Source organism: Loxodonta africana, chromosome 15, assembly GCF_030014295.1.
Source record: "Loxodonta africana isolate mLoxAfr1 chromosome 15, mLoxAfr1.hap2, whole genome shotgun sequence".
Taxonomy (NCBI): domain Eukaryota; kingdom Metazoa; phylum Chordata; class Mammalia; order Proboscidea; family Elephantidae; genus Loxodonta; species Loxodonta africana.
In genome coordinates this window covers 43,172,657-43,244,745 of record NC_087356.1, presented here as the reverse complement: position 1 = coordinate 43,244,745, position 72,089 = coordinate 43,172,657, and the positions used below count along the sequence as shown (strand labels likewise).

General features: G+C 43.9%; 1 protein-coding gene across 1 annotated transcript; it reads right to left on the bottom strand.

The window, feature by feature from the left end:
• Window positions 1-17,066: 17,066 nt before the first annotated feature.
• Window positions 17,067-69,551, bottom strand: SMYD1 (SET and MYND domain containing 1). Its single transcript, XM_064268818.1, has 9 exons — window positions 68,486-69,551; window positions 47,243-47,419; window positions 44,406-44,619; window positions 41,834-41,964; window positions 30,368-30,557; window positions 24,089-24,181; window positions 21,011-21,174; window positions 20,311-20,479; window positions 17,067-18,721 (listed from the first exon to the last, which is right to left on the bottom strand). The coding sequence occupies exons 1-9, from the start codon at window positions 68,620-68,622 to the stop codon at window positions 18,563-18,565; spliced, it is 1,434 nt and encodes a 477-aa protein (XP_064124888.1). The 5' UTR covers window positions 68,623-69,551; the 3' UTR covers window positions 17,067-18,562.
• Window positions 69,552-72,089: the final 2,538 nt, after the last annotated feature.

Genomic DNA, 72,089 nt, shown 5'->3' with positions numbered 1-72,089 from the left:
GACAGCGGAGACTTGTGTGCTTATTATGGCTTACAGCAGTTGTTGCAAATAACCACTGCAGTGTATTAGGATAGTCTCCTAACAGAAGCAAAGTGTCTTTGAGGAAGAGGTACCCTTTTCTAGTCCACCAAAGGCACCATACGTGCTGCCGGCAGCCATATTTTCCCCCACCTTTCCTCAGTTCCTTCAGGCTAGCCCCAATTTCCTGGTCAGGTCAACCACAGGTCCCTTCCCCTCTTCCTTCTCTCCCTGCCTCCTTTCCCCTTTCTTCACGATGGAGTACGAGGAGCTAGGTAGGAGGAACCACCAGTACAGCTCATCCCTCTCAGTCTCCACAGCCGGAAGACTCCTCACAGAGGGGGGCAGCAACTCATTTCCTCAGCAGCTATTGACTGAGCCCTCCTGGGGAACCGCCTTTTCCATTGACACAGCATCCACACACAAGGAGGGCTGTTTGTCCAGGGGTAGGCTCTATCACTACCCTCCCCTTTCTGCCTCAGCACTAACCAATGAGCCATGGAGGCCTCCACCCTCCCTGCAAGCCCTGGGAACTTAGCAAACCTCTGCCCACTTGGCATTTTTAAGAAGAATTATATTTGTGACAATTTTATAAGCAATTTACGAGTCCCTGGATGGCACAAGTGGTTAAACCCTCACCTACTAACTGAAAGGTTAGCAGTTCAAACCCACCCAGAGGCACCCCCGAAGAAGGCCTGGTGACTGCTTCCAAAAGGTCAGGGCCTTGAAAACCCTAAGAAGCAACTCTACTCTGCAGCACACGGGGTTGCCATGAGTCAGAATTGACTTGATGGCAACTGGTTTTTTTGTTGTTTGTTTGTTTATGAATCTGACCCACTCCAGTTACTCACTCACCCCTAGGACCAGCTGTCTGTCACCCCATCCCTAATTTGGGGTGAATTGTGCAGTGTTTCTCCTACAGCTGTGTCCTCCTGGCTCTTCTCTACTCCCAGAACATACTTTAGGGAGAAACAGAAGGCAGAGCACTGTCCTGAGGGCCTGTCATCACCGTTCAAGTAGGAAAAAAATCCCTCAAACAGGGGGAGTGTGAAGTCAACTGTGAAACATGTGGTCCCCATCCACCAAGCCACGCTCGCAGCAGAACAAGGAGGCACCAGCCCACCATGGGGAGACAAGCCTGTCCTGGACTAAGTCCTGCCCAGTCCTTCCCTGTGCTCCATCTCCCTAACCCTCATCTCCCTGTGAGGGAAGCAGCGTGAGGGTTTTATATACAGGTTGACTCATCCAAGACCACCCAGATAATAAGAGGTGGAACCAGGGCTGGAATCCAGATTTTTCCATTCCTTTCTTTTGCTGTTGAAACTAAAGGACTCCTTTTACTCTGACAACATGTCACATCATTGCAGCAGTCGTATTTAAGAGAATCAGCAGAGGTCAGATGGAATGGTCCTCAACAACCCCAAAGCTGATGCATCCAATATTTCTATATGCTTCACAGCTTGGGAGGAAAATTTTGCAGTACCTACTATGTCCCAGGCTGAGTGCTTAGGCATTTCCATGCACATGTATCCTTGGTGCTCAACACGTCTGGTACATAAACCCATTGCTGTCGAGCTGATTCTAACTCATAGCGATCCTATAGGACACAGTAGGGTTTCCAAGGCTGTAAATCTTTAAGGAAACGGACTGCCACATCTTTCTTCCGTGGAGTGGCTGGTGAGTTTGAACCACTGACCTTCAGTTAGCAGCTGAGTGCTTAACCACTATACTACCAGGGCTCCTTGCTTGGTACATAGTAGGTGCTTAATGACACTTTGATTAGACTGAACTGGATTAGATTGGACTGGATCAGACCGGACTGGATCAGACTGGACTGGATTGAATTAGACTGGATTGGATTGGATGGAATTGGGTGGTCTTGCTATAGCAGTTGTTAATGTAGAAAAGAATTCAGTAAAAGGCAGGAGAACTTTCCATGTGAGGAAGTGAAGTGACAAAGACAAGGCATAGTATTTTAGAAAAAGTTGCAACCCTTCCTTTGGCCCTACAGAAAACAAGAGGAATCTTTGAGTTGTTTCGTATATAGTAGCACATTTGGGGCTATTTTGTAGACTTAATTTTTATAACTGAATATCAGACAAGCATTTTGTGGTTTCTTTTCTGGCTTTCAGATCCTGACAGTGGGTGACATTGTCTTCAAGAGAATCAGCAAGAGAATCTAGACATCTGCATTTCTTTTACTGTGTAAAAAGTGTAATAAAGTGAACTTTGTTTTACAAACACGTCTCCTTTTCATTGATGGTGATGTTGGCATCAGTGAGCACTGATGACCTATATTTTTGTAAACCTTGAAAAATGACATGGTCCACCCCAACACGTTGATCTGAAGGGCAGTTCTTGCCTGAATGCAGACCTCAGGGCCACCCAGTAGTGTCCCTGGGAGGAAAGGGACGTGTGGCTGGATCTGTCGAACAGCCTGGGAATGGGCAAGAAGCTGGAGCCAAGTGGATGTGAGGTGGGCTGGTCTTGAGGTGTCTTCTGAAGGGCCAGGGAGCAAGAACACTGGGCAGGAAACAGAGAGCTATAACAGAGCACTGCCTCAGCCGCCCACCCACAGCGGACACAGGCAGAAACTTCAGGCATGGCCCACTAAAGGAACATTTCTTCCTCCCATGAGGAGGGCTGAGCGAGGGGTATCGACTGAGGATCCAGATGTCGACAGAAGAAACTCAGGTGGAAGTCCCCTCACCCCATGGGCAGAGGCAGTAGGTAGGAGAAGGGAAAAGGATTTCTCTGAACACTGCATTTTGTCAGCTCTGTTGGGTGCTCACACCCTACATCCAAAGAACTGCCAAGTTCTGGCATTTCTGCCTTCTTATACCTCTTAACATCTAGAGCCAAAATAAGCTCTCAACAAAGTTGTCTCCATAAACGAATGAATTGTCCTTGCCTCCACCTCTTGTCTTCCCACTTCAGTGAGAACTCAGAGTTGGCAGATACAGGGGAAAAAAACAACAGAACACTAAAATATACCACTCACACACACACTCACACAGAAAAAAATTCCAGATAACCAAAGAGCTAAACAAATAAAAACTATTAGAGGAAGCGGGGCCAAGATGGCAGAGTAGTTACACACTTCCGGTGGGTCCTCTTACAACAAAGATCCGAAAAAATGAGTAAATCGATATATATGATAATCAAATAAATATAAAATATTTAAAATAGATATGACAGTTGATAAGTAATGTGAAGTATAGAAGACTTTCTTAAGATGCAAATAACATGAAGGAAAAGATTAGTAAATTTGACTTCCTCAAAATTTAAAGTTTTCTATGAAAAAGACACCATACACAACTAAAAAACCATAAATAACAATGTGGGACAATAAAAATAAACAGTAAATAACAATATTCGTGGCTTACATAACAAAGAGGTAATAGCCGGAATATAAACACCTTCCCCAAATCAATGGGACCAGCAAGTCAATGGAAAGGCGGACTGAGGACACGTATAGGCAATTCACAACATGAAACCCGCCTCTTGGTAAGCAGGAAGGATATAAGACGAGGTCCCACTTCAAAAATCCAAAACTAGTAAAAAGTTAAAAGATCAATAACATCGAGTGCTTTCAGGGAGGTGAGAGAATGGTTCTCTTCTTCCATCAGTGGTGGAGGTACAAACTGGTACAGCCTATATGTTATACAGTTTGACAATATCCATTAATATTTTCAGTGTGGATCCCCTAATATCTAGCTGTGCTGCTATACTGTATATCTCCCTAGAAAAGTGTTTATACACTTGTACAAAGGAGCATCCAAAGAATGCAATAGCCAAAAACTGGAAACAAATACCCATCAATAAAAAAAGGTTAGATAAACTGTGGTGCAGCCATACTTTGGAATAGTCTCCAGTAGACTAAATCAAACGGGGTTGACCTGTATGTATTGACATAGAAATATCTCTGAGACAAAGCTTTAAAAAAAGAGGGAAAGTTTCAGAATAATATGTACAGTATAATGTCACTCACGTAAATTTTGTTAAAACATATAACAAAATCATCTATTTATATACATGCACCTACGTATATGTGAGCACACAGAAAATGTCTAGATGTTTAGAACACTAGATAATAGCTGCAACCTCTGGGGTGGGAACAGGAATTGGGCGGATGGTCAAGAGAAGTTTTTGCATAATTTATACTCTTTGAATCTTCTGCGAGGAACAAATTTTGTAGAAGAATATATTAATTAGTGACCAATGAATTAAAAAAAAAGTTGATTTAAAGTAAAACACATTGGGCCTAAAGTCATGGTTCTAACAAACTAACCTGTGATTTTTTGGACCTCAGTCTTCTCATCCGTAAAATGGGCAACACAACACCTTCTCCCATGGCTATTGTGAGAAGTTAATAAAATGCTACAAGCTAGACGCCATCCAAATAAACATGTCATTATTGCCTCCCTCAAATTCCCCAAGAAACTTCAGCTGGGTTTGACATGCAGACTATTAGCTGAAGTTATTTTGAACCCTGGAGAAATTGACCTGAGAGCAAATAAAGAAGCTAGAGAGGAAAAGTCATTTGCTTAGAACAATCAGCTGATACATGATGAAACTGAGGCCCTCTGACTCTCAAGCCACAGGCAGAGGAAAATGGTGAAGAAACAAGGTCTTTTCATCAACAAACCCTCCAGAGATCTGACAAAATTCCCAAAGTTTCCGCCTAACCAGGCTCTTCCCCTGGGAATAACTCTGGGTTATGAAATAGATTGTTTGTATGTTTTTGCTTGAAAGGCGAATTAATTTTAGATGCTAAATTTGGATCTTGTACAGGTACCCAGAGAATTTTGGGCCTGAAGCCTGCTTTAAATAAATTGAATGAACAGCTGCTGGTGGTATCAGCTATTTTTATCTCCTGCTCTCACTCTTGACCCCTCTCTGCCTGTCCTGAGAGCATCCCACCAACAGATGGCACTCTTTCCCCATGAGTCCATTGTTTGGTGACTTTCGACGTCTACATCTGCACAAAGTAGAAATTTCCATTTTTGTCTTTTTATTTAACTGACTGCTACTAGTATTAAAAAAAAAAAAGTGATTCTTTGCTCTAACTTCGTCCACACTCAATCTTCAGAGCACTTTTTCTGCATATATATATATATGTATATATGTATATGTGTATATATATAAAAAAATATATATATATATATATATATATATAGTCATGTTGACCATACCATGATTTTTTAGTATTTCTTTCTAGAAAACCATGGGGTCATGAAGTTAACTGTATCTACCTCCCACAGCCTAACTACAATCAGTCAAAGCAGGGCCGGACAATGCTAAGCCTTGAAGATGCAACGACCCTCAGGAGTCTCGTGGGGAGACCAACTCGTCATCATATGGGTACCATGACACATATGTGTACAACCCAGCCTGCAGAGGGGTTGGGGTGTTGCCTAGGAAAACCATCTCAGAGGAGGTGACGTTTCAACTGATTCCCAAAGCATCTGAGGATATTTGCTTGGCCAGAGATGTAGTGTTTATGACAGTTTGGTAAGAGATGAGGCTGAAAAGGGACACAGAGTCTCTATTGTGAATATCCTTTTACTCTAGTGAGGAGTTTGGACTTGATCCTGGAGACAGTGGGGAATCCTTGAAGGGTTTTCAGCAGTGAGAGTAACAAGATAATGAATGCCTTGTAGAAAAACTATTTTGGAAACAGTGGAGGTCCCGAGAAAGGCCAAGGCCGAATACAGAGAGACTATTAACTGTGGTGGTGGTCCCTGCAATGATGTTGGAGGCCTGAACCAAGGCAGTGCCTGTGAGGATGGAAAAACGGAAGGGTTCAAGAGCAGTTAGGAGTCAGATTCAGCGAGCTGTAATGACTAGGTGTGAGAAGTGCTTTAGAAAGACGAATCGGCCCAGGGTGTGGCAGCAGGAAACCAGTCCCCTTCAAAAGGTCTTGTTGTTGCCATTAGGTGCCGTTGAGTCAGTGTCCACTCATAGTGACCCCGAGCAACCCCAAGGGACAGAGTTGAATTTCCCCGTAGGGTTTTCTAGGCTATAACCTTTACAGGAGCAGATCACCGGGTCTTTCTCCCATGGAGCCACTGGGTGTGTTCAATCGCCAACCTTTCAGTTAGCAGTTGAGTACTTACCTATTATACCACGAGGGCTCCTACTCAAAAGGGCTTACCTGTTGCAAATTTAATGAAAGGACAAATTACAAAGATGTGATTGTAGTAAAGGGAGCCAATAAGGTAGGTGAGGCCTCCAGGGACTAGGAAGCCATTATCCCTGTTGGGCTGAAGTGAGAGCTGGAGCCCTGGGCAAGCCACTTAACCAGAGCTGAGCCCTGCCTAGGCCAGGAGGGAGCAGGGAGGAGGGTGTTCAATGGAGAACATGCCCCTGCCTCTCTCCTTCTGCCCTCCAATCTCCTGCTGGTGCCTCCACAGGCTGAACAGAAAGGCTAGCCTTTCTGGGCACAGCAGAGGGCAGAGAAATATGGAGAAGGGTTATGAAGGGTACAAACGGAGAAAAGCTAGCACGATGAGGACTCCATTAACAAAAAACCAAACCCATTCCTGTCGAGTCAATTCCAACTCATAGCGACCCTATAGGACAGAGTAGAACTGTCCCACAGGACTTCAAAGGCTGTAATCTTTATGGAACCAGATGGTCACATCTTTCTCCCACAGAGAGGCTGGTGGGTTAAAATCTCTAACCTTTCAGCTGGCAGCCAACTGCTTAACCACTGCACCACCAGGGTGCCTGGGGACTCCATCAGTTGCAAGTAAAAGAAACCCACTCAGACTTGCTTAGGCCAAAAATAAAAGTGTGTATGTGGGTTGTGGGGTGTGTTCACTGGCTGATATAACTGGGAAGAGCAGGTGGATCCAAGGCCTTAAAACAATGTCATCAATAGTTCTCTCTCTTCTTATCAATTCCTTTTTCTCCCTCAATGCCAGCTTTATTCTCTTCTAAAAAAAACAAAAACCATTGCTGTTGAGTTGATTCCAACTCATAGCAACCCTATAAGACAGGGTAGAACTGTTTCATATGGTTTGCAAGGCTGTAATCTTTACCCAAGTAGTTTGCCACATCTTTCTCCCACAGAGCAGCTGGTAGGTTTGAAATGCCAACTTTTCAGTTAGCAGCCAAGTGCTTAATCACTGCACCACCTGGGCTCCTTTTTTGTTCTCTTAGACTTCCCCAAATGGCAAAGTATGACTATCAGCACCTCTAGGGCCACAAACTAAGAGCATGCATTCCCAGAGAAGAGCTGGGACTCTCCTTTCTCCAATTCTGAAGTGTCCTGGCTTGGGTCACATGCAGTGGTGTGCTGGAGCCAGCTGCCAGTGCCAGCTTTCAACTGAACATACATGGGCATTAGCTGGTAACAGGACAGTGACCATGGTGGGAGTATCAATGCTGTGGGAATCAGCAAATGCTGCAAATCAGGGCTCTTCTTAACATTTTTGTTAGATAGTTACCAGCACACCACTGACTCAAGGGCCACCATTGTCTCAGGAACTGCTGCTCCACACTTGGCTCAGGCTGAATGTCTTGGTTATTAGTGCTGTATCACAGATACACCACAGTGGATGGCTTTCACAAACAGAAGTTTATTTCCTCACAGTTTAAGAGGCCAGAAGTCTGAAGTCAGGGCACCAGCTCTAGGGGAAGGTTTTCTCCTTCTGTAGGCTCTGGGGGAAGGTCCTAGTCTCTTTGAGCTTCTGCTCCTGGGCCATCTTCATGTGGCTTTTTATCTCTCTTCCCTCATCTCTGCTTCTTTTCCTTACTTGCTTAATCTCTTTCATATCTCAAGAGAGATTGATTTAAGACACACCCTACACTAATGCTGTGTCATTAACATTACAAAGACAACCCATTCCCAAATGAGATTATAACCACAGGCATAAAGATTAAGATTTACAGCACGTATTTGGGGGGTATACAATTCAATCCATAAAACTGGGTTATGTGCCAACCTGTACTGAGCACTCTCTAACAACCACATGTGCAGAGGAGTATCCTAGAGAAAAGGCTAGTACTGGTATCAGAAGTTGGGAAGGGATGTTAGACTAAAAAGACAAGCCAAAGAAGCCCATTACAGGGGGTGAAGGAGAGGGAAGCATCTGACATAATTTCCCAGTTTTTAGGCAACTAGATGGATAATGAGGTGGGGAGCGCAGGCCTGGAGAGCAACGATGAACTTAGTCATAGACGTGTTGAGTAGGAAGTGCCTGAACAGCTACTAAGATGAGTAAGGCAAAACTCTTTCACTCAAGAAACATACTCTAACGAGTCAAGCGGTGAAAAAAGTACAAATAAGGAGTCCTTGGATGGTACAAACAATTAACATGCTAGACCGCTAACTGAAAGGTTAGAGGCTCGAGTCCACCCAGAGGCATCCTGGACTTCTGACCTCCAGAGTGTAAGATAATAAATTTGTGTTATTTTAAGTCACTAGGTTTGTAGTGATTTGTTGCAGCAGCAACGGGAAAGTCATTCAGTTTTCAAACATTTTAGACAGAACTCTTATAGACATCTGGGAAGCTCCAGCACTGTGCTTGAACTAGACTGTTCTCAGGCAAGACCATGTGCACTGGAGATGCTGAGGCTGATAAGTGAAGACTGAGTTCCTGCCAGAGTTAACAGAACCATATGGCAGCCTGTGATCATGTTGCATATTGCATTTCTCTAAGTTTGATGAGGTACTCCTGGACCAGGTGAGACTGAGCCGTGTGCTGAGTGTTCCAGTCTTGTGTATATAATGCTAAGCCAGGAGGGATCAGGATGCTTCCAGAAGGGCTGTTTACCCTCATGCTCTGGATAGTATCATCCACAACTCTGCACCCCTTGGGTCAGAAGTTTGCACCTCCAACTGCCTTCAGAGATGTTGCTGTTCTCTCTGCTATGTGCCCAAATTGAATTTATCGAAGTGATTCATCAAAGCAACAGCTATGTCTGACATGTATTTGTCAATACATTGGTGGTGCAGTGGACAGGTCACTTAGTCTGAAGGAAGGTAATCAGAGGTCTTAGTCTCGTTTGGCATGGCCTTGAGGAGTAGAGGTTCAAATGCAGATTTCACCCCAGTTGAGTAAAGTTGTCTTTAATGGTCTTTCTAACTATCCCTTTTGCTACTCCTATGTAGCAAAACCACCATGTGTCTGTCAGTTTGTCATACTGTGGGGGCTTGCGTGTTGCTGTGAGGCTGGAAGCTATGCCACCGGTATTCAGAAACCAGCAGGGCCACCCAGAGTGGACAGGTTTCAGCTGTGCTTCCAGACTAAGACATACTAGGAAGAAGGACCTGGCAGTCTACTTCTGAAAAGAATTACCCAGTGAATACCTTACGAATAGCAGTGGAGCATTGTCTGATATAGTGCTGGAAGATGAGCCCCCCAGGTTGGAAGGCACTCAAAAGACGACTGGGGAAGTGCTGCCTCCTCAAAGTAGAGCCGACCTTAATGAAGTGGATGGAGTCAAGCTTTCACCTTCATTTGCTGATGTGGCATGACTCAAAATGAGAAGAAACAGCTGCAAACATCCATGAATAATCGGAACGTGGAATGGAAAAAGTATGAATCTAGGAAAATTGGAAATCGTCAAAAATGAAATGGAACACACAAACATCAATACCCAGGCATTAGTGTGACTTGGACTGGTACCGGCCATTTTGAATTGGACAATCATATGGTCTACTTTGCCGAGAATGACTACTTGAAGAGGAATGGTGTAGCATTCATCGTCAAAAAGAACATTTCAAGATCTATCCTGAAGTACAACACTGTCAATGATAGGATAATATCCATATGCAACCGAGGAAGACTAGTTAATATGGCTATTATTCAAATTTAAAAACCAACCACTATGGACAAAGATGAAGAAAGTGAAGATTTTTACCAGCTTCTGCAGTCTGAAATTGATCAAATATGCAATCAGGATGCATTGATAATTACTGGTGATTTGAATGGGAAAGTTGGAGACAAAGAAGGATCAGTAGTTGGAAAATACGGCCTTGGTGATAGAAATGGAGATCGCATAATAGAATTTCTCAAGACCAACAACTTATTCATTGCAAATATCTTTTTTCACCAACATAAATGGCAACTATACACATGGACCTTGCCAGATGGAACACACAGGAATCAAATCAACTACATCTGTGGAAAGAGACGATGGAAAAGCACAATACCATTTGTCAGACAGAACAAGGCCAGGGGCAGCAACAGAAAAAAAGAAAAAAAAAATTTTTTTTTGAACAGACCATCAATTGCTCACATGTGAATTCAAGTTGAAACTGAAGGAAATTAGAATAAGTCCACAAAAGCCAAAGTACAACCTTGAGTATACCCCACATGATTTTAGAGACCATCTCAAGAATAGATTTGACACATTGGACACTAATGACCGAAGACCAGAGAAGCTGTGGAATGACATCAAGAACATCATACATGAAGAAAGCAAAAGGTCACTAAAAAGACAGGAAAGAAAGAAAAGACCAAAATGGATGTCAGAAGAGACTCTGAAACTTGCTCTTGAATGTCAAGTAGCTAAAACGAAAGGAAGAAATGATGAAGAAAAAGAACTGAACAGAAGATTTCAAAGGGCAGCTCGAGAAGGCAAAGTATTATAATGACATGTGCAAAGAGCTGGAGATAGAAACCAAAAGGGAAGAAAGTGCTCAGCATTTCTAAAGCTGAAAGAACTGAAGAAAAACTTCAAGCCTCGAGTTGCAATAGTGAAGGAGTCTATGGGGAAAATATTAAATGATGCAGGAAGCATCGAAAAAAAAAAAAAAAGATGGAAGGAATACACAGAGTCATTATACCAAAAAGAATTGGTCAATGTTCAAACATTTCAGGAAGTAGCATATGATCAGGAACCGATGGTACTGAAGGAAGAACTCCAAGCTGCACCGAAGAAATTGGTGAAAAACAAGACTCCAGGAATCAACCGAATATCAATTGAGTTATTTCAGCAAATGGAGGCAGTGCTGGCAATGCTCACTGTGCCAAGAAATTTGGAAGACAGCTACCTGGCCAACCCACAGGAAGAGATCCATATTTATGCCTATTCCCAAGAAAGGTGATCCAACCAAATGTAGAAATTATCAAACAATAACATTAATATCACACACAAGCAAAATTTTGCTGAAGATCGTTCAAAAGCAGCTGCAGCAGTATATTGACAGGAAACTGCCAGACATTCAGGCCGGATTCAGAAGAGGATGTGGAACCAGGGATATCATTGCTGATGTCAGATGGATCCTGGCTGAAGGCAAAGAATACCAGAAAGGTGTTTACCTGTGTTTTATTGACTATGCAAAGGCATTCAACTGTGTGGATCATAACAAATTATGGATACCATTGGGAAGAATGCAAATTCCAGAACACTTATAGTGTTCATGAGGAACCTGTACATAGACCAAGAGGCAATTGTTCAAACAGAACAAGGGGACACTGCGTGGTTTAAAGTTAGGAAAGGTGTGCATCAAGGTTGTATCTTTTCACCATACATATTCAATCTGTATGCTGAGTAATCCGAGAAGCTGGACTGTATGAAGAAGAATGGGGCATTAGGATTGGAGGAAGACTCAATAATAACCTGCGTTATGCAGATGACACAACCTTACTTGCTGAAAGTGAAGAGGACTTGAAGCACTTACTGATAAAGACCACAACCTTCAGTACGGATTACACCTCAACATAAAAAAATAATCCCCACAACTGGACCAATAAGCAACATCATGATAAATGGAGAAAAGATTGAAGTTGTCAAGGATTTCATTTTACTTGGATCCATGATCAATATCCATGGAAGCAGCAGTCGGGAAATCAAAAGACACATTGCATTGGGTAAATCTGCTGCAAAAGACCTCTTCAGAGTGTTGAAAAGCAAAGATGTCACCCTGAAGACTAAGGTGTGCCTTACCCAAGCCATGGCGTTTTCAGTCACATCATATGCATGCGAAAGCTGGACCATGAATAAGGAAGATGGAAGAAGAACTGACTCCTTTGAATTGTGGTGTTGATGAAGAATATTGAATATACCATGGACTACCAAAAGAATGAACGAATCTGTTTTGGAAGAAGTATAACCAGAATGCTCCTTAGAAGCAATGATGGTGAGGATGCATCTTAGATACTTTGGACCTGTAGTCAAGATGGATCAGTCCCTGGAGAAAGACCTGATGCTTGGTAAAGTAGAGAGTCAGCGAAAAAGAGGAAAACCCTCAACAAGATGGATTGACACAGTGGCTGCGACAATGGGCTCAAGCATAACAATTGCGAGCATGGCAGAGGACTGGGCAGTGTTTCATTCTGTTGTGCATAGGGTCGCTATGAGTCAGAACTGGCTCGATGGCACCTAACAACAACAACATGTAGCAAAACACCATTTTCTTAATAGATTGGCCACACTACAAATTAATGTGTTCTTCTAAAATTAAACCAATTTCCCTGGTGTAAATATTCCCACCATGACTGATTTCAAGCTATCACTGCGATGCTGATAAACGCAGAGTTGGGAAGAGATGCACACGATCAGTTCCTGTGAGCTGATAAGAGCAGTTCCCAGCACAGGGCTACTCGCCTCTATCCTCCACTTTCACATTCTATTGGGGAGAAGGGATACCTCAAGAGAGGCATGGTTGGAATGCTGAAAGATGAACAGCAGCTAACACCCATGGAGCACTTGCAATGGGCCAGGCATTGTTCTAACAGCTTTTCATTTAAGAAATTTAATCCTACAGTGACCCTATGATGTTGTTTTTAGGTGCCATCAAGTCGGTTCCAAGCTATAGCCACCATATGTACAACAAAACGAAACGTTGCCCAGTCCTGAGCCATCCTCACAACCTTTTGCTATGTTTGAGCCCATTGTTGCAGCCACTGTGTCAATCCATCTCATCAAAAGTCTTCCTCTTCTTTGATAACCCTCTACTTTACCAAGCATGATGTCCTTCTCCAGGGACTGGTCCCACCTGATAAAGTGTCCAATGTATGTGAGACAAAACCTCACCGTCCTTGCTTCTGAGGAGTACTCTGGCTATACTTATTCCGAGATAGGCTTGTTCATTTGTTGGCAGACCATGGTATATTTAATTGTCTTCACCAGCACCATAATTCAAACATATCAATTCTTCTTTGGTCTTCCTTATTCATAATCCAGCTTTCTCATACATATGAGGCAACTGAAAATATCATGGCACGGGTCAGGTGCACCTTAGTCCTCAAAGTGACATCTTTTCAACACTTTAAAGAAAGTATTACCTCAAGAGACAGAAAGGGTCACGTAAACCAGAGATTCCGTCAGCCTGAGACCAGAAGAACTAGATGGTCCGCAGCTACCACCAATGACCACCCTGACAGGGAATACAACAAAGAGTCCCTGACAGAGCAAGAGAAAAGTGGGGTGCAGAACTCAAACTCTAGTAAAATGACCAGTCTTAATGGTCTGAGACTGGAAGAAGTCTGGAAGACATGGCTCCCAGGCTCTCTGTTAGCCCATAACTAAAACCATTCCAAAAGCCAACACTTCAAAGATTAGACTGGATTTTTAAGACATAAAATGATACTCATGAAGAGCGTGCTTCTTGGTTCAAGAAGATACATAAGACTAAATGGTCAGCTCCCGTCCAAAGGCGAGATGAGAAGGCAGAAAGGGACTGGAGCTGGTTGAAAGGACACAGTAAATCCCAGGTGGCAAGGAGAAGTGTACCGTCGCATTATAGGTAGAGCAACTAGGGTCACGTAACAATGTGTGTATAAATTTTTATATGAGAAACTAACTTGAGCTGTAAACTTTCACTTAAAGCACAATTTAAAAAAAAGAATAAACAAAAAACCCAGTGCCGTCGAGTTGATTCCAACTCATAGCAACCCTATAGGACGGAGTAGAACTGCCCCCTAAAAAAAGAATACAGCTAAGAAAATCCTATGGGGCAGTTCTACTCCATCGCTATGAATCGGAATTGAATCAACAGCACTCAAAAATAACAATCTGTATCTATATCTACAACTGTATCGATATACATACCCATTTCTGTGACAATGCCTATGTCTACACTTAAATGTCTATACATCTAGCTACATACATAATCCTATGTCGTTGTAACTACGTTAGGATTGTTGCAATGATTAAATTAGTTGATATATGTAGATACTCAAAAATATTTGTTGATTAAAAAAAGAGGTCTTTTGCAGCAGATTTGCCCAATGCAATGTGTCTCTTGATTTCCTGACTGCTGCTTTCATAGGCATTGATTGTGGATCCAAGTAAAATGAAATCTTTGATAACTTCAATATTGCCTCCGTTTATCATGATGTTGCTTATTGGTCCAGTTGTAAGGATTTTTGTTCTATTTATGCTGAGGTGTAATTCATACTGAAGGCTGTGGTCTTTGGTCTTCATCAGAAGTGCTTCAAGTCCTCTTCACCTTCAGCAAGCAAGGTTGAGTCATGTTCATAACGCAGGTTGTTAATGAATCTTCCTCCAATTCTGACACCCCATTCTTCTTCATATAGTCCAGCTTCTTGAATTATTTACTCAGCATACAGATTGAATAAGTATGGCGAAAGGATACAACCCTGATGCACAACTTTTCTGATTTTGAACCACACAGCATTCCCTTGTTCCATTTGAACAAATGCCTCTTGGTCTATATGTACAGGCTGTGCATGAGCAAAATTAAGTGTTTTGGAATTCTCATTCTTTACAATGTTATCCATAATTCGTTATGATTCACACAGTTGAATGTCCTTGAATAGTCAATAAAACACAGGTAAATATCTTTGTGGTATTTTATGTTTTCAGCCAGCATCCATCTGACATCAGCAATAATGTCCCTTGTTCCATTTCCTCTTCTGAATCCAACTTGAATTTCTGGCAGTTCCCTGTCGATGTACTACTGCAGCTGCTTTTGAATTATCTTCAGAGAAATTTTACTTGCATGTAATACTAATAATATTGTTTGATAATTTCCGTATTCTGTTGGGTTACCTCTCTTTGGAATGGCTACACATATAGATTTCATCCAGTTGGTTAGCCAGGTAGCTGTCTTCCAAATTTCTTGGCATAGATGATTGAGCACCTCCAACACTGCATTAGTTTGTTGAAACATCTCAGTTGGTACTCCATCAATTCCTAGAGCCTTGTTTTTCACTAATTCCTTCAGTGCAGCTTGGGCTTCTTCCTTCAATACCATTGATTCTTGATCATATCCTAGCTCCTGAAATGGCTGAATGCCAACCAATTCTTTCTGGTACAGTGACTCTGTATTCCTTCCATCTTCTTTTGATGCTTCCTGTGTCATTCAATATTTTGCCCATAGAATCCTTCAATATTGCAGCCCGAAGCTTGAAGTTTTTCTTCAGTTCTTTCAGCTTGAGAAATGCCAACCGTGTCCTTCCGTTTTGGTTTTCTAACTCCAGGTCTTTGCACATGTCATTATAATACTTGACTTTGTCTTCTTGAGCTGTCCTTTGAAATCTTCTGTTCAGTTCTTTTACTTCATTTCTTCTATTCACTTTAGCTACTGGACATTCAAGAGCAAGTTTGAGAATCTCTTCTGACATCCATTATGGTCTTTTCTTTCTCTCCTGTCTTTTTAATGACCTCTTGCTTTCTTCATGTATGATGTCCTTGACTTCATTCCACAACTTGTCTGGTCTTTGGTCATTAGTGTTCAACGTGTCAAATCTATTCTTGAGATGGTCTCCAAATTCAGGTGGAATATACTCAAGGTTGTGTTTTGGTTCTCGTGAACGTGCTTTAATTTTCTTCAGCTTCAACTTGAACTTGCATATGAGCAATTGATGGTCTGTTCCACAGTCAGTCCCTAGCCTGTTCTGACTGATGATATTGAGCTTTTCCATTGTCTCTTTCCACAGGTGTAGTCAATTTGATTCCTGCGTTTTCTATTTGGTTATGTCCAGGTATAAAGTTGCCATTTATATTGTTGAAAAATGGTTTTTGCAATGAAAAAGTCATTTGTTTCGCAAAATCCTATCATGAGATTCCCAGCATCTTTTCTATCACCAAGGCCATGTTTTCCACTACAGATCCTTCTTCTTTGTTTCTAACTTTTGCATTCCAATCACTAGTAACTATCAATGCACCTTGATTCAACTTTTGGTCAATTTTAGACTGCAGAAGTTGGTAAAAAAAATCTTCAATTTCTTCATCTTTGGCATCAGTGGTTGGTGGATAAATTTGAATAACAGTCGTATTAACTGGTCTTCCTTGTAGACATACAGATATTATCCTATCACTGACAGCATTGTACTTCAGGACAGACCTTGAAATGTTCTTTTCGACAATGAATGCGACACCATTCCTCTTCAACCTGTCATTCCCAGCATAGTAAATTATAAAATTGTCTGATTAAAATGGCCAGTGCCAGTCTGTTTCAGCTCACTAATGCCTAGGATATCAATCTTTATGAGTTCCATTTCATTTCTGATGACTTCCAATTTCCTAGATTGATACATTGTACACTCCATGTTTCAAGTATTAATGGGTGTTTGCATTGTTTATTCTCATTTCGAGTTGTAACACCTCAGCAAATGAAATTCCCTGTTAAGGTCTACTCTACTTTGAGGAGGCAGCTCTTAGTTGTGCTTTGAGTGCCTTCCAACCTGAGGGGCTCATCTTCTGGCATTATATCTTACAATGTTCTACTGCTATTCATAGGATTTTCACCAGCCAATTTTCTCAAAAGTAGACTCCAGGTCTTTCTTCCTAGTCTGTCTTAGTCTGGAAGCTCCACTGAAACATGTCCACCATGAGTGACCCTGCTGATATTTGAAATACTGGTGGTATAACTTCTAGCCAGACAGCAACATGCAAGCAACCACAGTACGACAAACTGACATAAAAAAAAAAAAAAATGAGGTAGGTAAAAAGGAGGAAACTGAGGCCTGGGTGAAATAACCAGTTCAATGCCACACAGCTAACATTAGGAGAGCTGGAATATGAACTTAAACAAGCTAGATTTGGTGTCCACGCTCTTAAAAACTAAACCAAAATGGCTCTCTAAAACAGCACTGTCTAATACAGTAGCCACATGTGGCTCTTTAAACTTAAATTAATTGAAATTCAATAAAATTAAAAATTCAGATCCTCAGTTATGCTAACCACATTTCACGTGCTCAATAGTCACATTTGCTAGTGGCTGCTGTATTGGACAGCAATAATATAAAACATTTCTCTCAGCATAGGACGTTCTATTAACACTGCTCTTAAAGGATTGCCAGAAAGAAAGAAGCCACACCTATTTTCTTGGAAACACAGAGGTTTAATGAGTTTTATTGACTTGTATAACATAAAAACTGCAAATTCACAGTTTTGGGCCCCTTTTGCTCTTTGATAAGCAAGCTCATTCATCCATTCATTCAACAAACACTTACTGAGTACCAGCTACGTTCCAGGACCTGTGCTGGGTGCTGGGGATAGAAAGATGAATGAAGGGATATAGCCCCCAACCTCCAGAAACTAAGTCTGAAAGAGGAGACAGACAAGTAAAAATGTAATTACAATGCCATGAGCGGAGTGTTATGATAGGGAGTTTAAGGATGACATGAGAAACTCAGGCAGCCAGCTCAATCTCGGCCATTCAAAGAAAGCTTCACAGAAGAGGTGATTTCCCACCTGGGTGTTGACAGATGAATAGGAATTGGGCAGCTGTCAGGAATTTTAGACAGAATGTTTCAAAATTCAAAAAGAGGGACTGGAGAATATGGTTCATTCAAGGACCCAAGAGTGACTGAGTTTGACTGAAGTAGAAGATGCAGTAGGGAACCTAGAAGTGCCTAGGGCTGGAGAAGTCTAGTGTCCTATCATGATGTTCTTGTGTGGTGTACTAAGGAGGAACAGATTTTGTGGAAAGAGAAAGAGGTTCCATTTGTCCATGCTGAGTTTGATCTGCCTGCAAAACATGTGAGCATGTGTGTGGCTGGAGCCCAGGAGCAAAGTGGGATAACACGGATTTGAGAATCATCTGTCTCAAGGTGGCCATTAAACCAAGAACTTGGCTGAGCTCATCCAAGGAGTGTGTGCAGAGTGAGATGAGAATGAACCAAGGGCAAAACCAACTCCAGGAAATGCCAACCTATCGCGGCACACAGAGAAACAGAGCTAGCGAAGGAGACTGAGAACCCACATCCCAGAGAGGATGTCCTCCGTGACACGCCCACCGCACTTGCACATCACACACAAGCCCTCCTCTGTGCTTCCTCTCTCCATCCAGTTTACTGTACACTTATTATACTACACTTTAATTGCTTATGTTTTGCCTCCCCAATTACATTTGGAGCTTTTTTATCTTCAGGGTCTAGTACCCAATAAAAATGTCTAGACTGGGACCAGGGAGAGGAGGATAGAGTTAAAGTAAATTGAACTGAGTTGAATTGAACACAAATGACACTGGGGAACATAGGGCAGTGCATTCTCACAGCAACAAGGATGAGCATTACCCCCAACTTCCTCACCAAGGGTCTCTCCAGAGACCACTGCCTCCAGAATCTCTCCCCAGTTCCCCAGCTTTGTTGCCACTCCCCTACAAGGCAGGTCCTCACTGCTTCTTATGGAACAGGGCTGGGGCTGGCTCTCTGCTGGGCTCAGCCATGACCTGCATGGGCTGGTTGCTCAGGGCAGCCTCACGCATCTTGTAGTACATGAACTCGTTCTGGCGGAACATGCGCAGCTCCATCTCTGTCTGCACTCGCATGGCCTGTGGGACACAGATACACCATAAACATTGGTGGCATGCCCCTAGGACACATTGGTCCTTGACCTACCTTGACCTTTTTGAAAAGGATAATGGAGTAAATGACTCCCCAGTTCAACTCTCCTCCCTCAAAGGACACATACACTCTCATCCATTGTGTGTTTGTGAGGGTAAGTAAGGCTCTTGAGAGGGTAGCTTGAGGGACTGTTCTCAGGAACTGTCAAGTGAAAGCCTGGATCTGAACCCTGGCTCCCACACATATTGGTTGTGGGACCTTAGAAAATTGACTTAATCACTTCAGCCCTTGGTGTTCTCCTGTATGAAACGGATGAGATCTGTTCGCATCTTACAGAGGTTGTGAAGACTATAGCGAGTGACACATGGAAAGCCCTTGTTGTCTATGTTCCTTCCACAAATACTTATCAAGGGCCACGCACCATTCAAGGGGCTGGAAACATAGCCAGGAACACGATAGACAAAGTCCCTGCCTTGGATGACCTTAATGTACTAGACATAGTCTTCTCCACTTTTCTGCCCTTCACTTGATCCTCACATCAATTTTGAGGGACTAGTATATTATTGGAGCCCTGGTGGCTAGTGGTTAAGAACTTGGCTGCTAGCCAAAAGGTCAGCAGGTTGAATCCACCAGCTGCTCCTTACAAAACCTATAGGGCAGCTCTACTCTGTTCTATAGGGTCACTCTGAGTCGGAATCAACTCAACAGCAAGGAGTATGGTTTTTTTTGGTTTTGTTTTGTTTTAGTAGATTTTTCCCACTTTACAGGTAAGGAAACTGAGGATGAGAAAAGAAAAAGGTCACATAAGAGAAGTAAAAGGTCACACAAGTCCTAACTAGCAAAGCCATTTTGCAATACATTTTCTGACACCAAAATCTGTCCCCTTTCCCTATACTACACTGTCTGAGGGCAGGCCTGTCACTCAAACAACCAGCGCCTCAGAGCACAAAGGAAATGATCAGTTACTGAGACCACACCACCTGGCCGGCACTGTTCTAAGAGCTTTGCAATGTTAATTTGTTGAACCCTCACTGAAACACTATGAGCTCAGAACCCTCGTTTATTTTCCTGGGTTCTAATTGAGCTTAGAGCCCAATTTACTGAGGAGGAGTCTGAGGTCCATAACATCCAATGTTGGCAAAGTCACACAGCTAGAAAGCGGTGAAGCTGGAACTCAATCCAGGTGATCCAATTCCAGAACCAAGGCTCCCAAACTCTGTATAGCCCAGAATACTTTCTAATGCAAATGGTTGGGCACACATACACTCACACACAGCATTGTCTCTCAGTCCAGGCTTGGGGCATCATTGTACAACAGAGTTCAGGGTTCAAGTTTCAGCTTTGCCATTAACCCACTATATGACTATGGACAACTCACTCCCCTTCCCTGGGCCTCTGTTTCCTCACATGTAAAAAAAAAAAAAAAAAAGGAGAAGTGAGCTATCGCACTTCTAAATCCCTTTCTTGTCTGGCTGGCAATCTGTGGGCTTTCCTAAAGTAAAATCTACCTGAAGCCTAACTCTCACCCTCAAGAGCAGAGCAGGTAGCGAGAGCCCAGGTCCAAGATGCTACTTGCCTCTAAGTCCTTGGTGATTGGGTGGGAGGGTCCATGTGTCACCAGGAGAATGGCGTAGGCTTTGCATATCATCCCGTGCCCCACCTCAATGTTACCAGCATGCCAGTTTGTCAGCCCTGCCCGCATCACGGCCATGCCCAGTTGGGCATTGTTATGGTGGTAGAGCTTCCTGTAGGGACATAGCAAATAATCATAGTGCATAATCCCAACTGCCCTTACGTCTGCACAGCATTTGACAATTTGTAAAGCGCCCTCGTTGATTAAGTCCACCTACTCCTCCCACCAGCTTGTGAGGCAGCTGCATCCTGATGATAGAAGCACTACTTCTTCAGACAGTACGTACAAAATGAAAGGATTTCCTGTGTTGATTGTTAAGGGAGAAAACTCTTTCAAAATACATAAAATCAAGCTGGACTTAGCCTTAAGGAAATTAAGATACTACTTAAGTGATATGGGAGCTGAAGGACCTGAGAAAGACCAAGATGACGATTAGGTTTCATCTCAGGTGCCAACCCTGATTGTTTGGTCATTGCTACTTGGACCGCCATGGTAAAAATGCTCATTAATAAAGAAAACCATAACCAATCACTGATGCCTGCTGTGGTGCAGGAGGGCGGTGGTAACATGTGTGCCATGTGTTTGCCATCCCTGAAACAAACACACTTTCATAGTCTGTCTGAGACCCAGGATTGTCACCTACATATAGCCATCCACCATCCTCTTGGCATAGTCCGCAGCCTCCTCAAAGGCCTGGAGGTAAGACAGGACCTCTGAAACAATGCTCAGCATCCGCAGCGTGTAGAGGTTTGTGTCCGCAAACACTGGCTCCTGCTTCTGCAGGCACTCCCGGCATAATTTCACCACCTACAATGAGACACAGGCTCTGTCCATTATCAGTGCCCCAGAACACATGCTTAAGTCACATATCAGAGCATCATGACTGATCATTAAGGTTGCATGTCAACTTGGCCAGGCCATGATTCTCAGTAGTTTGGCAGTTATGATGTAGTTTTGCAGTCATTTGATAATGTGATCACATCCATCATGAGATTTGATATAATGTGATCACCTCCATGATGGGACATGCTGTGAGTAGCCAATCAGTTGAAAGGGAGTTTCCTTGGGGAAACTGCATCAAATATAAGTGGACTTTCTGGAAAGGCTTGTGGGCTTTTGCTAGCTTTGGGTCCTGCAGCTGGCTCCTGTTCGTCTGACCTCCGGTTCTCGGGACTTGAGCTAGCAACTTACCAGCCATCTTGCCTGCCAGTCTTGGGATTCATCGATCTTCCCAGCCTGTGAGCAAGAGCCCTGCTCTCTGACCTGCTGATCTTGGGTTCAGCAGCCCTGCAGCTACGTGAATCAGGAGAGGCATCCAGCCGGACCTACAGATTTGGGACATTCAAGCCTCTACAACCTCGTGAGCCATTTCCTTGATATAAATCTCTATATACAGATATTTATACACTTTACTGGTTTTTCTTCTCTAGAATAGCCAGCCTAAGACAATGACATTGAACACTTATTCTTTTAAGTGGGAGGAGATTGCTGGCAGAGGTGGGAAAGCACAGGAATGTGACTTGAATAAAAAATGGTCTGATTTGTCTAAGAAGTAGGAATGGGACAGAGAAAAGTGAGAGATGCAGCTGACATGGCAGAGTAAAGAGTTTTCACATAATTCAGTAGGAGTAGGGAGCTATGAAAGCTATATATCTATGTATGTGTGTACATATATATGTGTGTATGTATATACATGTTTGCACTTATGTGTGTGTATATATACAACTTTCACAGCTCCCTGCTCCTACTGAATTATGTGAAAACTCCTTACTCTTCCATGTCAGCTGTATTATTAACATATGTATTATATATATCTATCTTGGTAATACTACCTTGTTGCATTGTTGTGAGAGTAAGCAAATATATATATGCTTACTCTCACAACAGTGTGACGAGGTAGATATTACTAAGATCCTCATTTTACCAGATGAAACTGAAGCACAAAGAAGGTAAGTACTTTGCCAAAGTCACATAGGTAGTGAGCAATGGGGCAAGGATTCAAACCAAGCAGTTTAGCTCCATGGCTTGTGTTCTTAGCCACCATACCAGTGATCTGCAGCCCTGGCTACACGCTGGAATCATCTAGAGAGCTTTTAAAAACACTGATGTCTGGACCCCATCCTAGACCAACTGATACCAAATATCTGGCGGAGGGACCCTGGCATCCATTATTTGTAAGCCCCTGGGTGGTTCTCATGTACAGTGAGGTTGGACAATCTTCCTTGCTTCTCCAGTGTACAAGATGAATCAGCAGAGACAGAAGCTCCCAGGAGGCTGGGAGACCCAAGGGGAGGCAGCTGCATTGGGTCTGGTGAGAAATAAGATGGGCCTGACCCCATTTAGCTTGGAGTGAGGCTGCCCAGGCTGATTCATACGTAAACATAGGCTTAGGTTGCACCCTACAAAGTCAGATGGTCTCTACATATTAGTTGTTCATTGTACTCCTCCTCTTCTCCTGCTGCCCTAGTGGCCTGAATACCACATAATTCTTTCCATCTAAAAGGAGTGAGAACTAATTTTGCTCTGAGGCTTTCCCAGAAGCCCATGAGGCAACTGGTGGAAGCATGACAAAGTGAAGGCTGGTAATCATTCATCCTGAAGACAACCCTGTTAAGCCCATGGGGCGGCACCCAGCCCTATACCTGGCCACAACAAGAAGCTTGTTTGAATGGAGAAGAGGAAGAAATGAAGAGAGAAGAGAAGCCGGTGGAACCCCCCGATTGCTACAACTCCCAACTCGTGCCTCTGACATAAATTTTCCATTTTGTACAATAACACTTTGTTCATGCAACTCAGAACTCCTGAGGCAAGGGGTATGACTTCTGTTAGCCACCTCAGTGAGAGCTCAAAAATGTGCACTGAATGAGTGAGTAAAGGAGGAGGAAGAAGAGAAGGAAAGAAAACAGAAATGAACAGAAATCAATCTCCATACTGCCACGTGCTGGCGGCATCCAAACCCAGCCGTACAGCAGAGCTGCTTAAAGAGCTTGTAAAAATAACACTGATCCAGGGTTCTCATGTACTGTAGCAGGTTGGACGAATCAAATCAAGAGGGTGAAACACAGGAATCTGTATTCCCAACAAGCTGTCCGGGGTGAATTTGACACAACTGGTGCACAGGTCAGTGTTTAGCAGTGGGTCTCAACTTTGCTTGTACCTTGAAATCACCTTAGAGCTTTAAAAATACTGACGCTCGGGTGCCACCCCCAGAGATTCTGGTGAAATTGTTCGGGGTTGTGGTCTGGGCATCAGGAGTTTTAAAAGGCAATTCTAGGGTACAGCCAGGGTGAGGGCCCCTGGTGCTTCTAGAGCCAGGGTTGAGTGCTTGGTTGGTGGAGACTGGAAACTGTGCCAGGACATGCATTCAATTATGCAAGAGCAAGGAACTCCCTCTCACTCTCACTGCAGTCTCCATTCTGCCACCTCTGATGCCAAGTTGAGATATCACAGGTCCCCAGGTCTGTCTGTCAGGCCACCTTTGCTCTCCTCAGACCCAGTATCAGTGGGCTAAAGAGTCATTAAGAACACATCCCCAAGAGGTATTAAAGGTTTAAGGGTTAAGAAGAGTCACAGTCTTAAGCAAAGGTTGTATTCAGATAAAGGGCTTGATTGGAAGCTTCCCTATTCTCATCTCATTCCCCTCCCTTGCTCAAGAGCCTTTCTACCCTCCTCCCCAACACCACCTCCTGCAAAAAAAAAAAAAAATTTTTTTTTTTTTTACCTCATGGTACAAACCCTCAGAGCGAGCTTTGTCAATTTTTTCCAGTGTATCCTTGGAGAGCTGTATCATCTCCTTCACCACTTCCTGAGAAGGCTGGGAAGGGGAGAGAGACACTGAGTTGAAGACCTCATCATGAGGCTACTCACTCCATTTTTTAATAGCTGCCATCTTTGAAATTCAATGTAGTACGAGATTAATGCTTTCCTCATCCTGAATGCTTCGTTTATGCAAATGCTGCTCAAAATCCCAATAGCTTTTCCAGTTCCCTCATCATACTTGTGACTCCTGTTGCCTTTCCTATGGGCCAAGCCCCAGAGCCTTGCTGCCAGCCAGTCATCCCTACCCTGTGCTCATGCCTGGGCTTTGGGGCCAGTGCAGAACCTGACATTGACCCTTGTTGTGTCTTCTCTCGCATTTTGGATTCTGGTTCTCACTAAAATATTTGCCATTCTTCCTCTTGGTTTCAAGTCAACCACACATTCCACAGTTACGTTCTGGCATTTTTGTCTTCACCCAAGTCATTGATTTAAATACTGGCCAGCACAGGGTGAGGACAGAGGCTGAGAGCTTGACCCCCAAATCCTACTCCAGTTGAAACCGGAGCTCATGAAAGGAGGCCCTTGTGGTTACGATCATTCAAACCCTTCCAAGTGTCTTAGCATCCAGCCCAGATCTCCCTGTCTTGGCGAAAAGGCTATCACGAGAGAACTGGTCAAATGTCTCTGTGAAATCTAGATTCATTGCATTTGCGTAAGCAGTCTAGTGATCTTGTCAAAAAAAAACAAAAACAAAAACAGGGTTATGATATTTGTAGCTAGGCGGGACCATAATTAAGTAGCCAATCCCTGTAACGGCACCATTTTTCCAAGAAAAAATGCCAAGTTTCTCAAAATCCAAAGGAGATGTTTGCTTGCTATGCTTATTCAAACCAAAAGCTCTTTTCTGAAACTCTAATTTAATGTATATTGGCATATACAAGCTGTAAAAAAAAATTTAAACAACATGGAAAAGTATGGAGAAAAATCCCCAGAACCACACCCCCACCCATCCAAAGATGACTACAGCTAAATTTTGAGGAGCATTTTCCTATGCATATATACAGTAATGATATGTAAAATATTTAACAGTTGGTACAGACTAGACACTGCTCATCAACCACTAGTATGTCAGTATGGCCTTATAAGTGTGTGCTGGCTAAATTTTAGTTCTATATGTATGTACACATGCATGTATGCATATGTCAATAGGATCAAATATTTTTCTAACTGGAATAATACCATACTTGTCTTAATTACTTAGTTTTCATAACAAAAAATAGCACAAGTGGGTGGCTTTAAAGAACAGAAATATATTTTCACATAGTTAAGGAAGCTACAGACATGTATTGTTATGGATTGAGTTGTGTCTCCCCAAAACATGTGTTGAAATCCTAATTCCTGTACCTGTAAATATGACCCTTTTGGAAATAGGAATTTTCATTTGTTACATCAAGAAGGGAAACCCTGGTAGCACAGTGGTTAAGAACTATGGCTGCTAACCAAGAAATTGGCAGTTTGAATCCACCAGGTGGTCCTTGGAAACCCTATGAGACAGTTCTACTCTGTCCGATAGGGTCACTATGAGTTGGAATCGACTCAATGGCAACAGGTTTGGGGTTTTTGGTATGTTAATGAGGTCATGGCAGAGTTGGGTGGGTTCTAAATCTAATCACTTCTGAGTTATCAAAAAAGCAGAATATCTCAACAAGAACAAAATAAATAAAATTAAAAATAAAAAAAGAGCAGAATAGGCATACAGACACACAGGGGGAAGAGGAAGACAGATGAAAGACACAGATGCATTTATAAGCTCAAAAACACCAAGGATTGCTGGCAGCTACAAGAAGCTAAAACAGATGAAGGTCAGGATCTTCCCTCAGTCTCCCAGCTGACCTGGGCCAGTTCTGCAATAGGTGTCCGTCTGCAAGAGGTATAAGGAAACCCTAGCCAGGACAGCTTGCTTCAGGGCAGGATCTTCTAAGGAAGGGAGCATGATACGTGTTCCTCTGCTCCCTCGCCTACTTTGGCTTCTGCAGAGTTCTTGACCATACCAACAATTTTGACTATCCTTGTTTCCATACCATTCTGTATTCTTCTGGGCCGCCCTGGATTTCTTCTGCATGTCTATCTGTACTTGTTCCATGGCCTAACCCCAACAATCAATCAGTGCTCTCACTTCTCCTTGCATCAATGCTCAATCAACAATGCTCTCACTGCTGCTTGCCAGCCTCACACCTGACTTAACCTTTGCCTAGACCTTTGATTTGGTTGTGAATTCCGGCTGCCTTCCTACCATGCACTGTGTGGCCCATATTGCCACCATCAAGTCCCAGAGTACTGTTTAGCCCTCTGTTAACTCGGATCACTTCTTTATTTCAGATAAGTCATTTCAATGAATATCTGCTTAACTAAGTCCATTTGATTCAAAAGCATTAGCAAGAGTAGGTCCACGGCTTGCCAGATTATGCTGACCTCTATGATGGTGGTACAGAGGTGAACCATCAATCTGTCAAACCAACGTTTCGCGTTTCACCCAAAGCTTGTTGCCCAGTAAGGGCTCATAAAACGACATCTAGTTCATGCTTATTGTTTCTGATCTACTCTAAGTCCCATGATCTTCAAAACTCAAAATTCTTAATGAATCTTCTGGAGTGGCTTGCAAGGTAGATTGGGAGGATAACAAACAGTTATTCGTTAACAAAAATCTTTCTCAATTTGATGTCATAAGGAAGAGTGTCACTTTAAGCTTTAGAAGTAAATCAAAATTTTTAAAGGAGGCAACTGCCAAGGTTCCCAAAACAGCCTCACTGAAAGCTTGTTGATTAAGAAGCATAACCTGTAGACAAAGCTAAAAATGCCATTATGGATTGAATTGAATACCAACCCCCCCGCCAAAAAAAAATACATGTTGGAATACTAACCCGTATACCTGGAGATTTGGGATATGCTTTTCTTTGTTATGTCAGTGTAGGGTGTGTCTTAAACCCAATCACTTTGAAGATACAAAAAGAGCGGACTGGGCGCAGAAGCAAGCAATCACAGAAGGGGGAAGATGGATGCCAGGATACGTGAAGATTGCCAAGGAACGAAGGAACAGAAGCTGAAGAGAGACAAGGACCGTTCCCCACGTCTGACAGAGACAAGAAGGCTTCTGCTAGCGCTGGTGCCCTGAATTCAGACTTCTAGCCTCCTAAACTGTGAGAAAATTAATTTCTGTTTCTTAAAACCACCCACTTACAGTACCTGTTACAGCAGCATTAGGAAACCAAGATACAACCCTTTCCTGGGAAAGAAAATGGGGCTGTTCCGGTTGGCTTTCTTTGCTTTTTAGAGTAACCTTCTGATCAGCAGACAGGATTCAAGAGACCTTTTAAGGACAGGCTCCTCTTCTTCAAGAGCCTCAAAATACATAGAAGTGAAACAAAGAGGAGGAGGAGAGAGGAGCCCAGGGGGAGAGGTAGGAGCCAGATGAGGAACGGGAGAGGGAAGAGTCAGAGAAGGAAGCGGGGGGGGGGGGGAGCCAAGGAGGACAGAGAGAAAGAGGAACCACAGGATAACCTGGGAGGAGGAGTCAGAGAAGGAGGGGAGGAGCACAGAAGTATGGAGAGAAAGAGGAACCACAGGATAACCTGGGAGAGGGAGGGGTTTGAGAAGGAAGGGGAGGAGCCAAGGAGGATGGAAAGGGGGACCAGAGAAAGAACTGGAAGGGAGAGGAATCAAAGGAGAAAGGGGAGGAGCTGAGGAGGGAATACAGAGGAGTCAGAGAAGGAAAAGAGGAGCCAGAGGAAGGGGAGAGAAGGAGGAGACAGAGGAAAAAAAGGGGAAAGGGAGGGACCAGAAGAGGACCTGGGAGGAGTCAGAGAAGGAAGGGGCAGAGAAGGGGGTAAGGGAAGGACCAGAAAAGGAGGGGAAGGATGAAAGGGAGATGTAGCTCCCCAGCTTTAAAAAACTGGCTGCTTTCTATTGTGAAAACCATGGCTGAAGGCTGGAGAGAGAGAAAAAGAAAAATCTAAACAACCTAAACCAGCAGAACCCAAAGCTACAATTGAGGGAAATGTTTAAAATTTTGGTGTTATTTTCTCATTTTTAAAAAATTTGGTTTTTATTTTTATCCAGGTTTACACATATATACGTTAAGGAGCCAGGAAAGATTTTGATGCCAAATGAAGGTTTGGGGATGAGTCAGAAATGCTAGTGTACCCAGGGGAGCTTATGAGGCTGGGGTAAAACATTATAAAGAAAAACACCTGTAATGACGTCATAGATAGTCCAGCTTGAAAGAACCATTAAAAAGCTAGTCCAGCAACCAATGTCACAAAACAATGTGTGGATACATTTTTGAATGAGAAACTAATATACTCTGTAAAGTTCCACCTAAAGCACAATTAAAAAAAAAAAAAGTCCAACTCCCTGACTTCCTTACAGATCAGGAAACTGAGGCCCAAAAGGCAGACTTGTCCAAGCTCAGATATTTAAGGTCATAGCCAGAGCTAGACCTCCGAGCCTCCTAATTCTTTTTCCATTATTCTTTCTACTACGTTATAATGACCTTCTTAGTATCTTTTTGTGCTCATTTTTTTAGGTTGAGTCATTTTTATTTGGAGTTATTTTAAGAGAAATCCAGTTTGACATAAGAGGAATAGAAATTCGCTGTTTCGAATCCAGGTACGTTCAATCAGAGGCCATCAATCTTTTCTATCTGGAGAGAACTCCACTCTGCAATTCAGACAGAGACTCGGGCATGCTGTCTCCAGCTGGTAAAAACATAGCTAAAGTGAAGGAAATAAAGGCAAATGTCACTGAATTAACCATTGAACCCACCAGGTAAACACTGAAAGGTTCAGAGAAATGACTACAGGATTGTTTGATTTAATTTTGGGAGGGAGGAAAAAGGGGCTGGCCTCTTAACAAAAAAATTAAGTGGTGATGGTGGCAAGATATAAAATAGATACTCAGGGTCAAGAGCCAGGAGAGAAAGCTGGCTGCCTTGCAAAGACATACTATCCCATAGGTTTTGAAAGGCCAGGGTGAGGGTGGACCCAGTAGATTATTCTCGGTAGCTCCCATGGTGCTGTGCTCAGTGCTTTGCACACTTACTGGAATACAGAACCTTTGATTCTATGAAAAGGAGGTTGTTCCTATAGAGAACATATTAATCCTTGGGTCCCAACTGCTTTGTCTCCTGCCTGAGAGGGATAACTCTCAATTTCTCCATCCCAGGCCATCACCGACCTATTGGTCATAGCTTCCTTCTCCTACTTCTAGGTGGATAGAGACTGACTATGCTTGTAACTTTGTGCACATGCAAGTATATCTACAGGATAAATTCTTAGGACTAAAACTGCCTGGTCAAAGGGTGAAAAAAATATTACATATTAAGAATAAAAATAAGTAGTGACAAAAAGGTAATGTCTAGGATAGCCAGGAGATGCAAGGGAGAGATGAGTTATGTAAGGGAGTAGTGTTATCTGAACGTCAGCATTGACACCGTTGAGTGCTGAAGGCATGACAGGGGTCCCAGCATCTGTACTGAGAAGTCACTTTTCCTTGCAGCCTTCGCTCTAACCAGAGGTGATTATCTGGCCACTCATAGCATGCAGAAGTTGTTAGGTTAATCTAGAAGCATATTTGGGTGTGCCATGGCAGATTGAAACTTCCATGTCAGTCAGATAGAAGCACTCAACTAGCTTCCCCCTCCCTTCCTCTGGAGCACAACTGCTAAATGGTCTCACCATCAACCAGGCAATAGCTACTCAGAAGTCAATGATATTAACCAACCTGAACCGTGTCAGATCTCCATACTGCCCACCTCTGTGGGACTAGAGATGCCTTTGTGATAACCAGACAACAAATTTCTTTGCCCATGTGAACTCAGTATCTGAAATTCTCAGCCTTACCTAGCCTACAGAGGGACAAGGAGACGAACAAAAATGTATATGCCAGCCACTTCACGTACATCATCTTGTTTAATTCCCATAACAGCCCTTTGTAGCAGGTGCCTTAATTTCTACCTTGTAGATGAGAAAACTGAGTAACGTCCCCAAACTTAAATGCCTGTTAAGTGGTGACAGCAGGACACCAGCTGGGACCTATCTGTAGTGTTGTGTCCACCATACCATGTTAGGGGATGGTCTTCTGGGGAAACCAGTGGACAGGGGGGTACTTATTAGCTAGGAAATCTACCCTTGACTTGCTCCTTGAGAGATAGTCACAAAAACCTAAGTAGTGGGGCTGTGTGTACCTTTGGGTCATCTTTCACCCCCAGGAAGAGGTCATCCTTCAGCCCTTTCCGGCAGTGCTCACAGGTGCAGTCAAAGTAGTACTGCTTCTTCAGTTGCTTCTTACGTTCTTCGCTGAGATTGAGAAAGTCGATATAGGACACTGTCAGCTCCTCTCCTTCTGAGATCTTGCCCAGGGCCCGGAGCTCAATCCTGGAGCAGAGTAAAAGGAAAGAAAAATGAAGTCCAGGGCTACCGAAGAGAATTCCCAGGTTTCAGGGAGCAGAGTCTCAAAGACAGCAACTTCCACTAGCACTTTGAGAAAACCAGGGCTTTGAACCAGTATGTTCCAGTTTGAACCCCTGCTGAGAATTTGCATTTCCACCCCACCCCACCCCCCCCACCCCCGACTTCAAAAAAACAATCCATTGCCAGAAAGTCAATTCTGACTCATAGCAACCCTACAGGACAGAGTAGAACTGCCCCAAAGGGTTTCCAAGGAGTGCCTGGTGCATTCAAACTGCCAGCCTTTTGATTAGCAGCCATAGCACTTAGCCTGATATACTGAATCAGAATTTACATTTTAACAAGATCCCCAGGTGATTCTTCTGTATAACTTCATGGGAACTTGTTAGAAATGCAAATTCTCAGGAGCGGTTCAAACCAGAATGAGCTGGTTTGAAGCCCTGGAGAAAACTCCCATCCCCACCAAAAAAAAAAAAAATAGGGAAATATGACCTAAAGAGTAGTTTTCCAAATAATTCCACTTTACTCATTATTACAATCAAATCTGCTCCATTCAATTGTTGTTGTTGTTAGGTGCCGTTGAGTTTGTTCCAACTCATAGCAACCCTAAGCACAACAGAAGGAAACACTGCCCGGTCCTGAGCCATCCTTACAATTCTTGTTATGCTTGAGCCCATTGTTGCAGCCACTGGGTCAATCCACCTCATTGAGGGTCTTCCTCTTTCCCACTGACGTGGTACTCTGCCAAGCATGATGTCCTTCTCCAGGGACTGATCCTTCCTGACAACATGTCCAAAGTATGTAAGACACAGTCTCGCTGTCCTTGCTTCTAAGGAGCATTCTGGTTGTTCTTCTTCTAAGACAGATTTGTTTGTTCTTCTGGCAGTCCGTGGGTATATTTAATATTCTTCACCAACACCACAATTCAAAGGTGTCAATTCTCCTTCAGTCTTGCTTATTCATTGTCCAGCTTTCACACACACATGATGCGATTGAAAATATTATGGCTTGGGTCAGGCGCACCTTAGTCTTCAAGGTGATATCTTTGCTCTTCAACACGTTAAAGAGGTCCTTTGCAGCAGATTTACACAATGCAATGCGTCTTTTGATCTCTTCACTGCTGCTTCCATAGCTGTTGATTGTGGATCCAAGTAAAATGAAATCCTTGACAACTTCAGTCTTTTCTCCGTTTATCATGTTGCTCATTGATCCAGTTGTGAGGATTTTTGTTTTCTTCATGTTGAGGTGCAATCCATACTGAAGGCTGTGGTCTTTGATCTCCATTAGGAAGTGCTTCAAGGCTTCTTAACTTTCAGCAAGCAAGGTTGTCTTATCTGCATGACGCAGGTTGTTAATGAGTCTTCCTTCAATCCTGATGCCCCGTTCTTCTTCATATAGTCCAGTTTCTTGGATTATTTGCTCAGCATACAGATTGAATAGGTATGGTGAAAGAATACAACCCTGATGCACACCTTTCTTGACTTTAAACCAATCAGTATCCCCTTCTTCTGTCCGAACAACTGCCTCTTGATCTATGTAAACGTTCCTCATGAGCACAATTAAGTGTTCTGGAATTCCCATTCTTTGCAATATTATCCGTAATTTATTATGATCCACACACTTGAATGTGTTTGCATAGTCAATAAAACACAGGTAAACATCGTTCTGGTATTCTCTGCTTTCAGCCAGTATCCATCTGACATTAGCAATGATATCCCTGGTTCCACGTCCTAAACCGCCCTGAATTTCTGGCAGTTCTGCTTCAGCCATTTTTGAATGATCTTCATCAAAATTTTGCTTGCATGTGATATTAATGACATTGTTCTATAATTTCCACATTCGGTTGGATCACCTTTCTTGGGAATAGGCATAAATACGGATCTCTTCCAGTCAGTTGGCCAGGAAGCTGTCTTCCAAATTGCTTGGCATAGACAAGTGAGCACCTCCAGTGCTGCATCCATTTGTTGAAACATCTCAATTGATATTCCATCAATTCCTGGAGCCTTGTTTTTCACCTATGCCTTCAGAGCAGCTTGGAGTTCTTCCTTCAGTACCATCGGTTCCTGATCATATGCCACCTCTTGAAATGGTTGAACATCAACTAATTCAATTAATCCCTTTGAAATCAGCTCACATAGACTCCTGGTAAAAGGGTGCCTTGGTCATAAAATCATACAGAGCTTCTCTGCCTAAAACTGTCCTTGTATGTCCAACTACTGATTGTAACAAAGGGAGAGAGACCTAATAATGCAGAAACCTCAAACTAAAGAAGATTCAAAAATCATTTCTGGTTAGTTTGGGAGCCACTCTCTGAGAAGCATACATTTAGTTACCCCAACCATGGCCGATTCTGTCAGGCTTTGTCTTTTAAGTCCTCTCTTCAGGTGCTCCTTGGAAACCTTATGGGGTAGTTCTACTCTGTCCGGTAGAGTTGTAATCAACTCAATAGCAATGGGTTTGGTTTTTTTTTTGTTTTTAACTTAACCTTTGGTCAAATGTTGTTATTCAGTGCTCAGTCAAGTTCAGGCCTGTATTAGGTGAGGAGACATATGCTTAAACCAAAAGGAGAAAACCAAACCTGTTGCCATTCAGTCCATATCTACTCATGGTGACCCCATGTGTTACAGAGCAGAACTGCTCCATAGGGTGTTCTTGGCAGTAATCTTTACAAAAGTAGGTTGCAGGGCCTTTCTTCCAAGATGCCTGTCATGGATTGAATTGTGTCCTTCTAAAATATGTATATTCATTTGGCTAGGACATGATTCCCACCATGGTAAGATTTCTACCATTTTGTCCTCTGATGTGATTTCCCTATGTGTTGTAAATCTTATCACTATGATGTTAATGAGATGAATTATCGGAAGTTATGTGGATGAAATCTACAAGATTAGATTGTGTCTTAAGCCAATCTCTTTTGAGATATAAAAGAGAGAAGTGAGCAGAGAGACACAGGGACCTTATGCCACCAAGAAAGAAACACCAAGAGCAAAGCACATCCTTTGGGCCCGAGGTTCCTGCACAGAGAAGCCCTTAGACTAGAAGACTGAAGACAAGGACCTCCCTCCAAAGCCAACAGAGAAAGAGCCTTCCTCTGGAGCTGATGCCCTGAATTTGGATTTGTAGCCTAATAGACTGTGAGAGAATAAATTTCTCTTTGTTAAAGCCATCCAGTTGTGGTATTTCTGTTATAACAGCACTAGATAACTAAGACAGCACCCTGCATGGGTTTGATCCATCAGTCTTTCAGTTAGTAGTCAAGCGCAAACCTGTTGTACCACCTACGGAGTCCCTGGGTAGTGCAAACAGTTAAGCAAATAGTTAAAGGCTGGCTCTATTAGCCTGCTGCATGGTTTACCTTTGTGTTTTTGGGGAGACGAGGTTTTCTGGTTGAAGGTATCTACCAAGAACAGATGGCATTTCAAGTCCCTTACAACCAAGACTTCATCCTCCAATTACCTCCAGCAGCAACACCACCCACCTTACCATGGGATAGGTACAGAACATGCTAAAGACAAAGCCCACTAAGACATCCAGTGAAGCCACACAAGTGGAGAACAGCCCTGGGGCCCACGACATGCACCTTCCACCCCCAAGGCTAGGCAGCTGAAGAAACAGGTGATAAGCCCCACGAGCTTGATCACAAATTGCGGTCCTGTCTTCCCAGGGTCCTGGGCCTTACTGCCCAGTGAGAAATCCTCACACAGACAGTAAGTGGCAGGATGCAGAGGGATACGGAGAGTAAGCATCTGCAGAGAGACCAGCAGTCATTTATCTTACCTTCCAGAAAGGCAGGCCAAGAGTTCAGTACCACAGAAGGGTCCCCTCAAAGGCAGCCCTCTTCCACATGCTCTAAGGTGACAATGGAGCAAGCAACAGCTGAATGGTGGTGACATGAGGTCCTGGCATCTAAGGTGCCCATTTAAGGTTAAAAAACCTTACCTCATGGTTGTTGCTGAATGGATACAGAGTGTACATTTGGGGTGATGTCTTAGTCACCCAGTGCTGCTGTAACAGAAATACCAAAGCAGGTGACTTTACCAAACAGAAATTTCTTTTCTCACAGTTTAGGAGGCTAGAAGTCTGAATTCACGTTGCCAGCTCTAGGGGAAGGCTTTCTATCTCTCTCTCGGCTCTGGAGGAAGGTCCTTCTCTCTTCTGGCTTCTGCTCCTGGGCCATCTTCATGTGGCTTAGCATCTGTCTTCCCACATCTCTGCTTCTTTCCCTTGCTTGTTTAATTTCTTTTATATCTCAGAAGAGATTGACTCAAGATACACACTACACTAATCCTGCCTCATTAACATAAGAAAGACAACCTGTTTCCCGATAGAATTATAATCACAGGCATAGAGGTTAGGATTTACGACACGTATTTTGGGGGACAGAATACAATCCATAACAGATGATGAAAAAGTTCTGTAAATAAATAGTGGTGATGGTCGCACCACATTCTGAAGGTAGTTATTTTAAAATAATAATGATCCACTGTGTCTAAAGCATGACAGGCTTTATTCTGCATATGACACAAATGGAAAACTGAGGCACAGAGTGATAAATTGGGCTTCGAGAGTCTTACCTAACCTTTTGCTCCAGGGATGGGTCCTGACAAAAGCCAAAAAAACTTTCCCCCAAAGTGGATACACTGGCATGCCTGCCAAATGTAATAATAGTAATAAAAACAACAAAGGAAGTGTCTGCTCATCTTCTGTTCCTTCTTTCCTTTCTTCACCACCCCAATTTTTGGTAGCAATTGTTACTGACGTGATGAAGTGCAAGAGGGCCAGGAGGGCCATGGTAAGTCCATTCACAGCTCTGCTTAGGATGCAAGTATGCCCAAGCTGCGGGGACCGTGGGGGTCCAGTGGTAGAATTCTCGCCTTTCATGCAGGAGACCTGGGTTTGATTCCCAGCCAAAGCATCTCATGCACACCCACCACTGTCAGTGGAGGCTTGTGTGTTGCTATGATGCCGAACAGGTTTCAGCAGAGCTTTCAGACTGAGATAGACTAGGAAGAAAGGCCTGGCAATCTACTGCTGAAAATCAGCCAAAGAAAACACTATGGATCACAACGGCTTGATCCTCTTGTGCATGGGGTCACCATGAATTGGCCTGACAGCAGTTAACAAGTCCAAGTTGCAGAGAGCCAATCTGCCCAATTCACAGATGAGAATGCTGATGCCCAGAGAGGTGAATGTCCCACCGCACTTTGGCAACAGAGGCAAGATTAGAACTAAAGTGCCATTTATGCTTCACAGCATACTGACCTCCCCTGGTTGTTTTCGGTCAGCCTCCTGGGCACGCATTGCACAGGAAAAGAGGCGCATCAAAACTCTTGCTTTTTAGGGCTCCATTAATTTCCTAAATAAGAAGTCCTGCTTGGTGCAGTGGTTAAGCACTCGGCTGCTAACTGAAGGATCAACAATTTGAACCTACCAGCCGCTCCACAGCAGAAAGATGTGGCAGTCTGCTTCCGTAAAGATTATTGTCTTGGAAACCCTAGAGGGCAGTTCTCCTCTGTCCTGTAGGGCTGCTGTAGGTCGGAATCAACTCAATGGCAATGGGTAATGTCCTAAACAGTTCCATGTGAGCAACTCCTGGCCCAGTATTGAGTATGGATCTCTGACGCTTGGCCCTGGTAGGCTAAGTAAGCAATCCTGCCTCCACTAGCCCCTTTTACAGAGCAGCACACCACAGTGACATACCTTCACTCAGCAGTGACTCAATGGCTAACTGGGCTAGAACTTCCAGGAGCTTTGCTTACCATCATGTTGTTGTTGTTAGGTGCCATCGAGTCGGTTCCGACTCATAGCGACCTTATGCACAACAGAACAAAACACTGCCTGGTCCTGAGCCATCCTTACAATCGTTGTTATGCTTGGGCTCACTGTTGCAGCTACTGGGTCAATCCACCTCATTGAGGGTCTTCCTCTTTTCCGCTGACCCTGTACTCTGCCTAGCATGATGTCCTTCTCCAGGGACTGATCCTTCCTGACAACATGTCCAAAGTATGTAAGACACAGTCTCGCCATCCTTGCTTCTAAGGAGCATCCTGGTCGTACTTCTTCCAAGACAGATTTGTTCATTCTTTTGGCAGTCCATGGTATATTCAATATTCTTCTCCAACACCACAATTCAAAGGCATCAATTCTTCTTCGGTCTCCCTTATTCATTGTCCAGCTTTCACATGCATATGATGCAATTGAAAATACCATGAGTTGGGTCAGGTGCACCTTAGTCTTCAGGGTGACATCTTTGCTCTTCAAAACTTTAAAGAGGTCCTTTGCAGCAGATTTACACAATGCAATGCGTCTTCTGATTTCTTGACTGCTGGTTCCATGGCTGTTGATTGTGGATCCAAGCAAAATGAAATTCTTGACAACTTCAATCTTTTCTCCGTTTATCATGATGTTGCTCATTGGTCAAGCTGTGAGGGTTTTTGTTTTCTTTATGTTGAGGTGTAATCCATACTGAAGGCTGTGGTCTTTGATCCTCATTAGGAAGTGCTTCAAGTCGTCTTCACTTTTAGCAAGCAAGGTTGTGTCATCTGCATAACGCAGGTTGTTAATGAGTCTTCCTCCAATCCTGATGCCCCGTTCTTCTTCATATAGTCCAGCTTGTTGGATTATTTGCTCAGCATACAGATTGAATAGGTATGGTGAAAGAATACAACCCTGATGTACACCTTTCCCGACTTTAAACCAGTCAGTATCCCCTTGTTCTGTCCGAACAACTGCCTCTTGATCCACGTAAACGTTCCTCATGAGCACAATTAAGTGTTCTGGAATTCCCATTCTTCGCAATGTTATCCATAGTTTGTTATGATCCACACAGTCAAATGCCTTTGCATAGTCAATAAAACACAGGTAAACATCATTCTGGTATTCTCTGCTTTCAGCCAGGATCCATCTGACATTAGCAATGATATTCCTGGTTCCATGTCCTCTTCTGAAACCCGCCTGAATTTCTGGCAGTTCCCTGTCAATATACTGTTTCCGCCGTTTTTGAATGATTTTCAGTAAAATTTTGCTTTCCTGTGATATTAATGATATTGTTCTATAATTTCCACATTCAGTTGGATCACCTTTCTTGGGAATAGGCATAAATATGGATCTCTTCCAGTCAGTTGGCCAGGAAGCTGTCTTCCCTACTTATTGGCATAGGCGAGTGAGCACCTCCAGAGCTACATCTGTTTGTTGAAACATCTCAATTGACATTCCATCAATTCCTGTAACCTTATTTTTGCCAATGCCTTCAGAGCAGCTTGGACTTCTTCCTTCAGTACCATCAGTTTCTGATCATATGGCACCTCTTGAAATGGTTGAACATCGACTAATTCTTTTTGGTATAATGGCTCTATGTATTCCTTCCATCTTCTTTTGATGCTTCCTGCATTGTTTAATATTTTCCCCATAGAATCCTTCCCTATTGCAACTTGAGACTTGAATTTTTTCTTCAGTTCTTTCAGCTTGAGAAACGCCGAGTGTGTTCTTCCCTTTTGGTTTTCCATCTCCAGCTCTTTGCGCATGTCATTATAATACTTTTTCTTCTTTAGCCGCCCTTTGAAATCTTCTGTTCAGTTCTTTTACTTCATCAATTCTTACCTTGTCTCAGGGTGTCTCAAATTATTTCAGTGGTGCTAGAGAATTTTGAAAATCAAATTAATTTAAAATCACTTAAATATGAAAAAAATGTCCATGTGTATGCCCCGCTTTTACCTTACCTGGAATTGGGGACTAGGAGATGAAAGGGGACCACCATGGAAAGGGCGCTAAAGAAGGAGTCGGGAGGTGAGGATTTAGCCCTGGCCCTCCGTCCAACCAGCTTTGGATCTTGGAGGAGCAGCTTCCCCATCCTGGGCCTTAGGTCCCTTCCATATCTGCTGTTGTATGCCATGGAGTCGATTCTGACTCACAGCAACCCTACAGAACAGAGTAGAACTTCTCTATAGGGTTTCCTAGGCTGAAATCTTTACGGAAGCAGACTGCCACATCTTCCTGCTGCTGAGTCGCTGGTGCATTTGAACCACCGACCTTTCAGACACCAGCCAAGTACTTTACCACTGTGCACTAGGGCTCCTTCTTCCACCTCTGACAGTCTGCAATTCTATAATTCAGCTAATTGATCCACAACCAAGCCCCTGATTTAAGTAGTCCTTGCAGAGGTTAGAACAGAGCAGAGACACCAAGACTTAGGGCTAGGAAGGTCCCTAGAGACCCTCTCATCCTGACCTTCGCTCTGCAGATCTGGAACCCAGGCCCATGAGAGGACATGAACCATCCAAAGGCATGAGGCACACCAACACAAACACAGATGCACTGAGTGTTCCTACCCCAAACTCCCACACAGTCTTTTATTTTTAATCCAAAAACCACTTCACGTGCTCTCCAGACCAGCCTGAGAAAAAGACCAGTCTGGGGTCATGTGGTTGTCTAAGAAAAGCCAAACATAAAATCTAACCTAAACCACTAATTCACAGTTGGCAAGAAGCAGTAAACAGAATTCTGTGAATAAATATTTATCAAAAAGTATCAGTTGTTGGTGCTGTTTTCAGAACCTAGCCTGGGTGAGACGTTGGCGGTTATGAACAAACACACAGTCTGTTAGTAGGTCAGTAATATCAACAGTCTACTTTCATGGTAGGCAGCCTTAGAGGACGATGTAGGCTTTACTAAGATGATGTGTATGAGAAGGGGCTTTCATGCTTCAGGTTTGGAGGAGAGGGAAAAGTGAGGTGTGAAAGCAGGGGCAGAAAGGGAGCAAAGTAAGCGAGGCAGAGCGAGTGGTGTGTGGGGGTGAGGAACAAGATGATTAATTGAAATGCATTAAAAAATGCACCAGTCAGCAAAGACGAGACTCTGGGACTCCGAAGAACATCACAGACAGATGGCGGCCAAGGAGTTTCCGGACAGGGTGGCCTCAGCAAACCAGGCAATGAAGGAGATGGGTCAGAGGAGCAGGGGTGCTTGAAAGGACTGACCCACCTCATCTGGGTGTGAAACATGGATTTCACTGCCTCATGACTGAAAGACAAAACAGACATCCGAACGGAAATCATTACAACTGGCTAATTCAGTATAGCTAGCGAAAGTACACAGCTTTCTGCGTTAAGCAAACAAAGCTTTGGCCACCCCAACATCCTTTATCCCAGCACCTTCCAACTGGGCTCATGGGACAAGACGCAGCCTGGTATAGCAGAAAGTGCACTGGATTTGCAATGAGAAGTTCTGGGTTCAAAGGTACTCAGCCCTGAGCAAGTTACTTCACTTCCCTGGGCTCAGCCTTCTCATCTGTAACCTGGTAATGAGACTGTCACGAGACAATGCATTTAAAAGCAGAGTGCTAAAATACGTATGGGATGTTATTATCCTGCCATCCTGAAGGATAAGTGTTGCCTCTTTTGATGTCCACCTTGAGGAAAGTCTGAACTCTGTATGGAGACAGGTTAGGTCATACAAGTAAACAAACAAGCAAAAAAAAAAAAACACAGTTGCCATCGAGTTGATTCCAATTGATGGAGACCCCATGTGTGGCAGAGGGTTTTCAAGGTTGTGACCTTCCTGAAGCAGATTTCCAGGCCTTTCTTCCACGGTGCCTCTGGGTGGGTTCAAACCACCAACCGTTCAGTTAGTAGTCGAGTGCTTACACCATCTGCACCACACAGGGAGTCCAGGTCATACAAACAGTATGTGAAAGTTGTTACTTTTAGAACTGAGCTCCTCACACCCTGTCCAGGATTCTTTCCACTGTAGCAGACAACTGGACAGTGACTGCAACGTCACCTTCTTTTGCCCATCAGCCGAGAAGCTCAGGTAGAATGCAGAAGCTCTAAATTAGTAGGCACAAAGAAGCCAGAGCGGGCACCAGAGATGATCTAAAGAACAGGTGCCCAGGTCCTGTGGTTATTAGTTGTAGTGACAGATGGCACCCTGGGTCACCACCACTTAGTGGGATGGCACCTAGGAAAACTCGCCCTTTATACACCTGAATTGGACCCTCTCTACCAACCAGGCTGAGCCCAGACAACAAGCCTTCTGGGGAAGACCCCATGAGGTCCAGGCCAGTGGGGCTCGGGAAAGGAACCAGAAATGCTGGGAAACGATTATAACCTGTATCCAAAATATACTCCCCATGCTGAGAGACTTTCTCGGTTGCTTCAGAGCCTGCTGTAGGCTCCTGCTTTCAGAAATAGGAAAGAAAAGGGAGATCACAGTTCTTGCTACACTGGGGTTTAGCCTTGTTCTCAGCTGAAAACCAGAAGCTATTGTCTTTGACTTCCTGGAAATTTGGGGCAGAGACCTGCTCATTGTCAATGGCTCAGAGACAGGTTGCGTCTGTCATGACAGCGTGTTTCTAAGAGCAAAAGAAATAATATTGCTCCGGCCTTGTTCCTCCAGATCTCCCTTGCCTGAGCCGTGGACAACCAGGGGCTCATCCCATTTGCTGGTTTTCTCCATTTGTGCCCCCAAGAGCCATTCTTTGCTCTTCTTCTCCTGACCTGTGCCTCTGAGGGCTAGAGCACCCAGGTTCCTTTGCCCTCTGGCTTCTATTGGGGTTCAGGCAATGGGAGATCAGAAGGTAGAAGGCAAGAGAGGTCAGGGTATTTCCTCCCCCAGCTCCTCTCTGCCCCTCCATGGTTCTGGCTGTGGCTGGTTTCTCTACAGTCACAGCTCCTACTGAGCAGCCCCCCTCACACCACTCTGGCTCTCACCAGCTGCAATAACAGCGCTTCCTCCACTTGCCCCTCAGGTCTAGAAGTGGTAACAGTCTCAGGCTGCGCTAGACCCTGGCCATTCACCATTCCTTGTTGGTTCCTTGAGTTGTGTCCACAGTCTGTAAATTGTCTCTTCATTGAACTCTCTGTTAAATTCTCTCCTGGTAAACCCCTTTGAGCGTGTGTGCTTCCTGTTTCCTACTGGGACCTTGACTGATGTGCTCTGCCAGGCCCCTTCCCATTCAGTGCTGATCTGAAAGGATCTCTCGGTAGATAATCCCAGGCCTGAAGTTGTAAAATGGTGGTTAGAGGTAGCCTCAAAACCATGCAGATACTCGGGACTAACCCATGTAGGATTACTTGCTATCCTCATTACCTTCCTCCCATTCACGATTATTCTAAAATGAGATTCCTATTTGCTACACATTTGAAATCCCTGCTAGTTCAGTTTGTCTTCAGTTTAAGTCAAGTGGAGAAAACACCATGAAGTGTCTCCATTCCCACCACACCACCCCCAGGTAAACACATACTCACTTGCCGTTGTTAAATATGACGGTACAGTTGGGCCAACAGTCGTGGTTCACCAGACCCAGGTTGGGGAAGACGCCCACACCCACTGCCTGCAGGCCTCTCTGGTCGCTGAGAGTAAAGCCATTGCAGTTAATCTTCCCAGAGGAAAAGACAAGAGACTTATTAGACTTAATCCAGGGACAGAACACCATCCAGACTGTTGAAAGGAGCTAAAAACAACAAAACAGTAGACCCAGTCTTGCCCTGGAGATGCTTAGAGACTCTGAATCTCTTCAAGATTCCAAATGACCCACGAGATTAGTAGCACAGGGAAGTACCACATTTGTGAAAAAAATGCAACACCACCTTGAAAGGTGTCAGTGGCTGTATTCTAAAAAGGCCAGACATGGGAACACTGGTTCTGAGACATCTCTCCCTTTCTCTGCATCTGGCCTCATAAGTCTTCCTAAGTATATGGCTTGGGGTGTGTGTGTGTGTGTGTGTGTGTGTGTGTGTACGTGTTTGTGTGTGTGTGTGTCTGCCTGTCTCTCCCCTGCTTCTTTTGCCACCTCACCCACAACCCTTGTAGCCGCTCATAAAATAAAATTGGTATTTCTTTGCGATTATTTTGTCTCTGGTGGATAGTTTTACGCTTCCTGCTCACAACTTTCAAATCTGAGAAGTGCAACATCTAACGTTTATTCTACAACGCAAGGCAAGGCAAGTGGTTTTTACTTCTCAATCGATTTTCTTTTCCTTAAGGAACAGTTTCCAAATCTCTGCTCCGTTATGAAAAATACATAAGAATAAATATAACCTAGAATACATTAATAACTGCATACAAATTTATCCTTTTTATATATATGCACACGTACTATATACAATTTCATAAAGATATGTATATACATTTATGGAGCGCTCGTGGCTCAGTGGTTAAGAACTCAACTGCTAACCAAGAGGTCAGCAATTCAAATCCACCAGCCACTCCTTGGAAACCCTGTGGGGGCAGTTCTACTCTGTCCTATAGGGTTGCTAAGTGTCAGAATCGACTCGACAGCAACAGGTTGGGGTTTTTTTGGTTTTATACATTTACGCACCCAAATGGCTATTTGCTGTAGATGTTGGAGGAGTGTCGCTTTCTTCATTCATTCTCATCAGACATTTAGCAAGTACATGACTTCTGACAATATCACTAATAAGCTATGTTACCTTGGGCAAATTTCTTTCTTCTCCGAGCCCCAGTTTTCCCATTTGTAAGCTGAATAAGTAGGACTAGATGATTTCTAAGGATCCTGTCCACTCTAAGCTCTGGTGATTGCAGAATCCTATAGTTCTAGTCTCCAGGACCCCCGAAGGGATGCCCACGGTTGGTCTATCATACCAATGCACCCCAAGGCTGTGGAGCATAGCTGTTAAGATTACACGCTCTGGCACCAGACAGACTGGTTCTAGTTTTTCCTTGGATACCAGCTGACTGTGTGGCCTTTGGAGGTCAGGTAAGCTCTCTGGGCCTCAGTTTCCCATTCTATAAAATAGGAATACTAAAAGCATGGGCCTCACCTCACTGTTGTAAAGACTGCATGAAGTAACACACAGAATCTGGCACGTGATGAGGACTCCAGGGATGCTGAGGGAGATTATGCTGCCACTGCTGTTACAAAAACCTCCCTCTCTCAGCTGGCTCACCAGCACCACAGGAGGGGCCTGGCCTGCCAGATGAAAGACATCTACCCCCATAGCCCAAGGCCTGAGCTTCCTGGTCCACAGGGCTCCCATCCACACCTCCTGGGCTCTCAAGGCTGCAAGAGGCCACAGCTTCACCCACCTTTGCAACATCTACCACAGATTCCTGACAGTCCGCTCCTTGGCTCCCACACCCCACCGTTGCAGGATCCCCATCAATCCTGCCCATCAGTCCTGGGAAAAGGAAGAGTCTCATTTCTAAAGTGACTGGTGGACAAGAAGGGATGGTGATTGGTCTTTGTTTCCAACGTTGGGGGGGGAGGGATTTAGAATGTGCAGGTAAGCAAGAAGATAAATTACCTCCCAAACCTACCACGGAGAGACAATAAAAGTCTGTGTGTTCGATGCCATCTTCAGACAGGGCAGGGGTGGCCTCAAAATAAGCAAGGCCAGAAAGATAAACAATGGGATCCTGTTGCCCTCCAGCCTGTCTCCTGGCTTCCCCTCTCCACTCTGGCCTGGCTGTGTCTGGAAGCTTCCCGGTTAGGCAATCTTAGCTGCCATTTCTCTCTTCCTCTTCTCTTATGAGGAACTGTACTCTCTAATCTCTGGGTTTGTTTTAATGAGTCATTTTAGGGGCATGTCCCTGGGCCCATAAATAGACAGGGTAGCAGGTATTTCTGCTACTTCTGGTAAATAGAAGGCAGACTTCACCAGAGTCTCTGTCTGCTGCCTACATGCATTGCTTACAGAATAGAAGTCACTGCCCAGAGCAGATAGAGATCCCTCAGTGCTATTCTCCTCTGAGAAGACCCACCCACCCAAAGGCGGAGGAGGGGAAGGGGAGGAAGGAAGGTGGAGACCGCGAGAGGAGGGGACATTAGAGGAGACGAGGTTAGCAAGGGGAACGTACCACTCCAAAGATGTGAGAGATGTACTGCGTGCTGAACTGCTGGTTCTGAGGTGGCCAGTACTCCAGGAAAGTGTTCACGTCCACCCGCAGTGCCTTCTGCTCCTCCTCCCCAAAGTGTTCCACGTGGTTCTGCAAGTCGTCCACAGAGACCAGGCAGCCCTCCGTGAGCCCGGTGCCCTCTCTCTCCACCCGCCACATGATCCGCGCGGCCAGCCTGCAGAGAGGGGCAATGTTGGGGAGGCGGCCACGTCATTCACTCATTCAACAAACGCTGAGTGCCAAGCACACACCAGTCACGGAGTAGGACTCAAGAGACAGTTTTGAACTAGACGCACAGAATCTCATCTTTCATGAAGCTGCTGATAGTGGGGAGACACAAATAAACAAGATGATTTTAACTATTGCTAAATACCACACAGAAAATAAAGTACAGTAACATATAAAAACTAGTTGCATCAAGTCCATTCTGACTCATGGTGACCCCATGTGTGTCAGAGTAGCACTGTGCTCTATAGGGTTTCCAATGGCTGATTTTGCAGAAGTAGATCATCAGATCTTTCTTCTGAGGTGCCTCTAGGTGGACTTGAACCTCCAACCTTTCAGTTGGTAGCCAAGCACATTTCCTGGGTGGTGCAAACGGCTAATGTGCCCGACTGCTAGCCTAAAGGTTGGAGGTTTGAGTGTACACAGAGGTGCCTTAGAAAAAGGGCCTGGTGAGCCTCTGAAAAATCAGTCATTGAAAACTCTATGGAGCACAGTTCTACTCAGACACACATGGGGTTGCCATGAGTTGGAACTTACTCTACAGCAACGGGTAACGTGATAAAGAATGGCTCGGGGAGGGGAAGTTAGGGTGATCAGGGAAAGCTTCTTGGAGGAGGTAATTTGAGCTGATGCTGGAATGAACAGAAGCCAGCTCTGTGCAGATGGGAAAAGCCCTTCAGGAGGAGAGAACAGTGAGCACAAAGGCCCAGAAGAAGGAACAATCTTGTCACAATGGAGAAACAGCAGTAAGGCCAAGGCGGCTGGAGCATAGGGAGGAAGGAGTGGGGAGCAAATAAAGGTGGGGGGTTGGCAGGGGCCAGATCACATGGGGTCCTGGACACCATGGAAGGAGTCTGGGTCTCTCATAATAGTAGGGTAAGCTGGGACAAGCTCTGTATAAGGAATTTAATGACCTGGGTTTGAGTCTGTTTCCACTACTTACTGTGTGACCTTGGGCAAGTTACTTGACCTTCCTGAACCCCTCTGGTGGCCAGTAAAGCGGAGATAATATTCCCTGCCACGCTAAACTCCAGATGCATTTTGATAATAAAGTGAGGTAACTGAAGTTCACATCATGTGTGAAATTATTCGTATTCCTAATGATTAGGTGGAGAGAAAGTGGAGAAGGCAATCCAGGTGGTGAAAGACTACAAGCAAAGGCTGGGAGGCAGCCACAGAACCCGCCTACACAGGAAACAAGGAGTCACCTGATCTGGCTGGAGTGGAAGAGAGCAAGGCAAGGTGGCAGGTAGGAGGCGCCAGAGAGCAAGGGCTTTGAGTGTGAGGCAGAGGGTGTACTTCACCCTGAGGCCAGAGAGGGCACACTTCTGTTGTTAACCGTTGGGCAACTCCATTCCCACAAGAGGAAACATGTGCGAGGCTGGCTGGTGGCCCAGGGCAGACCTTGTCCCTGAGAAGAGACCCCCTTGGCAAAGCACAGGCTCCTTTCTCCTCTAGTTTGGGTCACAGAGTTCCTTCTGAGAGATCCTGTCCTGGGGACTCCAGGTGCCTGGGAACCGAGGTGCCCCACATGGAGCCCAGGACATCATTAGGAAAAATTAGACTTGGGATTGGGTATGGAGCAGATCTGCTGTCTCCAAATACTTGGGAAATGATTTCAAAGCGCACAGAGTACAGACTAATGGATGGTGGATTTCAACTCAGCATCAGAAGAAACTACCAACTGGAACGGTCCAGAGTGGGCTCCCTGTCTCAGGAGGAGGCATTAACGCTGGGCCTTGAAGAAGAAGGAGGATTTCAACAGATGGAACTAAGGGAGGGTAGGGGATTGACTAAGCCATTTTATTTTACAGTTTCCTAAAAATTACCAGGCTGCGATGATTCCATTCTGCACCTCGACCTACACACACAGTGAAAATTCTCCCAGCTTCAACACCCCCATTTCCTCCCCCCTCACTGCAGGCTTCCTAAGCATGGCCTGGCGTCCTGCCAAGTCCCTACCTCAGCAGAACCTCCAGGACTTGTGTGCTCTTGAAACGAGGCTCCCCAGGTACGTGGCCTGGAGATTTCTGGCCATGGCTGCCAGGAGAGGATCCTGGTTGTTACAAACGCAATGCCTTGTGGGTGTAATGAGTACAGAGGGCTGTGTTTAAGACCACAGACAATAGCCGAGCTCTGGTGACTTGGAATGCTCTGCACTTTTTAAACGGGGCGGGGGAGGGGGCAGGGGGGAGATGTTACTGAACGCCGGCCTGTTTTGCCAAATCTTCTGATTTTTTTTCCAAGAGAAGCCAGAAGCCCTGATTTTTAAAATCATGAAATTTCCCAATTTTCACATTAGGAGCTGAATTAATGAAGAAAATTAAACGCTGGGATGCCATACAAAATGCGTGCCTAGAGCAGCCCCAGGTGCAGCTGGAGCTGCATGCTTAGACGGGCTTCCAGACCCCAGGGAATGGGTAGAAGTGACAATGTCCAGTCTCTTTGAGGCTCTTTCCTATCTCGCACTCAGCCGACCACCTGGCTTCTTTGGGCCTGGGGATGTTTTCACTGCCACCATCCCAGCCTGACATTTGGGAATCCAAACCACCAGCCCAGGGCCCACCTCTGACCTGATGTTCTCATTAGGCACCTTCGCGTATCTCTTGATGGCGGAGCACTCATTCTTGTGGTTCAGCCAGGCATCCTTCTGGCACGTGCGGTCACAGTAATGGGCGAACTTACACTGCCCACAGCGATGGAGCTTCTCCTGCCTCTTGAAGCAGGTGTGGCACACAGAGTTAATGAGGCTGGAAACAGAGGGAGGAAACATGTGATTGGGGTGGGGCACAGTGGAAAGGGCTCTGCCCCGGTCATTGGGAGACCTGGGTTTGAGAAACCAGTGCCTGTCTTCCTAAGCTTCAAACCCCCACTTTTCAAAACGGGAGGCTTGAGCTTCCAAAGGTCCCTTCCAGCTGTAGCAATTCCTTTAGCAGATTATTTTTAAGTGACCTCATTGTGGGCAACACTATTTCCCTCTGCACTTACGCCTTTCAATTCAATTCAACAAGTATAAATTAATATTGTAGGCGTGGAAACCCTGGTGGCGTACCGGTTAAGTGCTACTCTGCTGTCACAGATTGAATTATGTCCCTCTGAAAATGTGTGTATCAGCTTGGTTAGGCCATAATTCCCAGTATTCTCTGGTTGTCCCCCATTTTGTGATTGTAATTTCATGTTGAGAGGATTAGGGTGGAATTGTAACACCACCCTTACTCAGGTCACCTCCCTAATCCAAGGTAAAGGGAGATAAAAGGACAAAGAAGTAAGCAGAGAGTTGGGAACTTCATACCACCAAGAAATCAGCACCAGGAGCAGAGCGCATCCTTTGGACCTGGGGTCCCTGTGCCAGAGAAGCTCCTCGACCAGGGGAAGATTGATGACAAGGAATCTTCCTCCAGAGCCGACAGAGAGAGAAAGCCTTCCCCTGGAGCTGACACCCTGAATTTGGACTTGTAACCTACTAGACTGTGAGAGAATAAATTTCTCTTTGTTAAACCCAACCACTTGTGGTGTTTCCGTTATGGCAGTACTAGATTACTAAGACAACTGCCAACCAAAGGGTTGGCAGTTCAAATCCACCAGGCGCTCCTTGGAAACTCTATAGGGCAGCTCTACCCTGTCCTATAGGGTCGCTATGAGTTGGGATCGACTTGACAGCAGCAGGCTTGGTTTTTTTTGGTATGTGTAGGCACTAGGAATACTACTATGTGTTGGGCACAAGTTACCAGAGAATCAAACTTGCAATACAACGTGGTATGATGGGCACTATGATAGGGGAAGTACAGGGTGTTCCTGGAACACATCAAAGAAAAGACTTGAGGAACCCAGAAACTCTTCTAGGCCAATAGAATGGATCTAAATTCCTCTTGGCCCTCTCGTCAAAGTCGCAGGTCATTGGTACCATGTTATGGATTTTTGTTGTTGTTGGCTGCCATCGAGTTGGCTCCTGACTCATGACAACCCTGAGCACAACGGGAATGAAGCATTGCCAAGTCCTGCTTCATCCCCATGATCAATTGCAGATCAGACGCTTGTGATCCATAGGGTTTTCACTGGCTGATTTCCAGAAGTCGATAGGCAGTCCATCTTAGTCTAGAAGCTTCACTGAAGCCTGTTCAGCATCATAGCAACACACAAATCTCCACTGATAGATGGGTAGTAACTGTACATGAGATACGTTGGCTAGAAATTAAACCCAGGTCTCCTGCATGGAAGGCGAGGGGGCATTTTATGTAACATGTCCTTCTCATGGCTGAAATACAATGTCCCTTTCCCAAAAGAATAAAAAATAATACCCATCAAAAAAAATATGATGAGACACGAAACATGATAGTATTGCATACAAAATGAGGTCTACCCAAAATGACACACCTCACAGTCCTGTGTGTTTTGAAACTGCAAGAATTATATGGTTACTGATGTCACTGAAGCCGATATATTTTCCCGGCTCACTAATGCGTTCCCATTAGACGGCTTAGGAAGACAGATGTAGGGATATCGAGATTCCTTACCCTGGATAGACAATGCCATTCTTCTGGCCTCCCAGTTTTCCCATTAGAAAGCCACGTCTCCCCAAACCAACAGAAAAGGGCATAAGCTAGAATGAAGAAAGTTTATTCCAAAACATAACTTGACATCCAAAAAAAAAAAAAAATTAAAAAGTGAGTCAAAATCTGGTGTGATTCACAGTATTTCTAGGTCCCAACCGCAGGCTCCTGCAATGTGGGGAAAAGAAACACTGGCCACTGAGGCAAAGAAGTGATGAAAGCAGGTTTAGTAATGCGCAGGGCCATGCTCTCCCTGGAGGCTCATGGGGAAGATTGCGTCTTGTCTCCTGCAGCTTTTGGTAGTCCCAGTGTGCCTTGGCTTGCAGCTGCAATGGATCTCCAGCCCTTCCTCCTTGTTCACACAGCCATCTTCCCTCTATGTCTCTACGCCTCTTCTTTTATGAAGACGTCAGTCATATTGGCTGAGGACACACCCACCCTACTCCAGTATGGCCTCATTTTGACAAACAACATCTTCAATGACCCTATTTCCAAACAGCGTCACACTGACTGGTATTGAGGGTTAGGCCTTTACAATATCTTTTTTGGTACACAATTCAATTCATAGCAGGGTAGCAGGGCAAAAAGGCAAGATCTGGCAGCCAGTGCTGGGGCTCTAGGCTAAAGGAACAGCTGAAAGGCTGGGCCCAGTGGTCCAGGATGTCATCAAGCAGAGGAGAGGAGAGACAGGTGCAGAGCCAAGTCGAGGACATGGCACGGGCTGTGCTCTAAGCTCAGTCCTGGGCTTCCCTGAGTCCAGCTGGCTTCCAGCCACCACACGGCACACTGCTGTGTCCCCGTCTGCTGTGAGGTGTGTTGCTAGTAATTCGTTACTAATCATAAAGTGCACAAGGGCATGAAAGGTGAGTGCTTATTTAAAAATGGTAGCAGCCTCAAGGTTATCCCAGCAATAATGTCTTTCTCAGTCACTTGTGTTCCCTTAGGGTTTCCTAGGGAGAGAGGAGAGTAGAATTACACCCAGCATGCTTAAGATTGCACAGAATTCATGGCCCTCTTAACTATGGCACAGAGGGCGTACTGTGCTTGAGAAGGTCATCTGTCATGAACATTTCAGCAGACTGGAACACATGGGCTCACACAAAACCCTGACCATTTAGTGGAATCTCCAAACCCCGGAAGATGGAGAGCTGTGAATTTCTCCCAACTGCCTCAAGTCAGGATCACATTCTCCGGCAAAAATTTGAAGTTCGCTAAAAAAAAAAAAAAAAGCAGGGACTGGGTATTTGAGTAGTTAGTGGTAGAATTCTCGCCTTCCACGCAGGAGACTTGGGTTCAATTCCCGGCCCATGAACCTCTTGAGCAGCCACCAGCCATGTGGAGGTTTGCAAGTTGCGATGATGTTGAACAGGTTTCCGCGGAGCTTCCAGGTTAAGATGGGCTAAGAAGAGATACCTGGATATTTACTTCTGAAAGCCAGCCAATGAAAACCCTATGGATCCACAGGGCTGGTGCAGGAGCAGGCAGCAGCTGTTTTTTGTTTATTGGGTCACCATGAGTTGGGGTTGACTCCACGGCAGCCAACGACATGCAGGGACCGAAATGTTGAAGAAGCCAAGTAAACTGGATCCCACAGAGACTCCAAATCTCATCTCCTGGCCAGGCAAGGGTGGACCCTGAGTGACAACACTATAAAATCGTGTTGCCGGTATTATAGCCCTGGTGTAGTGCTATTCATGCTTCCTGGACCTGGATGTTGTGCTTCTGTTAGCTTCTTCAGCAAACTCCTCATCTTAATTTCAAGTTAAATTACACTAAAACCTGCGGAGCTTTCTCAAAGATACTGCAGCCGAGTCAGAGATTCCCTCAGTTTCTTCATATGACACTGAGATATTAAAACAGCTTTATTGAGGTATAATTGACATACAACAAACTGCACAGATTTCAAATGTACAAGTTTTTAAGTTCTGACATGTGCACACACCCAAAAACCGTCACCACAATCAAGAAAGTAAACACATCCAACACCCGCAAAAGTTTCTTCTTGGCACTGAATTTTTTTACCTGAAGTGGGGTCTTCACCTTTACCCCTATCATGTTACTTTCAGGTAACTTTGCAAAGTGTCAAGATCATTTTGATTTTATTCTGTCCTCCTTCATACTGATACGCTAAGCTTTGAGTCATCTGCAGATAGGAGAGCGTGCCTTGGGCTGGGGAGGGGAAGGAGGAGAGGATGCCTGCCTCGGGGGTGTCAGGATCCAGACCAGAAATACAAACCCAAGGCAGTAAAGAAAGGGCGGAGAGCCAGTAACTGGTCTGGAGAGGGCAGGGTCAGAAGCAAGCACAATATGCTGGCTGGCACCGGTAACTCCACGCCTGCCTCCAGGGCACCCATCATAGAGCCATCCCACACTGGGACCGCTCTAATATTTTACACCCAAATTTATACTTTTAGAATATTCTAGTATAATATCTTTATATTGTTATCCATATGCTTATATTCAGATTCGTATACATATTTTATGTGTAAACTGAAAATTGCACCTAGGCAACCACCAGCTGTCTATCAGTCGAGGCTTGTGTGTTGCTCTGATGCTGAACAGGTTTCGGTAGAGCTCCTAGGCTAAGACAACTGAAAAGAAAGGTCTGGTGATCTACTTCCTAAAATCAGCCAGTGAAAACCCTATGGAGCACAACAGTCCGATCCCCAGCTGCTCACGGGGATGGCGCAGGACTGAGCAGCCTTTCCTCCATTGTGCATGGGGTCGCTGTAAGTCAGGGAGCTAACAACAACAAACAAAAACATTATACCTCACAGCTTCATTGTCTTAAATTTTAAATATAAATAAAAACTCAAAGTGGTCACCCAGAATAACAGAAGTTCTACTTCTTCATCTTGATGTTCATTATTAATTTCTAATCTACCTGAAGTGCAGGAAGATGCACTATCACAGGGACTGGAGGCATGAACTGTGGCCAACACCAGCTCAAATGGTTCTGAACCTAACAAACTTTCAAAGCAAACACACGTTAGGAGCTGGCTGTACAACTGAGAGTCCTCTGAATCAACTCCCATGACAGGTACAATGTTCATTAAAGGATAAGTAACTTTAAAATGTGCTAAATGAAGTTTACTCAACAACAGTTGGTTAGACTTAAATCAACACAGATTTTTTTTGGAGATGAATATTTTATCCTCAGCACTGTTGAAAATTGCTAGTGCTGGTAATAATGAAAATCAGATTGACTTTCAGTTGGTTTTGTTTTTAAATTCTGTAAAGACAATGCCGCTTGTCTTAGGCTGAGTTCTCTAGAAAAGCAAAACCAGTGAAGCGTGTATTTGAGTTGAGTAGTGGGTTTTATATATGTATGTATATATATAAAACTCACTACTCAACTCATAGTGACCCTATAGGACAGACTAGAACTGCCCCATAGAGTTTCCAAGGAGCACCTGGTGGATTCGAACAGCCAGCCTCTTGGTTAGCAGCTGTGGCACTTAACCACTACACCACCAGGGTTTCCAATACATATATGTATAGAGACAGAGAGATTTCTATCAAGGAGACAGCTCACACAGATCTAGAGGCTGGAAAGTCCCAAGTCCACGGGTCAGGCTGGAGGCTTCCCCTGCCTGACTCACATAGCTGCAGGGGCTGATGAATCCAGGATCATCAGGTAAGCTGGCAGGCCACTGGCTCACAGGCTGTGGAGGCTGATAAATTCCAAGATTGGCAGGTAAACTGCTAGCTCAAGTCCCAAGAACCAGAGGTCAGATGAACAGGAGCCAGATGCAGGATCCAGAGAGAGAAAATAGCTCTCGAGCTTTGCCAGAAAGTCCACATATATTGAATGCAGGCCACACTCTCAAGGAAACTTCCTTTCAGCTGATTGGCTGCTCATAGCAGATCTCATGAAAGTGATTACATTATATCAGATGTCATTATGGAGGTGATTATATCATTACATAGCTACCAGACTACATCACAACTGCCAAACCACTGAGAATCACGGCCTAGCAAGTTGACACACAGCCTTAACCATGACAACCCGTCTTTTTGCCTGTACGAGGATCGCCCCATCCTTGGGATTCTCAGTAGGGAGAGTTTTCTAAGCCTGGCTCAAAGTGAAAGAATGCATGTCCTAGCATTTACTTCCAGGCTTCCTGGAATTGACTGAATACACTTCTAAGAGGCCCTGGTTATGTAGTAATCCATCCGCCATGAATAGTAGCCAGAGGATACAGCTGACAGAATGCCCCCCCACCCCCACGTCCCCATGTCTTCCAAGTCACTATAAGCACAGTGTCCAGGAGAGGGCAGTAAACAACCAAGGTGCTGCAATATGGACTTCACTTCCAGCTGAGTGACAGAGAGGCCTCTACCATCACAGATACAGTCACTTATCAGGCCTTGAATCAATTCAACTCTCAGTGCAACAATACCTCACGGTCTTATTACCTCCTGATCAAGCATTTGCAATCACTTTGCAAATTCCAATTACTCTTCATAAAAAAGAGAAGATCGCCCATTTGGAATGATTTTTTCCCATAGTGAGCAATAAAAAAGCCAACCAAACCCAGTACCGTCGAGTCGATTCCGACTCATAGCGATCCTATAGGACAGAGTAGAACTGCCCCCATAGAGTTTCCAAGCAGCGCCTGGCGGACTCTGGTATCTACTGGCTGTGTGGCCTTGGGCAAGTCCCCTAACTTCTCTGAGTCTTCGTTTCCTTAAGTGAAAATGTAGTATAGCAACACCTACATCTTGCTGTCTTTTAGACTTTTTTTAAATGAAACACACTTATTATTTAAAAAAAAAAAAATTCAAGCAAAAAGAAGACTACAAAGATGTTTTCATCATCTGAAACCCCACCATCCTCTGATTTTGAAGGTTAAATGAAACAACATATGTAAATTAGCCAGCATAGAGTTTGGCTCAGTAGACTTCAGCCTGGTCTACCCACTTTATCTGTAACATGGGGAGGTAGAACCAGGTGACATCTGGGGTCTTGTCCTCCTCCGGCATTCACCAATTCTTACCAACAAAAGAAACGAAGTCCTAAAACCACTTTTTGTATTTCAGGAGAAAGTGCTTGTCCCAGTCAGCCTTTAGCTGGTGGCCCTCAGCAAGTCACATTTCTCCTTTGAGTCTCATTCTCCCATCCAAGGAGAGGGTATTAACTCCCATTTACACAGCACTTTGCAATTTTCAAAGAGGTATTTTTGGCGATTTTCTTTTTTTTTTTTTTTTTAATCTCCGCAACAACCCTTTTGAATAGTACTTACTATTATCCTCATAGGGATATTATTCTCCTGTGAGTCTCTGATGCTGGACCCTGCCCCCAGCACAGGGGGGAGATGCAGCCACAATGCCCACTGCTCTGCCTGTACCACCGAGGGTGCCCTGCCCAGCCGGGAAGGCCCACTCTTTCTCTCTGCAGCCCTGCTGGGTTATATCATCTGTCAGAGTCAAGTGGGCTGGGAGGGCAGCTGCTGCTCAGCCCCTTGTATGGAAATAACCAGGTACTATACAGATCGACAGCACTGGGTTTCTGGGAGACTGATCAACTCAAAGAGAACGTGCCTGCATGGTGGGCGAGCCTACAAAAATCACAGCCAGAGAGGACTGGACCAACGGTCGTGCCTTTCCAGGCTGTTTAAAAACTCTCAGCCAGCCCTCCAGGAGGTGTCCCCACAAAACGGAGGGAGGTTTGTATTAAAGAACATCCTAGCCCTCAAGTACCTAGGGAACTTTACAATATTTAAATTCCTTTTCCCCTTGCTTTCTTCTGCCTCCTTCCTTCTATTCCTTCCTTTCACACATATTTATTGAGCACCTGTAAGTGTTGTGCATCAAGCCAGGTGATAGGGGTCCTTAGAGATAAAAGAGACCCAGATCTGGTCTCCAAGGAGTCCCCAGGCCAGACGGGGACATCAACACAAGATGAGGTATGCAGCCCATGGGTGCTGATAACTTGCTGCCGAGGTTCAAGGCAGGGAGACCTTAATTCCACTGAGGTGGGGGAGGAAATCACCCAGGACATGAGGAGACATTATGCTGACCCTCTAAAGGTGTGCTGAGTTTGTACTTAGAGACAAGGTCAAGATCCTCCAGGGAGAGACACTGGCATGAGTCAAAGGATTTTATGTGGGGACATGCAGGCATGTAAAGAAAACAAGAGAGGCTATTTGGCAAGGTCACTCAATGTACCATAGGGAAAGTATGTGAGAAAGATGACCAGTTCGCGGGAGGCCTAGAAGGCCACTCTCAGTTGTTGTGACCTGCCTTCAAGCTGGCCCCTGAATCATGAGATCCCCATGCCCAAGAGGAACACACCATTGTGATCCACTGGATTTTCATTGGCCAATTACCAGAAGAAGAAGATCACCAGGCTTTTCTTCCTAGTCCATCTTAGTCTGGAAGCTCCACTGAAACCCGTTCAGCATCACAGCAACACACAAGCCTCCACAGATGAGTGGTAGCTGTGCCTGAGGTACATTGGCTGGGAATCAAACCGGGGTCTCCCTCACGGAAGGCAAGAACTCCACCACTGAGCCGCCACTGCCCTCACTGCTCTCAGTAATAATATAGCATTATTCTGCAGGCAAAGGGAGGCCACTGACAGCTCTTCGTGAGAGGAGCAACATGTTCAGACTTGGTAAGCATATGTTGTTTTCCCCATGGCATCGACCTAACGTAGTTTTTAAATGGTCCATGTTGTCTCGTACAAATACGTCAACCCTTCAGGGACATCACTGGATCTATGTTTGCCCTGACTACTACATCTCCCTCCGTAAGAAGGTAGGTGGTGCTGCTACCCTGGATCGGGCTGAGTTGTTGCCTATTGACTTCTAACACCCCTTGTATTAAAGCAGTAATTCTCAAGCTTTTCTCTACCACGACCCCCATGGTTAACGAGATTCACACACCCCACTCAGACCTGTATGCATTTCCCACACTCCGGTTGTGACCACAGCCTGCTCTCCTGCACAAAATCCATCCTAAGATACAAATGAGTGACGGTGACATCATCACAGGGGGGCTGGCATTGGATCTAATCTATGACTACAAGGTAATTAATTATTCCCAGAGTTTGACTTTAAGGATTATTTAGTAGAAATTAGCTATTCAGCTCACAAATGACCACGTGGCACATCAGCATGTCTTGCTGTGGCAGCAAGAAATGCCAAATGAGAGGCATACATCTAAACCTACAGTGGCTATCCTCCACATCAAGGGCAAGCCTTCAAGGCTGTAACCTGAATACTTTAACAAATCCTTCTTCATTCATGCCCTGAACAGACTGTTCAGGAATTTCTCTAATCCCTTTCTTAAACCGTTTCCATTTATAGCATCGTTTGCCCCCGACCAGCCGCTCACCAGCTGTTATCAGATAAAAGGCCACACGTGTGCTTGTGTGTACCCGAGGCTAATCCTGGCATGCCCGGAGGCCCACGTAGAAGCATGCCGGCTAAAAGCCCAGCTGTCCCTGCTGGACATGAAGAAGCTTATAACTGGTTTTATTTTCAAAAAGCCTGGCTGGCAGTAATTTCTTTAAAATGTGCTTGACCGTTTCGCATACCTCCCTGTGTTTTCACCTACAGGCACACACATAAACAAAACCAAACCCAAGCCGGTTGCCGTGGAGTCGGTTCCGACTCAGAGCGATCACAAATACACATACATAATCTCCTGGATCATTTAGGAACTGGTCAAGCTTTTATATAAACAACTTCAAAAACAATACACTATCCTTGCTCCTTCTTAAGGTTTTTTGTGATGAATTAATCTAGGAAATTCATATTATTGTGTTAGGGGGAACAATAACACCCCGCCCAAGTGCAAACATTTGGGCAAAATATTTTGAGCTGCCAGCCCCAGTGGGAGTGGCCTCTTCGGCACAGAGCCCTTGTTTCAGTGGGTACAGGGTGGGTGTGGGCAGAGGTGAGATGAGGGATTACTGAGGCCATAGCTGCCCTAGTCACTTGTAAGGACCCTGTACTGAGGTTGGTTGTTCTAATTTACTTTAAGTGAGGTGAGGCTGTGGGGGTGGGACTGTGGGCCCCTCAGCTTCCACAGGGAGAGAAGCTGGAGCTCTTTTTTTTTTTTTTTAAGTTAACTTTTTTTTTTTTCCTACTCTTTTTCCCTCTCTCCTTATCTTGTACATATGGGACCCCTGAGGGTTTTAGTCATCTTCCATTTATCCTTTGGACTGTCTCTTTCCTGGTCTGTTGATTCTAACTTGTAAATAAAGAAAATATTATTCAAGGAAAAAAAAACATTATGGACAAAAGATTCTGAGTTGCCAGTCCCAGTGGAAGTGACCTCTTGGGCATAGAGTCCACATTCAAAATGGGTATGGGGTGGGAGTGGCTGTGTCCTAATCCCTGAAACCTGTGAATCTGCGTGTGTGTGTGTGTGTGTGTGTGTGTGTGTTTACAAGGCAAAAGAGACTTTGCAGATGTAATTAAGGCGGTGGTTGTGGTTAAAAAAATTAGCTGCCATCAACTCAGCTCCAACTCACGGCAACCTTACGTAAAACAGAACAGCGTGTTGCCCAGTCCCGTGCCATCTCCACGTTTGAGTCCATTGTTACAGCTGTTGGGAAGAACCTTCCAACCTAGGGGGCTCATCTTCCAGCCTATTTTAGACAATAATCTGTTGTGATCCACAGGGTTTTCACTGGCTAATTTCAGAACAGACTCAACGGCAACTAACAACAACAATTTTCAGAAGTAGATCACCAGGTCCTTCTTCCTAGTTTGCCTTAGTCTGGAAACTCACTGAAACCTGTCCACCATAGGTGACACTGCTGGTATTTGAAATACTGGTGGCATAGCTTCCAGCATCACAGCAACACACAAGCCACCACAGTACAACAAACTGACAGATGAGGTAAGGAATTTAAAATGGAGAGATAACTGTGGGTTATTGGGGTGGACCCAATGCAAATACAAGGGTCCTTATATGGCAGAGGCAGGAGGTCAGAGGGGGAGGCCTTATGCCGCTGGCTTTGAAGGCAGCGGAAGGGGCCACAAGCCAAGGAATGGAGGTAGCCTCTAGAAGGAAACACAGCCCTGTGGATCCATTTCAGACTTCTGACCTCCAGAACTTTAAGACAATAAATTTGTTATTTTAAGCCACAAAGTTTATGACAATTTGTTACAGCAGTCATAAGAAACTACTACATTGATTTATCATAAGCATCTTTTTCTTTTTAATTATATGTATATTCCTGTTTCTTATCTATGAGTTTCTTGATCTAACCATTTTTCTGATTCCCCCAGGACAAGCATTTTTTTTTTTTAATTGTGGTAAAAGATATATAACATAAAATTTGCAACTTTTACCTGTTTTAAGGGTACAATTTATTTGCAGTGCTGTGCAAACATTATTATTATCTATTTCCCAAAGTTATTCATCACCCTGAATAGAAACTCTGTACCCATTAAGCAGTAACTCCCTGTTTTTCCCCACCCCACTGCCCCTCGTAGCTCTAATCTACTTTTCTGTCTCTACAAATTTGCTTATTCAGGTATATCATACAAGTGGAGTCATACAATATCTATCCCCTTGTGCCTGGCTTATTTCACTTAACGTAATGTTTTCTAGGGTCATCGGTGTTCAGAACCAGCTTTTGATGCTTCTGAAATTGATGGGTGAGCATCTTTTCTGTTATTAAGGCTAAACATTACTGATCGGGCTGGTAAGAACAAAAGAAACTTAAGTAGGCAACGCTGTAAAGCCCACTTGCCGAGGCCGAGACAGGTGACAAGGTACCAGAACACTCGGCCCTGCTCCATGACTCACCCCAGGTGACCTGGGCAAGGCCTCCACCTCACTAAGTCTCAGTTTCCCCATCTGTAAGAAAGGATTGAACAGACTCAATGAGCCTCAACCTTTTTCGGCTTGGGGATCTTTTTGAAAATGAAGGAAGTTATGGACCTTCTCCCCAGAAATTAAGAGCATGTGTGCACATCCGTATCAACCCTCCAGTTATAGGTGTTTTCTTAGCTACGGATCCACAAACTCAAGTTGGGAACTCCTAGACTAGGTAAACTCTAAATGCAAGACATCTGGGACTGTTGAAGGTCCCTGAGTGGTGAAAACGGTTGGCACGTGACTACTAACCAAAAGGTTGGCAGTTCAAGTGTACCCAGAAGCACCAAGGAAGAAAGGTCTGGCAATCTGTTTCCATAAGATTACAGCCCCTGAAAACCCTGTGGAGTGCCGTTTTATTCTGAAACATGTAGGGTTGCCATGAGTCCAAAACGACTCAGTGACAACAGGTAAGGTTGCCTGGGTGGTGCAAACAGTTAAGCACTCGACTACTCACTGAAAGGTTGGCAGTTCAAACCCCCCAGAGGTGCCTCAGAAGATCTGTTTCTTGGCATTCTGTTTCCAAAAGGTCACAGTCACATTACTTATTGGGCTGACAAGAACAAATGAAAATTAAGTAGGCAATGCTGTAAAGCCCACTCATCAAAGCAGTAAGAGGTGACAAGGTGGATGACCTTAGAAATACTACGTTAAGTGAAATAAGCCAGGCACAAGGCGATAGATATTGTATGACTCCACTTGTCATAACCCTATGGAGCACAGCTCTACTCTGCAATACACAGGGTCACCATGAGTGGGAATAAATTCAATGGCAACTGGTTTGGGTTTTGGTTCAGGGACTATTAAAAAGGAATAATTGAATAGTATTTTGGTACCTAAAACTGCCCACAACTATCATTCTTGTGCTATTCTTGTATGTGATGTTAAAATAAAACAATAATCAGAAAAAGCTCCCTTCCTGCATTAGCCTGGCCCTCCTCTCTTACGGCACTGGAGTCCTTCGCATGTAATGAAGAAATCATGTAACCCATACAAATCTCTGGATGGAGGAGAACTGCAGGGTCCTGGGGCCCAAATCCCATTCTGTTGTCCAGTTCCCCATGTACAGCATACCTGCCAGCTGTCACCAGGAACTGCACATCTTGGAAACAGCCCCGTCCATCTCCAGCAGCACTGACAGGCCTGCTCTACCCCTCTGCCAACAGAAGCGTGGGGTCAAAGGTCGAAAAGCTCTAGGTGGCCTAGCAAAAGGTTTGGGACCTGACAACACCTTTCACTAGTTCCCAAAAACTCATACAAATGAAAACAAAAACAAAAGCAAAGTAGAAATCAGTAACAATTTCAAAAGTCATAAAAATCCATTCAGAAATGGTAAGCACAAACTACATTTTCTTTTTTTATTGTACTTTAGGTGAGGGTTTACAGAGCAAATTAGTTTCTCATTCAACAATTAATACACATATTGTTTTGTGATATTGGTTGCCAGCCTCACAAGTGTCAACACTATCCCCTTCTCAACCTTGGGTTCCACATTTCCATTTGTCCAGCTTTCCTGCCCCCTCCTACCTTCTTGTCCTTGCACCTGGGCTGGTCTGCCCATCTAGTCTCATATAAGTGGTTGAGCTACGTGTATTATTGTTTGTTTTATGGGCCTGTCTAATCTTTGGTTGAAGAGTGAACCTTAGGAGTGACTTCAGTACTGAGTTAAAAGGGTGTCTGGGAACCATATTCTTGGAGTTTCTCCAGTCTCCTTCAGACCAGTAAGTGTGGCCCTTTTTTGTGAGTTAAAATCTTGTTCTACATTTTTCTCCAGCTCTATCTGGGACCTTTTATTGAGATTCGTGTCAGAGCAGTCGGTGGTGGTAGCCAGGCACTGTCTAGTTGTTCTGGACTCAGTCTGATGAAGGCTGTGGTAGCTGTGGTCCATTAGTCCTTTGGACTAATCTTTCCCTTGTATCTTTGGTTTTCTTCATCCTCCCTTGTTCCAGCGGGGGGTAGGACCAGTGGAATATCTTAGAAGGCTACTCACAAGCTTTTAAGACCCCAGACGCTACTCACCAAAGCAGGATGTACAATATTTTCTTTATAAATTATGCTATGTCCTGGTGGGGCAGTGGTTAAGAGCTATAGCTGCTAAACAAAAGGCCAGCAGTTCAAATTCACCAGCCACTCCTTGGAAACCCTATGGGGCAGTTCTACCCTGTCCTACAGGGTCGCCAGGAGTCAGAATTGCCTGATGGCAACAGGACTTTTTTTTTTTTTTTTTACTGCCAATTGAGCTAGATGTCCCCCAAGACCATGGTCCCCAGCCCTCAGCACAGTAACTTAGCCATCAGGGAGTTGGACGTATCTACAAAGGTTCTATGACTTTGCCTTGGTCAGTTGTGCTGACTTTCCCACTATCGTGTAGTGTCTTACCCTTCACCAAAATTATCACTTATCTATTGTCTAGTTGGAAACCCTGGTGGCATAGTGGTTAAGTGCTAAGGCTGCAAACCAAAGGGTCAGCAGTTCGAATCCGCCAGGCGCTCCTTGGAAACTCTATGCAGCAGTTCTACTCTGTCCCATAGGGTCGCTATGAGTTGGAATTGACTTGACAACGCTGCTTTTGGTTTTTTTGCGGGGGGGGGGGGAGTTTATTGTCTAGTTAATGTTTTTGCCTCTTCGCTCCTCCCCTGCTTCATAACCATCAAAGATTGTCTCTTTCTGTGACAAGCTACATTTTAACACATTGTGAAGTGGAGCCCAGGGCCTTTGGAATTCTTAAATGGAGCTCTGACTCCTAGGACTTTTTCCCCCATTTTGTTCTAAAATATGACTCTAAAACTTCTGCTCAAAGTGCCTGGTTCTAGTCCTTTTATTGATTTTTTTTTTTTTTTTTAAAGTTCAGAATCCTTTTTCTTCCAAGTTACAATGTGTTATTCCTAGATGGCTACTAGGAGAAGTTCTCCAAAGTTACTGTGTAACACATTTCAAATTTCTTCACCCTGTTATTTCTTCTAGATCCACTCCAGTTTGGCTCTATAGCTACTAGGTGTAGGTACTGTTAGAAGATAATGACAATGATGATCATGGTGATGGTGATGATATGATTTCATTCATACGGTGTTAAATAGTGCTCCATGGGTTTTAGTCGTGGGTCAAATGAGTTATCCAACTAATGGATTTTTGAAACAGACGGAGGTTCTGCTCCAGGAGCTGGAAGAGCCCTTCTAAGACCGACTAGAGAAAAGATAAAGATCTAGACTCCTTGCTGAAGGCATTAGTCACTTCTATCTGCTCACTTTGTTTGACATAAAAGGAACTAAATAAAAAAAAGAAAAGAATATGACAATAAATAGCTAGAATAAAATCAATTAAAAAAAAAAGACACTTAAAGCTTAGATGTCATTTAAAAATGTACATAAAAGTTAAGAAAAATGGATACTTTTTTAGATAAAACACAGGCAAAATTCAAGAAAAACAAACCTAATTGAGAACTATAAAACAACTGAAATCAAAAAAGCTAAAAACTTATACAAAAGAATTCAAATAATTCAGAAGACTTGAACATAAAGAAATAAACAAATGGGCTGTGCATATACTTAAAAATGAGGGCATCAACAGAAATTAGACAAATCACAAAAGAATAAATGTTAATGACGAACAAACATAAAAAAAAATTTCAGTTCTCTAATAATAAAAAACTTCAAATTAAAACGATACTATAAGTTCTAAACTATGAAAAATAAAAGATAGTTATACTATTAGGTGGAGAACACTGGTGTTATGGATTAAGTTGTGTCCCCCAAAAATGTGTGTCAACTTAGCTAGGCCGTGGTTCCCAGTATCGTGTGATTGTCTACCATTTTGTCATCTGGTGTTGTTTAAGTCCTACCTCTATGATATTAATAAGGTGGAATTAGCGGCAGCTAAAAAAAAAAAAAATTTTTTTTTTTTTTATGTTAGCACTCAATCTACATGATTAAGTTATATCTTAAGTCAATCTCTTTGAGATATAAAAGACAGAAGTGATCAGAGAGACATGGCCACTTCCTACACCAAGAAAGCAGGGTCGGAAGCAGAACATGTCCTTTGGACCCAGGGTCTGCGTGCTGAGATGCTCCTCTACCAGGGGAAGATTGACGACAAGGACTTTCCCCCAGAGCCAACAGAGAAAGCTTTCCCCTGGAGATGGTGCCCTGAATTCAGACTTCTAGCCTCCTAGGCTTTGAGAGAATAAATTTCTCTTTGTTAAAGCCGTCCACTTATGGTATTTCTGTTATACCAGCATTAGGTAACTAAGACAACTGGTATGATTCTCTTTGATGAGGTGATTTGGAAATCTGTATCAAAAGCCTTTAAAATGTATTTTGAATTCAAAATGTATAGTTCTGGGAGCTTATCCTTAACAAATAATCAGAGGTACATAGAAAATATACTAGGAAAAGTAGGAAACAAACTTGATACACAAAATACGCCACCTAGTGAAGTTATATATATATATATACCAAAACCCAGTGCCATCGAGTGGATTCTGACTCATAGAGACCCAACAGGGCACAGTAGAAACTGCCCCATAGAGTTTCCAAGGAGCTCCTGGGAGATTCGAACTGCTGACCCTTTGGTTAGCAGCCGTAGCATTTAACCACTACGCCACCAGAGTTTCCATATACATATATATATATACACATATATATAAAACTGTCAACAATAGGAATACTATAAAGCCATTAAAAATTGTGTAGTAGGATATTGGTGTAGAAAGTTTCTTGAAACATATTGTGAAGTAAAGAAAATGGATTTCACAATAACCTCACCTTCGTGAGAGAAGAAATATATACATTCATCTTAATTACATTGAATCTAAGATACTGTCGATTTAATAATTAACCATTTTTACTTACCATTAGGAAGCTCCCAATTAAACCATAATGAGCCACAAATTATAGGATGTATCATGATTTCAGACACATGAAAATCAAGTATGTATCCTGGAATTCATAAAATACTATATATGTGTTATATTTGTCCCATTTTAAAATAAACTTATTCCCTCACATTGTAATATTTTGAATTACAAATGTGTCTTACAATCCAAGTATACATTTTGCTAGGTGTTTCTCCCACCACCCTGACCCCATCTACAACTCATCAGAAGAAAGTATTTTATGTGTGTTACGGGTTGAATTGTGTCCCCAAAAAATGTGTGACAACTTGGCTTCCCACTATTGTGTGGTTGTTCTCCATTTTGTGATCTGATGGAATTAACCTATGTGTTTCAAATCCTACCACTATGATGATAATGGAGCCCAGTGGTTAAGCATTCAACTGTTAACCAAAACGTTTTTTTGCAACCCAAATCCACCAGCCCCTCCTTGGAAACCCTATGGGGCAGTTCTGCTCTGTCCTATAGGGTAGCTATGAGTATGAATCAACTCCATGGCAACGAGTTTGTTTGTTTATTTGTTTATGATGTTAATGAGGCAGTTATGTTAAACAGGCAGGATGAAATCTACAGGATTACGTTTTATCTTCAGTCGATCTCTTTGTAAATATAAAAGATAAGCAGAGAGGAAAGAGAATCCCTACTACCAAGACAGAAAAATGGGGTTTCTTTGCTGAGAACTTCCTAGACCCAAGGAAGATTTACACAAGGGCTTTCCCGCAGAGCCGACAGAGAGAATTCAGACTTCTAACTCCTTGGAAACTCTATGGGGCAGTTCTACTGTGTCCTGTAGGGTCGCTATGAGTCGGAATCGACTTGACAGCAGTGGGTTTTTTTTTCTGGGAACCTAAATTGAGGAAACCCTGGTGGCGAAGTAGTTAAAAGCTATGGTTGCTAACCAAAAAGTCGACCCTTTGAAACCACCAGGAGCTCCTTGGAAACTCTATGGGGCAGTTCTGCCCTGTTCTATAGGGTCGCTATGAGTTGGACTCGATGGCAATGGTTTTTTTTTTTTTTTTTAACCTGAATTCAGACTGCTAACCTCCTAGACTGTGAGAGAATAAATTTGTTTGTTAAAGCCACCTACCTATGGTATAAAAATTGTTAAATTGGGAACCTAATTTGCTATGAAAACTTTCACCTAAAACACAATTAAAAAAAAAAAAAGTCCAGAATTGACAGATTTCAAAATAAATATCAAAAGTTTTCCCCCAAATTTTCCTATTAAAAAAAAAAAAAAGATTACAGCCTAGAAGATCCTATGGGGGCAGTTCTACTCTATCCTATAGGGTCACTGTGAGTCAGAATCCGTTCAACAACACACAACAACACAAAACTATCCAGATGAATAATAAAATAAACATTTGAGTGAAAGAAGCAAGTGCCATAAAACCATATGTAATACTACACCTTTGTTTCATAGCCCGGAAACAAAACATAAAAACTAAATTATAGAATGATGTGCAGGGGGACAAGGACATATCGAAACTATTTTTGCATGACATTTCTGTAAACCTAACACTGCTCTAAAAAATTAAATCTATTTTTAGAAAATGAAAGTATGTATCATTTAGGAATATATGCATACATGATAAAACGATGATTAGAGCAGGCAGGAAACAGGATAGGGAGAGACAGAGAAGAATCAGAATATTAGAATGTTCCAGGTTAAGTCGCAGAAGCCCTGGCTACACAATGGTTAAGCATTCAGCTGCTAACCAAAAGGTTGAACGCACCCAGTGGCTCCACAAGAGAAAGGCCTGGCAATCTTCTTCCCTAAAGATTACAGCCTAGAAAACCCTATGGGGCAGCTCGACTTGTCACATGGGGTCACTATGAATCTTAAATCAACTCAATGGCACATAAAGTTGAATGGTGGTTTCACAGGTTATACTTGCTAACTTCGTGTGTGTGTGTGTGTGTGTGTGTGTGTGTTTTATTGTTGTCGTTGTTACATATATTGTTTAAAAGGATTAATTTTCATGTCATGCAGTGTTCAACTAAAAAAATGTATTTCCTCGTGTTTGGACAGAGAGGCAGAGCAGAAAGCCAGGCTTGGAATAACATGGATTAGAAAGTGCCACTTTTATAGAGTGACTGAATAGATAAACTTTTGTGTGTGGCTCAGCCCTAGCTCTCCATTCAAGTGTCTCATTTCCAGTGGCTGAGCCTTACCAGGAGCCTCAAACGCAAGAGAAGACAAGCTTTATCTGATGTCTCTCCAGGCCGTCTCACACGTGCCCAAAGAAACAACTGCCCCTCATCTGTGCAGTGACAAATTGGTGTAAATCACTTTTAAAAAGTATCTCCTTTGGATTTTTTGCTATTGTTTTAAAGATCACTTATTCAAATCGTCCTTTTATTACCATCATAGCAATAATATAACATTTTATGTAGCATTTTTATCTGCAATGTACACTAACATTGTTTTTGTAGTGATTACTTCCAATGAGTAATGAATTATTTCTAACAACATCCACATATAAACAACCGAAGTGTCCAGTTATAAAGAAGTGATAGAAGACCATGCAGCCCCTAAATACAATGGTTATGTGTGTACAGTAGCATAGGAGATACCCAAATAATTAAATGAAAAAACACGATAGTTTATTTCATAAGATCCCAACTGTGTGCTACAAACAAATGAAACCTATATTTTAAAACAAACTGGAAAGAAATACACAACGATGTTAAGAGTGGTTATCTTCATGTGATAACCTATTTTTCTTGCTAAATTTTCTAAAAAAAGTGCGTTTTCCTTTAAAAATGGAAAGAAAATCCATTCAACATTCTTTAAAGGGAAACTGACTTGACATATTGGGTTTGGGGGCATTGGAGTCAGCAGTGGAGGTGTTTCTGACAAGGCCAGGGTGCACCTCAGGGACAGCACCAAGACCAATATCCACAGCCCCTGTGATCTGATGTGTTATGTCTCAGCTCTGAATCTAATTGAGTCTCTAACCACATTCATCCCACCCTGACACACATGTAAATAAATTTATAAAATAAAACACACTCCTCCAAGGAGCTATTGCCATCACCTCAGCCCCTCATATTCCTCAGGTGTTGGTGACCCACAGGCTTCGGTTTCATGCCTTTGCCTTGAAGGTTTGGTAGGCAGGAAGAAAAAAGAATCTGAACACTAATCAAGTTATCTCTGAAAGCAGTGCCCATTCTCGGGGTGGTTGGTACAACCGGCCAATCACGCAGCCTAGATTACCAGCGGCAGTCTTGATTCAGACCACACAAATGCCAGGCAGGTCACCCCAGCTTTGGGTTCAGGAAATATTGTCATTCTAACTTAACCACAGTGCAAGGTCATTGTGGGTGTTTTTTTTTTTTTTTTTCCCCATAAAAATTTAGTAAGAATTTAGAAATTTGGGAGTCAATTGTAGACAGGATTGCAGGGGCAAGAGGACTCTACTACACTGAAGGTGGGAATGTAGATTAAACAGAGCCACTGCGGAGAGCTATTAAACCTGAAAACAGTAGCCTCCACAGTCCCACAGTTCCTCCTCCAGATACAGAACCTAGAGAACAATCACACATGCGCACAAGTGGATGCGCACAAGTGGACACGCTCAAAGATTTCAGTTGTAGAAACGTTTGTTTTTATGGAAACCACCAAATGTTTCAGAACAAAGGAATGGATAATAAAATTTCATAGATTCATAGGGTGGAGTATTTACAACATATAGCATCTGGACCAACCTGGATAGCTCTAAATGAAGTTAAAAGGAACAGATTTGGGGGATTTTTTTTTTAAAAAAGTATCTATCGATTTCCAGTTCCCACAAGGATAGAAATCAAAAACAGACGGTTGGGTGAAAAATTCTAGAATGACACATTTTCTGCAAAAAAAAAACATGGACAACAATTACATTTTGCTAAGTGTATGTATATGTAGGTAATAGTGCAAGAACATTCTAGAAGGAAACACGTTAAAATCACAACAGGGGTTACGGCTGAGAGAAGACAGAGGGGACTGAGACTGGGGGGTAAGAAAGGAGGTGGTAAAGGGGTTACAGCTTTATCAGCGACTGTCTAATTTTTCAAAGGTAAATGGTTATTCCTGTGTTAACTGTGTAATTACAATTAATTTTTTAAAGTACCAACAATTACTTTATGCTCTAATTTATTTATTATGTCAAAAGAAGCTAACAACATGGAGCCTTCTGTAAGAAAACGCTTCCCACACCACCACGCCCACCTTTCCCTCCCCTTTCCCTCAGTCCTCACCACACAAAACACACCCACTCGATCAAGTTCACCAGTGTCGTGTGAAAAGGGCCCCAGACCATTATCTCACTCGTACAAGTGGCTTCCAGGGACCAGAGCCAACCATACCGGCAACGACTTCTTGCAAGAAAAGGTATGCCAGAACACAGCTGACTATTAAAAAAAAGATGTCCCATTTTGTTCAAAATGATCACAAGGATTTTATTCCTTCCCCTGATGGTTTTGAGTACAAATATTTTTTAGAGTTTGGCCCAGTCAAACCAACAGGTGAGGAGAAGGCAACTCCTCACATTTCATACCTGTCAAAAACCACTGCAGAATAGGCCCGCTCAGCAAAGATGATATCCGCAGCCCAGAACTCTTTAGTGGCCTTCAGACCCCTGCCTTTGCCCTCAGAAGTGAAGACTTCCACGTTCTCCATCCCCACTATTGTCATCTCAGAGACTTCAGGCCAGTGTGGCAGATACTTAACACTGAGACAAGTCTCTTGTCATTGCTGCTATTTCAGCACCTTCGGTATCCCAAAGAGCAAGACTATAAATGGGCAAGCCACCTCCCCTTCCCTGCCCTTCTTGCCACTGGGCCCTCACCTCCCCCTCCGCCACTTTTCCTGGGGACAGGAGTGGGCAGGCAAAAGGACGGTGATCTGGGAGGGGTCTCCTTTGTCATCCAGGGGCTGGTGTGGTTCTAGGATTGGGCCTGGAAACTGATGAAAAGAAGAAACTATCTGTATGCGCTAAGTACTGGGCTCCTGCCATGGTCAGCTCTAGTTGGAATTGGGAGTACTTGGTCACTAGGATATTTTTAGCACCCAGATGCCTCTGTCGATCAAAAGCAGGCAGCTGAAACAGTCCAAAAGAAAAGGCAAGGTGATACTTGCTGCTCTGGGAGCCTTCAGCTGTCAGGCTTGTACTTTCCCAAGTGATCCTGGTGTCTTGAGCCCTCAATTCCTCTCCCATGGGTGCTGTTTGTGACAAGCAACAGAAGCTGAACAGACCCCTTTGGCATGTTGTTGTTACTGTGGGCCATGGAGTCAATTCCGACTCATAGCCACCCTATAAGACTGAAAAGAACTGCTCCATAGGGCTTCCTAGACTGTAACTTTTTTTTTAATTGTACTTTAGATGAAGGTTTACAGAACAAACTAGTTTCTCATTAAACAGTATGCATATTGTTTTATGATATTGGTTAACAACCCCACGACATGTCGACATTCTCCCTTCTCAAACTTGGGTTCCCTATTCCCAGCTTTCCCGTCCCCTCCTGCCTTCTAGTCCTTGCCCCAGGGCTGGTGTACCCCTTTAGTCTCATTTTGTTTTATGGGCCCGTCTACTCTTTGGCTAAAGAGTGAACCTCAGGAGTGACTTCATTACTGAGCTGAAACGGTGTCCAGGGGCCATATTCTCAAGGTTTCTTCAGACTCTGTCAGGCCAGCTAGTCTGGCCTTTTTGAGTTAGAATTTTGTTCTACATTTTTCTCCAGCTGTGCCTGGGACCCTCTATTGTGATCCCTGTGAGAGCAGTCAGTGCTGGTAGCCGGGCATCATCTAGTTGTACTGGACTCAGCCTGGTGGAGGCTGTGGTAGTTGTGGTCCATTAGTCCTTTGGACTAATCTTTCTCTTGTATCTTTAGTTTTCTTCATTCTTCCTTGCTCCAGATGGGCTGAGACCAGTGGAGTGCCCTAGGCTATAATTTTTACAGGAGCAGGCTGCTACGTCTTTCTGCCGCAGTGGCCAGTGGATTCAAACCACTGACCTTTTAGTTAGCAGCCCAGGGCTTAACTATTGTGCCACCAAGGGCTCCTTCTTTGGCATATACATGACATATATATGCCTAAACATACCGTTTAGGCCTGTAAGAGGCATCACTCTTCCTTGCTCTCTAATATTACCTGGGGCTCCCACGGGGTGAGTGCACATACACACATACACACACACACACCAGGGCATGTAGGTCTGACAGCCCCTGCTGTTGATGACGCTGGAGCACAGGCTAAATACAGAGAGGACACAGGCCTTGAAAGTACCTTTTTATCAAATATTCTATAAACGTGGGTCTGCTTCCTGGAAAATTCCAATGTGTTCTGTCCTTCCTATCCAAGACTGAGAACAAGGAGGGGCAATTATGAAATCCACAATGAATTAAACCCCACTGGCAGCTCTCACTGATTAAAAAGAAGGGCACTTGCAGATCTGGAGCTCTGACTTAGCCTCCAACCACATCATATTTTTAGTTTCCGGTGTGCATCTACCTACGAGGGGCCCTGTGCCCTGAATCTCTGTAAGCACCGTTAGCGACGACTGGCTTCTAAAACAGATAGATCTGAGTTTGAATTCTGACCAACCTTGAGACAGAACCCGCAAAACCAGGACAATAATTTCTACCTCACTGGATCGTTGTGAGGGTTAAATGAAATAGTATGTGTAAAAGGTACAGCACAGGGCTTGGCAATAACTTAAACCCCAAAAACCCACTAACGGTGAGTCGATTCCCACTCATAGTGACCCTACAGGACAGAGCAGAACTACCCCATAGAGTTTCCAAGGATGTACATCTTTATGGAAGCAGACTGCCACATCTTTCCACCACGGAGTGGCTGGTGGGTTTGAACAGCTGACCTTTTGGTTAGCAGCTGAGCGCTTTAACACTGTGACACCAGGGCTCCTGGCAATCAATAAAGAAGTCATTAAATGATTACCATTTTATTTTATTAATTCTGCCACATTACCACCCCTGCAAAAAAAAAAAAAAACTATGAAGATGGGCCTATAAATCCTAACATTTCTTCAGCCAAACGGCATCTCCCAAAATGCCTCTGACTCTCAGAAGCAGACAGAAAATTCTTTGTCAAATTCTATATAGTATCCTGATTTTTAAGTCGAAACTCATAGCCTCTGGAAATAGGAAATATCTCAGTGACTTCTGATGTACCATGAGCAAAACAATCTAAAACATTTAAAGTTGGGTGCCCGAAAAGTAAACAGCACACACTCCCAAGGGGGAAATAAAGGGTTAAAAAGAAGCTCTTCAGTCCACTTAGCTTCAAAATGAATGTACAGTCCCCACACCGCCTAGTAACTCAGGGCCTTGCAACATCCAGAACCTTCCTCCGGGGGCCAGTGGCCAAGCCTAGCAGCCATTAGGTTGCTCTTCTCTTAGACACTGTGCACCAGGAACACATTCAGCCCAGGCCATGGTCAAGCCACAAAAAGGGAGGGTGTATCAGCCCTAAGCTTCACTTCATCTGTGGTCTCAGTCTTCTCAGAACAGTGACCGTTATACAGTGAAACCTGGGAAGGCCAGAACTCGACAGGACTGCCTTGTTTTTCTGGGTCTCCCAAGTTTTCTGCCTTTGACAGAATGCAGTCTTACCACTTTTCTATCGCTCTCTAAACCCATTGCCATTGAGTCGGTTTGGACTCATAGTGATCCTATAGGACAGAGTAGAACTGCCCGCTAGAGTTTCCAAGGAGCACCTGGTGGATTTGAACCACTGAACCTTTACTTAGCAGCCATGGCACTTAACCGCTACATTGCCAGGGTTTCCCATTGCTCTCTATTAGTGAAAAATATTTGAGTTTTCCTTCTCTGACAGGTTTCCACCTACGCAGGCTCTGGCTTTCACAGGTTTTACTGTAACACTAAAGCGCGGAAGGCAGAACCATGGCCCCCAAGAATGTCTATGTCCTAATTCTCAGACGTGTGGATGTGTCACCTTCCATGGCAAAAGGACTTTGCAGGTGTGATTACGTTAAAGATCATGAGGAGTCCCTGGGTGGTGCAAACCAAAAGGTTAGCGGTTCAAGTTCACCCAGAGGCTCCTTGGAAGAAAGTCCTCATGATCTACTTCTGAAAAACCATCCACTGGAAACCCTAGGGAGCACGGTTCTGCTCTGACACACA

Bases quoted from the DNA above. Each gene is read 5' to 3' on its own strand.
- SMYD1 (XM_064268818.1), bottom strand. From the start codon at position 68,622: ATGACAATAGTGGGGATGGAGAACGTGGAAGTCTTCACTTCTGAGGGC. The intron at 47,420-68,485 runs GTATGAAATGTG...CTCTGTTTCCAG, and splicing joins TCTGCAGTGGTTTTTGACAG to CCTCATTAACTCTGTGTGCC. The intron at 30,558-41,833 runs GTGAGTATGTGT...ACTCTGCTCCAG, and splicing joins GTCATATTTAACAACGGCAA to GATTGAGCTCCGGGCCCTGG.